The 72089-nt window shown below is 38.2% G+C and overlaps 2 protein-coding genes and 1 pseudogene across 3 annotated transcripts in view; all 3 read left to right on the forward strand.

Moving 5' to 3' along the window:
• Positions 1-8863: 8863 nt before the first annotated feature.
• LOC140511905 (DNA mismatch repair protein Mlh1 pseudogene) lies at positions 8864-17502 on the forward strand (annotated as a pseudogene).
• A 9158-nt stretch (positions 17503-26660) lies between these two features.
• MMAA (metabolism of cobalamin associated A) lies at positions 26661-44391 on the forward strand. The gene is made up of 6 exons (XM_072621175.1): positions 26661-27105; positions 30013-30135; positions 37027-37197; positions 39229-39314; positions 43198-43347; positions 44048-44391. The coding sequence occupies exons 1-6, from the start codon at positions 26661-26663 to the stop codon at positions 44327-44329; spliced, it is 1257 nt and encodes a 418-aa protein (XP_072477276.1). The 3' UTR covers positions 44330-44391.
• A 24871-nt stretch (positions 44392-69262) lies between these two features.
• C6H4orf51 (chromosome 6 C4orf51 homolog) overlaps positions 69263-72089 on the forward strand; it is a 66692-nt gene continuing 63865 nt past the window's right edge. The window contains exon 1 of one of the 2 annotated variants that reach the window (XM_072621177.1): positions 69263-69364. In XM_072621177.1, the coding sequence (XP_072477278.1) occupies positions 69288-69364 (77 nt within the window). In that variant the 5' untranslated portion in view covers positions 69263-69287. Of the gene's footprint in view, positions 69365-69611; positions 70318-72089 lie in introns of those variants that run through there. The other variant, XM_072621176.1, reaches the window with a different exon arrangement.

A 72089-nucleotide genomic window follows, 5' to 3' on the forward strand; every position in this document is an offset into this window, starting at 1 on the left:
AACTCTTCTATGTTTTTGTTCTATCTTTGGCGAGAATCAAGGCCAAGTATTCAGGAGAGGACTGCACTCTCTACACAACTAGGTGAATCTTGCAAATATGGTCCCAGAGGGATGTGTCTTCTTGCTCTCAAATGGTAATTGGACTAGACTTGTTGAAAAGGGAGATGGCTGCCCATTTCCATTTGTTCCTTAATGCTAACTATCTTCAGGGCCCTGGTCTTTATTCATACATTGTAGCATTTAATCCATTTAGGGAATTAGGCTTTTCTCTAAATATTCTGGAGTGGTAAACCCCACAGGTTGATTAAATATTGTATAAACCAATACTCTTTTAATTACCTTTCTGTATTTCTTCAGTAATTGCAGCAATTTGGGGTGAGGGGACTCCCCAGTTTAGTCCTTTGTCTAGCTAATATTTTATCCCTCCAACAGTCCAAATTTTAGGAACAAGTCCAGAACACCTAGAACCATAAAAACAACTCAGAGGGAGACCTTGCTTCACCCTTCCTTGTACAGTCTACTGGCATTACCACTTTTTAATTTGATCATCCAAGTTTTAGGCATAAGTCCTACATCCTTTAAGCCACTATTATAAAAAAATAGAAATCATAGATCTCACAACATCCTTCCTACCTACACCTGTTATCTAATGGCATGACCATTACCACTTAATTTAATTGTCCAAATTTTAGGCATGACCATTACCACTTCATTTAATTGTCCAAATTTTAGGAATAAATCCTGGATTTCTTGAGTGAATTAAAAAAAAAACTGGAGGGAGGTCTTATTTATCCCTTTTATTATAACCCACTAATGTGACTCTCAATAGAATTTTAAAAATCTAAAACATATTGAAGCTAAACTACGGAGAATGATTTATAATTTGGTTGTTCAATCACTTTAGGTTGTATCTAACTCTTTGTGACCCTATCTGGGCTCTTCTTTGCAAAAATGCTGGAGAGGTTTGAGATTTCCTTCTCCAGTTCATTTTACAGGGGAAGAAACTGAGGCAAATAGGCTTAAGTGACTTGTCCCGGGTCACAGCTACTAAGTGTCTGAGCCCACATTTGAACTCAGGTCTTCCTGACTCCAGGCTCTTCAAGCTATCCATTGTACCACCTAACTATCCATGACTTATAATAGGTCACAATATTTAATTTATTTTATCCTATGTACTTCTCCGATGCTGGGCACATGTTATTTGCCTAATATATGCTTGCTTGCTTGACGCTACTTTGTATATATTGTATATTTAATTTTCTTTCTTTTTTCAGCTTGTACATGTACAGTCATGTTAAACGTATTTCCATATTAGTCATGTTGTGAAAGAAAAATCAGAACAAAAGGGAAAAACCACAAGAAAGAAAAAGCAAACACCAAAAAAAAGTGAGAGTAGTATGCTTTGATCTGCATCCAGATTCCACAGTCTGGATGTGTATAGCATTTTCCATGCTGAGTCTTTTGGAATTGTTTTGGATCATTGTATTGCTGTGAAGAGCTAAGTTTATCATAGTTAATCATTGCACAGTATTGCCGTTACTGTGTACAGTGTTTTCCTGGTTCTGCTCATTTCACTTTGCATCAGTTCATGTAAGTCTTCTCAGGTTTTTCTGAAGTCTGCTTGCTCCTCATTTCCTATATCACAATAGTATTCCATCAAATCATATACCAAAACTTGTTCAGACATTCCCCAATTGAAGGGTATCCCTTCAATTTCCAATTTTTTGCTACCACAAAAGCTGTTATAATCATTTTTGTGCATGTGGGTCCTTTTCCCTTTTTTATGCTCTCCTTGAGATACAGACCTCATAATGGTATTGCTGGATTAAAGGCTATGCACAGTTTTATAGCCCCTTGGGCATAGTTCCAAATTGCTCTCCAGAATGGTTGGATTAGTTCACAACTCTACCAACAATGCATCAGTTTTCTAATTTTCCCACATCTTCTCCAAACACTTACCATTTTTCTTTCATATTAGCCAATCTGATAGGTATGAGTTGTTTTAATTTGAATTTGCATTTCTCTTATCAATAGGGATTTAGAGCATTTTTTTATATAACTATTAATTTCTTCATCTGAAAATTGCCTATTCATATCCTTTGAGCATTTATCAATTAGGGAATGATTTATAGTCTTATAAATTTGACTCAGTTTTCTATATATTTGAGAAATGAAGACTTTATCAGAAATACTGACTATAAGAATTGTTTTCCACCTTTCTGCTTTCCTTTTAATGTTGGTTGCGTTGGTTTTGTTTGTGCAAAACTTTTAAATTTAGTGTAATCAAAATTATCCATTGTGCATTTCATAGCATTCTATCTCTTGTTTGGTCATAACCAAACATTCCTTTCTCCATAGTTTTGATAGGTAAACTATTCCTTACTCTCCTAATTTGCTTATGGTATCACTCTTTATGTCTAAATCAGATACCAATTTTGAGCTTATTTTGGTATATGATGTGAGATGTTGGTCTATGTCTAGTTTCTGCCATATGATTTTCTAGTTTCTCAGTAATTTTTGTCTAATGAGATCTTACCCTAGAAGCTGGAGTCTTTGGGTTTATCATACAGTAGATCACTATAGTAATTTGCTACTATGTCTTGTATAGCTAACCTACTCCACTGATAGACCGTCCTATTTGGCCAATGCCAAAAAGTTTTGATGATTACTATTTTATAATATAGTTTGAGATTGGGCATGGCTAGGCTACCTTCCTTTGCATTTCTTTTTATTAATTCCCTTGATATTCTTGAACTTTTATTCTTTCAGATGAATTGTTATTATTTTTTCTAGCTCTATAAAATATTTTTTGGTAGTTAACTTAGGTAGAACTGTCATTTTTATTATATTAGCTTGATCTGTCTATGAGCAATTGATATTTTTCTAATTGTTTAGATCTGATTTTATTTGTGTGAAAAATGTTTTGCAATTGAGTTCATATAGTTCCTGGATTTGTCTTGGTTGGTAGACTCCCAGATATTTTATATTGTCTACAGTTATTTTAAGTGTAATTTCTCTATCTATTCCTGCTGGACTTTGTTGTAATACATAGAAATACTAATGATTTATGTGGGTTTATTTTATACCCTGCTACTTCGATAAAGTTTTTAATTATTTCAAGTAGATTTTTAGTTTATTACCATCATATTATCTGTACAGAGTGATAGTTTTGTCTCCTCATTGCCTATTTTAATTCCTTCAATTTATTTTTCTTCTCTTATTCTTAAAGCTAACAGTCCTAGCACAGTATTGAACAATAGTAGTGATAACATGCATCCTTGTTTCACCCCGGATCTTATTGGGAAAGCTTCTAACTTATCCCCATTATGGATAATGCTTACTGATGGTTTCAGATAGATACTACTTATCATCTTAAGGGAAATTCCATTTTTTTCCTATGTCCTCTAGTGTTTTTAATAGGAATGATTGTAGTATTTTGTCAAATGCTTTTTTTGCATCTGTTGAGATAATTATATGATTTATGTTAGTTCTGTTATTGATATGGTCAGTTATGCTGATATCTTTCCTAATACTGAAATAGTCCTAAACCCCACCTGATCATAGTGTGTTATCCTTGAGATAAATTGCTGTAATCTCTTTGCTCATATTTTCTTTAAAATTTTGGCATCAATATTCATTAGGGAAATTGGTCTATAATTTTCTTTCTCTGTTTTGACTCTTCCTGGTTTAGGTATCAGCACCATATTTGTGTCATAAAAAGAATTTGGTAGGATTTTTCCCACGCTTATTTTCCCAAATAGCTTATATAGCATTAGAATTAATTGTTCTTCAAATTTTTGGTAGAATTCACTTGTACATCCCTCCATCCTTGGAAATTTTTTTCTTCAGGAGTTCATTGATGGCTTGTTAAATTTCTTTTTCTAAAATGGGTTAATATTTTATTTCACTTTCTGTTAATCTGGGCAATTTATATTTTTGTAAATCTTCATCCATTTCATTTAGATTATCAGATTTAGCATGGAGTTGGGTAAATGGTCCTTCATTTCCTCCTCTTTGATGATGAATCAATCCTTTTAATTTCTGATACTGGAAATTTGGTTTCTTTGTTCTTTTTTTAAAAAATCAAATTAGCCAAAGGTTTATTTATTTTATTGGTTTTTTTAAAAAAATAAAACCAGCTCTTAGTTTCATTCATTAGTTCAATAGTTTTCTTAATTTCAGTTTGATTAATCTCTCCTTTGATTTTCAGAATTTCTAATTTGGTATTTAACTGGGGATTTTTAATTTGCTCTTTTTCTAGCTTTTTAAGTTGCATATCCAATTCATTGATCTCTTCTTTTTTTAGTTTATTCATGTAAGCATTTAGAGATATAAAATTGCCACTAAGAATTGCTTTTGCTGCATCCCATTAATTGTGGCATGTTGTCTCATTATTGTTGTTTTCTTTAATCAAATTATTGTTTCCATGATTTGTTGTTTGACCCACTCATTCTTTAGAATTAAATTATTTAGTTTCCAATTAATTTTTCATATATCTTTCATAGCCCTTCATTACACATAATTTTTATTGCATCATGATCTAAAAAGGATGCATTTAATATTTCTGCCTTTCTGCATTGGATTGTGAGATTTCTATGCCCTAATGCATGGTCAGTTTTTGTGTAGGTGCCATGTAACACTGAGAAAAAGATATATTCATTTCTATCCCCATTCAGTTTTCTCCAAAGGTGTATCATTTCTAAGTTTTCTAAAATTCAGTTCACCTCCTTAGGTTCTTCCTTGCTTATTTGGTGGTTGGATTATTCTGAGGGGGAGAGGTTGAGGTCCCCCACCAGTATATTTTTGCTGTCTCTTTCTTCCTATAACTCAGGAAGAGTCTGGATGCTGCACCATGTGCTGCATATGTGTAGTACTGATATTTTTTCATAGTCTATGGTAACTTTTAACCAGATGCAGCTTCCTTCCTTATTTAGTTTAATTAGATCTATTTTTGCTTTTGTTTTGTCTGAGGTCAGGATTGCTACCCCTGCTTTTTTTACTTCAGTTGAAGCATAATATATTCTGCTCCAGCCTTTTACCTTTACTCTATATCTCTCTGCTTCAAAATGTGTTTTTGGCAAACAATGTATTATAGAATTCTGTTTTTTTAATCCACTCTGCTATTTGCTTCCATTTTATGGGAGAGTTCATCCCATTCACATTCATAGTTATGATTACTAACTGTGTATTTCCCTCCATCCTATCTCCCCCCTCCCTGGTTTATGCTTTTCTCTCTCCTTTCACTCTGTCCCTCTTCACCAGTGTTTTGCTTCTGACCACTGTCTCTCTCAATCTGCCCTCACTTGTATCAGTTCCTCCCTCTCCTTTTACATTCTTCTTTCTCCTCCTACTTCCTTATAGGGTAAGATAAATTTCTATACCCAACTGAGTGCATATGTTATTCCCTCTTTGAGCCAAATCTGATCAGTGTAAGGTTCAAACAATGCTCACCCCTTTTCTTCTTTCCCTTTACTGTAATAGGTATGAGCAGCTAGGTGATGCAGTGGATACAGCAGGAGTCAGGAGGACCTTGGTTCAAATCTCACCTCAGACACTTGACACACACTAGTTGTGTGACCTTGGGCAAGTCACTTTACCCCAATTGCCTCATCCTAGGTTATCTCCAGTCATCCTGACGAATATCAGGTCACTGGATTCAAATGGCTCTGGAGGAGAAGTGAGGCTTGGGACCTGCACAGCCCTCCCTCACTCAAAACAAAGTCAAATGCAAGTCATGTCACCATTTCTCTGATGGCATGGTCTTCTTCAGCAACAAAGGACAAACACAGTGTAATAGGTCTTTTGTGCCTCTTCATGTGATGCAATTTACTTTATTTGTCCTCTTCTCCCAGTACAATCCTTTTTTTACCTCTTAATTTTGTTTATATCATCATATCAAAGTGAATTTATACACACACCCTCTATGTATACTCCTTCTATATAGTCTCCTTCTAACTAATAGATACAGTTCTCAAGAGTTACCAGTATCATTTTCCTGTGTAGGGATGTAAACAGCTAACCTTATTGAATAACATGTATTTTTTTTCTTTCCTCTTTATCTTTATATGATTCTCTTGAGTTTTGTATTTGAAGACTGAATGTTCTGTTCAGCTCTGGTCTTTTCATCCAGAAAGTTTGAAAGTCCCCTATTTCATTGAATGTCCATCTTTCTCCTGAAAGACTATGCTCATTTTGCTGGTTGTAATCTAAGTTCCTTTGCCTTCTGGAATATCATATTCCAAGTCCTCCATTCCTTTAATGTAGAAGCTGCTAAGTCCTGTGCAATCCTGACTGAGACTCCTTGATATTCGAATTGTTTCATTCTGGCTGATTGCAACATCTTCTCCATGACCTGATAATTCTGGAATTTGGCTACAATATTCCCTGGCATTTTCCTTTTGGGATCTCTTTCAGGAGGTGATTGGTGAATTCTCTCAATGACTATTTTATCCTTGGGTCTAGGATATCAGGGCACCTTTCCTTGATTATTTTTTGAAAGATCCTATCCAGGCTCTTGTTTTTTTTTATCATGGCTTTCAGGTAGTCCAATAACTCTTAAATTATCTCTCCTGGATCTATTTTCTTGGTCAATTATTGTTCCAATGAGATATTTTACACATTCTATTTCTTTTTATTCTTTTGATTTTGTTTGACTGATTCTTGATGTCTTATAGAGTCATTAGCTTCCATTTGTCCAGTTCTAATTATTATTTTCTTCAGTTCACTTTTGTATCTCCTTTTCCACTTAGCGTATTCTACTTTTTAAGGAATTGTTTTCTCCACTGGAGGTTTTTTCCCTATTTGGCCAATGGTATTTTTTAAGGAATTGTTTTATTCAGTCAATTTTTGTCCTTCCTTTTCCAAGCTGGTGACTGTCTTGCATAACTCTCATTTCTTTTCCCAGTTTTTCTTTCTCTCTTATTTGATTTTAAAAATCCTTCTTGAACTCTTCCAGCAGGCTTTTTGGGCTTGAAAACAATTCATAGTCTCCCTTGAAACTTCCCATGTAGGCATTTTGACATTGTTTTCTTCTTTTGAGTTTGTATCTTGATCTTCCGTGTCACAATAGTAGCTATCTATGTTCAGGACCCTTTTCTGTGTTTTATTTTTTTGTTCATTTTTAGTCTATTTCATGACTTTTAAAGTTGAACTCTGCTCCTGGGGCACAGTGGCCATCACCCCAAGCTTCCTGTGGGTTGGGCCAGGGTCCTGGTCACTGGCTTTATGCACTGGGGCCTCAGGTGCTGGCAGCTTGCCCATTGCACTGGGGTGGCTCAGACTAATTGGGCCTGTTATGCCAGGATTCCAGGGCTGGAAGTTTGCCTTCTGTGCTGGGGCTGAAAGTCTCACCTGCTATGCCACTAGCTTGTTGAACCAGGACTGCAGGGCCTTGGTTACTGATCTGCGCTGTGGTTAAGTCTCCTGCTGGCTTTCACTGACATTGTCTGTGCTGGGCTGAGCTTCTCCATTTTTACCCAAGTGAGACAGACCTTTTCTGAAGTCCTTCTAAGTTATTTTAAACTGGAAAATTATTTCACTCTGTCCTTTTGTAGCTTCTGTTGCTCCAGCATCCATTCAGAGGCTTGATTGATTCCGGTTTCTGAGGGAAACTGTGGAGAGCTCAAGCAATTTCTCGCTTTTTTCTGCCATCTTGGCACTGCCTCCATGTGTTTAATTTTCTAAGTACACTTGGTTTCCTCCTGACAGAATTCAGATATCCAATACCTGGAACAGTGGCTGCCACACAGGAGGAGCTTAACAGAGGTTTCTTAAATTGAAGAGGGGGACAGAAGGTAGAACACTGTGGAATTCTTTGGGCCTTCCGCCCTTCTCAGGAGATGACCTGCCTGTCCTGACTTCTGCACGTAATCATTCCTGGCAGGAGCAGCCAAGTGGTATAGTGGACCACGTACTCAGGAAGATGTTCAAATCCAAGCTCCGCCACCTGCTAGCTGTGCCACCCTGGACAAGCCACCTCACCTTTGGCCTGTTTCAGGGCTCCTAGGGTACCTTTCTGGGCACTGTTTGGCGATATCTCAGGCTGGAAAGGGCACAACCTTGGGGAGGAAGTCACGTCACCTCTTTAGGAGACAGGGATGACAGGCTGGCAGAACCCACTTGGCAGGCTTTACAGAGCCAAGGAGCTGGCACAAAGCTCTCATTCATGTCTGGGAGCACTCCTAATCTAGGGTGATACGTACACATCACACACGTACATGTATGTGCACATACATGTACACACAAATATAATACATGTATAGGCATGCGTGTATACATATATAGAGATCCACACAGACACACAGAACACTATAACCCATATCACTCCCACACGTGAACGAGCGCTATGCCAACTCATCGATCTGCCAGGTGGGCACACCAATGCCCCCGCTGCCGCCTCGCCGGGGGAGGGGCACCGACCAGCGAGGTCCCGTGAGGCCTTGCGGCTGGTCACTCGCAGATGAACTCAGGCCCCAGGATCTGATTGGACTCTTAAGCGGTTAGCAGCGAGAGGCAAGGATAAAGTACCCCACTGATTTCCCGCAGTCTCCCAGGCCCGCCCCCGCACAGCCTTCCTTCCCCTCTTTCTCGCCCACTAAGGAACGGACTCCCTCAAACTATTTGTCTCGCCCAGGTCCCCGCCCCCAACCCTCTAAAGTGTCAGAGGCGCGAGCTGCTTTCTGCGCATGCGCACGTCTCGGTTTCCCACAAGCCACGTCCGCAGGGACCGAGGCCACGCCTCTTTCGCCTCGCCCTCCGGCCTTTCGCGCCGTTCAGTGGCCGTCCGCGGGCTGGTTTCCCTGTCCCGCCCCCTCACCCCCATGCGGAAAGGAACTTCTAGGTGGAGGGGGCGACTGCGCCTGCGCCGGAGCCTGCACCTGAGCGGAGGGGCGGGGCGGAAGAGGCGTGGCTTCGGCGTCTGTGACAGCCGTCCCGTGTGAGTAAGGGGGGCCGGCGGTGCGAGGGCTCTTCTGGCCTCAGGGGCCGCCCTTGCCCCGTCGGAGGTGGCGGTGCGGCTCTCTGCGGCTCTGGCCTGCGGATGGGCTCGGGCCGGGGAGGGAGAGGGCCTCTGGGCCGCGCCCTCCTGGAGACCCGGACGGGGTGGGGGGGGAGGAAGGGGTGCGCGTGCGCGTTCCCAGAGGCTGGGGAGAGGGAAGGAGGGGGATGGGGGAGAGGGGGAAAGGGAAGAGGAAGTCGGGCCAAGGTGAGGTCAGGCCTGTACGTGCGGAGGGGACGCTTAACCGGCTAAACTCCCTTGGACAGACTCGGAGCTTCCTCCCGGGAGCCTTGGGCCCCGTGGGCCGGCCCTGCGGCCTCCGGATTCGGTGCCCTTGGCCTTGGCCTTAGCCCTGGGCCGGGGATGGGGGCGGGGGCCGGGCCGAGGGGGTGGCGTGGAAGAGCTCAGGGAACGCGACCGGGAGCCGGGGACGGGGACAGGGACCTGGCCCAGGCACACGGCCGTGTGTGTGTGTGTGTGTGTGTGTGTGTGTGTGTGTGTGTGTGTGTGTGTGTGTGTGTGTGTGTGTGTGTGGCAGGCCTGGAACCCAAGGCCGCGTCCCCGTTTGTGTATGTAGTTGTCTACACTTCTGGCGCTTTACCGCCCTCAGCGCGCTTTGTTCAGTATTTCACATACACCTTAACCCTTTTATTACATCATGTTCTATTACATTATTACATTATATTATGTATTACCATCCTTGTTTTACATCCGAGCAGTCAGTGGTCGTCCTCCGCATTATTCCTGCTTTACCGGTGAGGAAGCAGGCTTGCAGGGAGTCAGGGCTCCGATTGAGACCCTGTCCATCTGTCCGTCGGTGTCCGCTTGTCGCCCCAGTCCTGGGCGTTAAAGACAAGCAGCACCGTCCGGGCCTTCGCCGGAGCTTACCTTTTACCGGAGGGAGCCGCACGTACTGCTACCTGTGGGTACAAAGTACGCGTGCGGAGTAAATCCGCGGAGCCCGTGCGTGGGCCCTGCAGCCGGGCGGTCCGGGAAGGCTTCCTGCAGGAGGGACCGCGTGGCTGCGCCCAGAAAGAACCTGGGGGTTCCGAGAGGCTGGAGGCAGGAAGCTGCGCTGGGATTGTAAAAGGAGTGGTGGTTGTTACGGTGCCTCGGCCGGGGCTGCCCCTGGTGACCCCCGCTGGGGTCTTCTTGGCAAGGGTCTCCTTGAACTCCAGCTCATTTGACAGATGAGGAAACTGAGGCAAGCTGGACTGTATGCCCAGGTCATACAGCTAGTAAGTTGTTGAGGAAATCTGACAGCTGTTGGGAAATGTCAGATTCTCTAGTGTGGTGTGAAAAAAGGAGATGTTAAAGTGGTTAGCATTGGAGGGAAAGCCTCATGACTCCTAGCCCTGCCAGGCAAAGACAGAAATAAAATTGCATATTCCCAAGGAGCCCACACTGTTGAGGGAGACATGTACATATGTAAATAAATATATTAATTTATAGAAAAAATACAAGGCATTTCTTTTTTGTTGGAGGAAGGCATCAGCTGCTGGAAGGATCAGGAAATGTTTCATGTAGAACTGAGATTCTTAATTTTATGTCATAGACCTTTTGGGCAATAATGATGAAACTTCCAAACCCCTTCTCGGAAAACTGCTTTATGTTCATAAAATAAAATACATAAGATTACAAAGACAACCTTTGTAAAAAGCAGATGTAAAATGTAAAAAGACTCTGAGTTAAGAACTCCGGATGTGGATTGCACAAGCTGAGTTTTGGAGACAGGCATCTGGAGAGGTAGAAGTGAGGAGGGGCTGCCTTCCAGGCTTGGGAGACAATCAGTGCAAAACCACAGATGGAAGATGGAGTACACTGTGCAAAGGACAGCCAGAAAGCTAGTTTGACTGGATCATAGAGTGGCATAAGAGGAGTAATGTTTAACAGGGTTGGATAGGTAGATACGAAGAGCTTTGAAAGGCAGAGCATTGTTTAGTAGCAATAAAAAGCCATTGGAGATTATCGAGGAAGAGAATGACATGATCAGACCAATGCTTTAGGAATACATATGTACTTACAGATGTGTGTACTTAATACATGTATGTAAAACCAATATAGTTTCTATTATTACTGTTGTATATTGTGACATGGTTAAAATATAGCCAACTTATATTGGCTTTTTAAAAAAGTCACATTTTTATTCAAAACTTCAGGAGATTATTAAGAGTAAAGTACATTAAATGTAGAAAGATTATTCTATAAAGTGGAAAAAAAATATGGTAAATAGTAGTTTTGTTGTATCAGGCAGTTTATCTTTAAATCACAGGTGGATTAGCATTCAGAAATGATAACACATGGTGTAAAATCATATTACCTTTGTGGATACTGCAGTTCTGTAATCATTGACCTCATGTATTGATTTTGGAAATTCCATACACATTTTCATGCTTGAGTAGTTATTGAAATTGAGAAGATTCAGTGGATCAGTTTTAGTTATATATTACAGAAAGGCCCTAGCTGTTGACAAGCAAGTTTTTAAGAGAGAAATACAAATCCGTACATTGGCATGGAATTAACAAGTTTAAAAATATGCCTTTACTAGAAAAGCTAGAAAAATGTAAGCTTTAAAAACATCAGTTCTGTGCTTACTCTGTATGATGAAGGCATCAGCCCTTGTAAAACTGTGGAGGATGTGAATCTTTAAAAACAGACTCCCTCTCCCAACCAATAGAGTACTGTTGTTTAAGAGTGCTATTTACTAGATGAAACAAACGAAGGGGAATTTCTATCTTGACTTATACTTGATTTCACTTAAATTTAAGGGAGCTTTTGTCTACCACTTGTAAAATGATCCCAGTTTCTTTAGTGAATGTGAAAACAAGTTGAAATGTTTTGATTTTATAACTGGTAGAGTTTTTCTGACTTTAAGTAAAAAGACAAGATGCTAATTTGTATAACAGTTGTGAAATCTTCTGCAATTCTGATGATCCCACCAGTAATGCCCTACCTGTAACCTATACGTTAAGATCTAAAATTTGGAAAGGTAATACTGAAGTATCTTCTTTCTTTTATGGACTTCTTTTAAGCTGATTTTGACTATGTTAAGAATTCTTGGATATTTGTGCATAAACTATTATTTATGAATTATGTAATAAAATGTTAATATCAAAAGGTCATGCAACCTTTTTTTTTTAAAATGCCAGCTGCCAACATGTGATGAGAGGATGTAAATTAATTCTTATATAGTTTATTATATTACAGTTAAGAAAGTAGTTTTTTTCCTCCTCCAATTTATATACTATATTTCAAATCTAAACTGTGGAAAGGGTTTTGAACTTGGAATCCTATCTTTTGAGTTCACATCTCAGTTTTACTACTTACTACTTCTGGACCTTGGATGAGTCATTGAACTCTTTTTGAGCCTCAGTTTCTTTATTTGTAAAATTGAAGGAGATAGAGACGAGATTAGAGAGATACTAAATTGAGACTAGATGATAGTTAAGGTACCTCCCAGCTCTAAGTCATTGATCCTAGGATTCCTTTTAGTGTTTTGTAACTCTTAAAACTACATATAAGTGAATAACCATTTATGAATATGAAATGATGTTTGGAAGGGGGGTGGGCTAGTTATGTGGCAAGAGCAAGGGATAATGAAAGAAAAGCACATATATTCCATTGGTATCCATATAATTCCAAGAGATCTAGAAGAAAGCCTCTTTTTGGAGTGTATGCAGGAGAACATGAATAGGAGTCATATGGATGGGTTGTAATCTTAATTATTGAAGGAAATATGCAAATTGATGAACTCACAGATTCCCCCTCACCTCTCCACCTACATGAAGCAATTCCTCATCTCCATTCTACAAATCTGTTCATCCAACTATGAATGTTTCTGTCACTAAAAACCTAGTATGTGTTACATTTACTTTCTTTATATTTTTAAATATACTTACACATATACTTCTTATCTTCTCTATTAGAATGTAAAATCCTTGAGAATAGGTAGTGGTTCATTCTTTGTGTAGCTCATAGTAGATTTTTTACTAAATGCTTATTGGTTGATTAATTAATTCATTGAAGTGTCAAAGTTTCAATATCGTATGCCATACTCAGTCACACAGTGTCTGAAAAGCATAGAGAATACAAGCTCCTAGTGTGTTTATTGTTTATTGATTATAACAAAATATTTGGTTTAGTAGGGCAAAATGCTGTTTTAAAGACTTTTTCTACAAGATGTGTGCCATATACCTATTAAAATTCTACAACATTCCTTGAAAGATGCAACAACAGAACTTTGTTTAGTAACTCTTTGATTATTAATATGAAATGAGGTATAAAACAGGGAGACATGACTGACTAGAAATTTTTGCTACTGTCAAGGAAAATGTTCAGTGAAGAGCCCAAATAGAAGAAGGATTCTCAGTGGATTGTGAAAGCCTTCATATTCTCCTGTTTATGGATGACATTGTATGGCATCAAACCCTAGAATACTGCAGAGCTTTCTAGATGAGATCCGTAGTCACTCAAGGAAGTTTGGCCTTACTCTCCACAGAGGAAAAAAAGGAAATAAGCCTGTTGTTCAGAACATGAAAGGAAGTTAGATGAATGATCCTTCGAGCTGGTCCATCATAGCTGTAGATTCTGAAGGGGCCTTAGAGGCCATCTAATCCAGACACCCTCATTTTATACAAAGAGGAAACCAGCGACTAATATTGAGTGATTTACCCAAGGCCATAGAATAACATAGCTAGGATTTGAACTCAAGTCTTCTGACTCAACATTTGGCATTATTTCCACTGTAGCACTTATATCTCAGTATAGGTGGATGCTCAGTGGGCTCCAAAGTTAAATAAGACCAGAATATGTTGGGCAGTGCTTTTAATCATCTAAAGATTCTGAAACAAAGCCCCATGTTTTAAAAACCAGTACTCCTCTAGTGATGTTATATGGCTATAAGTCAGAATACCACAGTTTGTAAAAGATTAATGTTCTGGGTCTCTACCCAAAGGCCACTGGAGAGAGATGCATGGTGGATGCGACTAGACTGCAACATATTAGCAATAATAAGTTGTGCATCAAAAGCAATATAAAAGATATAAAAGACATTAATGACCAGAAGAAGAGGTGAGCTGCTCAAAATAGTGAGAGCAAGGGATAACAAATGACCAGACTGTGTGCTTCATTGGTACCAGCATCATGTCAAGAAATCTAGAAGAACGTTCTTAGCTTGATACAGATACTAGGTTCATAAGATAAAAAGACATAGGTGGTTGTGATCTGTACCATTTGAGGGAGAACCCTTCCATCATTGAACTCACAGATTCATAAAAGTATTGTAGTTTCCATCCTGGCATTGTATATATCACTCATGAATAGAGAAACTACAACCAGGGAAGTGTAGGAAGTTCTGGAGGGTAGAAATGGAGTGCAATGAGATATGTAGAACTCATTTCTACTCTTGTGCTTTTTATTCTGTTTTCTGATATAATTAAAATTCTTTGGTGGCAGCTAGGTGCTACAATGGATGGTGTGCCAGGCCTCGAGCCACAAAGACATCTCTTCCCAATTTCAGATCTGTTTTGCTTCAGTTCCTCATCTGTAAAATGAGCTGGAGAAGAAGATGGCAAACCATTCCGTTGTTTCTGCCAAGAAAACGCCAAATGAGGTCAGGAAGAGTCAGACATGACTGAAATGACTGAATAATTCCCAGAAGGAACAGAGAGCCCCAGTGAGATGAAATAAAGTTTGTAGCTTCTTATTGACTAAATGGACATTATGTTGTATCTGGTATCTTTGTAGTTTTGTCTGACTACTAAATAAATTTAAGCGTTGTCTCAAATGGGGCCAGAATGCTTGGTGTCCAGGAAGTAGAAGGAAGAACCTGGAGTTAAGTCAAAAAATAAAATAAGGAATTTTTTTGTATTCTCATTCCTCACATATATGCAGTTTGTCATTGTATTTAATCATAGGGGATTAGCTATGGGATCAAACTGAATTTTCTTCAAGTAAGTATGGAAAGCAAAGAGAATTTTTCTGTGATATGTGATATGCTTATGTTTTTGCTGTGTAATACCTATGTGTGTCTAAAATTCTATTGTAGGGTGCCAGGCAAGTTTTGGCCGCTGCCGTCATGTCCCTGGTGGCAGGGGTGATTAGGCGTCTGGATGAAAAGGTCGTGAACCGCATCGCCGCCGGGGAGGTCATCCAGCGTCCTGCCAACGCCATCAAGGAAATGATAGAGAACTGTTTGGATGCCAAAGCCACAAGTATTCAGGTGACTGTTAAAGAGGGAGGCCTCAAACTGATTCAGATTCAAGACAATGGTACTGGAATTCGGAAAGAAGACCTGGATATTGTGTGTGAGCGGTTCACTACAAGTAAGCTGCAGTCATTTGAAGATCTAGCTTGCATTTCTACCTATGGTTTTCGGGGGGAGGCCTTGGCTAGCATAAGCCACGTGGCTCATGTGACTGTGACTACAAAGACAGCGGACACCAAGTGTGCATACAGAGCAAGCTACTCAGATGGAAAACTCAAAGCACCTCCTAAGCCATGTGCAGGAAACCAGGGGACACAGATCACAGTTGAAGATCTTTTTTACAACATAGCCACAAGGAGAAAAGCTTTAAAAAATCCCAGTGAAGAGTACGGGAAAATCTTAGAAGTTGTTGGCAGGTATTCCATACACAATTCTGGCATCAGCTTCTCAGTTAAAAAACAAGGTGAGACAGCGCCTGACATTCGGACACTGCCTAATGCCACCGTGGTGGACAATATTCGATCCATCTTTGGAAATGCCGTTAGCAGAGAACTGATCGAGGTGGGCTGTGATGACCCTGTGCTTGCCTTCAAAATGAAGGGCTACATCTCCAATGCCAACTACTCTGTGAAGAAATGTGTCTTACTACTCTTCATCAACCACCGATTAGTGGAATCCACCGCGTTGAAGAAGGCCGTGGAGAGTGTGTATGCAGCCTACCTGCCCAAGAACACACACCCATTTCTTTACCTGAGCCTGGAAATCGCCCCCCAGAATGTGGATGTCAACGTGCACCCCACCAAGCACGAGGTGCACTTCCTGCATGAGGACAGCATCCTGGAGCGTGTGCAGCAGCACATCGAAGGCCAACTCCTGGGCGCCAACTCCTCGCGTACCTACTTCACACAGACTCTGCTGCCAGGCGTTGCTGGCTTGGTGACTGAGGGGCTGAAATCCACTGCTGGGGCCTCAGCCTTGACCCAGGGAACGAGCGACAAGGTCTGCGCCCATCAGATGGTCCGCACAGATTCCCGTGAGCAGAAGCTTGATTCTTTTCTGCAGCCCGTGAGCAGATCCTCAGCTGGGCACCCCTCAGCCCCAAGCCCTGAACGCCAGCTAGCGGCCGTGGCCAACTGGCCCGATGAGATGGAGGAGCTGCCAGATATTCCTGAGCCATCCACAGAAGTGATGGGGCCACCAGACAATCCAAAGCAAGGGGATGGGCAACCCCACAAAACAGATGGCCACAGGAAGAGGCCAAGGGAAGACTCAGATGTCGAAATGTCGCAGGAGGACATGACAGCAGCCTGCTGCCCAAGGAGGTGGGTGGTCAAGCTCACCAGCGTGTTGACTCTGCAAGAAGAGATTAGCAAGAGAGGCCATGAAGCTCTGCAGGAGATGCTACGCAACCATTCCTTTGTGGGCTGCGTGAGCCCACAGTGGGCCTTGGTCCAGTACCAGACCAAGCTATATCTTGTGAACACCACCAAACTCAGTGAAGAACTCTTCTACCAGATACTCATCTATGACTTTGCCAATTTTGGGGTGTTAAGATTATCGGAGCCAGCACCCCTGTACGACCTGGCCATGCTTGCTTTGGACCATCCAGAGAGTGGCTGGACAGAGGAAGATGGCCCAAAGGAGGGGCTTGCGGAGTACATTGTTGAATTTCTGAAGAAGAAGGCCGAAATGCTTGCAGACTACTTCTCCCTGGAAATAGATGAGGAAGGAAACCTGATTGGATTGCCTCTTCTGATTGACAATTATGTCCCCCCATTAGAGGGGCTTCCCATGTTCGTCCTTCGGTTGGCCACTGAGGTAAACTGGGATGAAGAAAAGGAATGTTTTCAAAGCCTCAGTAAAGAGTGTGCGATGTTTTACTCCATCAGGAAGCAGTATGTAGTGGAGGAGTCCACTCTCTCTGGCCAAGACAGCGAAGAATGTGAATCCCCTTCGGTCTCCTGGAAGTGGACGGTGGAGCACATACTCTACAAAGCCTTCCGGTCACACCTCTTACCTCCTCAATGTTTCTCTGAGGATGGTAGCATCCTGCAACTTGCCAATCTGCCAGATCTCTATAAAGTGTTTGAGAGGTGCTGAAGTTTCACTTGGAATAGGTTGGGGATCGTCTGTCCAGCCCTTGCAGTGAGTGGCTAGCAACTTCAGAATCAGGGTGGGGTTGAGTGCTGGTTACCTCAACATGATAACCTTTCCAGTCCCCATGACAGCAGCCCCCCCCCCCCCATTAAAATAGTTGTCCTCAAAAAATAAATAAATAAATAAATTCTTTTGTAGTGAGAAAGTGAAAGGGTTGGAGGAGGAGCCCATTTCTATTCTTTAGGCTATCAGTGGAAATTAAAGTGATCCTTGAAAGAGAGGAAGATATGCTTCAAGGCAGAAACAACAACAAGGATATACAGAGAAAGGAAGGAATTCTCATCAGTATTTGGGGATTGGAAGTTGGCAGAGAAGGAAGGGAAGGTCCATTGGACATAGAATAGGTATAAAATATAGATAGTATTTGCAGAAGGGGGAACTAGACTATCCTTGGAGGAAGCAGCTTTGTTGGGCTGTAGGCAATGTTGATGACCGTCAGGTAAGAGGTCATTCAGTAATAGAGGAAAAGCTGAGTATTGGTGGGTGGGTGGCTCCTTGTGAAGAGTGCCAAGGCAGCTGTTTGTAGACCAGATAGAAACAGCAGAGATCTTCTGTTGAACCAGGATGTGCATCTGGACTGTAACGGAGAGCATTCTGAGAATTGTCAAACCTGGTGACCATTACCTACTTCTTAGGATTCATGTGGGAACAAATGGAACCTAAAACATATGGCTTAGCATTGTAAAGAACTGGGCAAAAACTAAGGCCCTTGGAACACAGATGATGTTTTTATCAATTCTACTGGTTGATGGTAGAGGATTCAGAAAAGAGGCAGATTTGGGAAATGAACAACTGGCTAAGAAGAGGGTGTGTGGGAACTAGATTTGGATTTTTGAGCCATAGCTTAAACTGTTGGAAAGGTTAGGGAGGGTGTATACCTAACCAAAGTCAGTAAAATGTATTTATCTGAAGTCTTGAAAACCTAATTAAGAGGTCTTTCAAATGAAAATGAAGGAGGAAGGAGAAAACTACTCACAAAGATCTGATAAGCTTAGTACCAAGGAACAACAGGTCCAGTGTTATTAGGAAGAAGAAAGGTACGGGAGCTAATAGATAGTATCTAAGAAGAGAGCTTGGCATATCTTTATACAAGTGCACACAAAGTATTGGAAATAAGTAGGGAGAATTAGAGATTAATACAAGGAGGCAAATTTGATGTCAAGAAAATTTAGTGGATTTAAATTTGAGACTGGCATTTTACTCTGGAAGGGTATAACTTATTCGGAAGGAACAGAATATGTAAAAAATGTCAGTGGCATCATATGTTAATAGCTAAAATTTATATAATTCTTTGAGGTTTGCAAAATAATTTACATACATTATTACATACGTTATTTGATTTACTACTTCCTACTTTATAAGGAAATCTAGGATCCTGAGTGGTAGGGGGGGTGGGTGGGAGGACAGAGAGCATTTGGGTGAAGAATAGTAAATTAGAAAAATATTGTAGGTATATGCTACAGACGACTTGTACATAAGAAGAAAATATTTGAGGAGACTGGAAAGCATCACATACCTGGCATGGAAGTGCACAATATTGTAATAATGGGAAACTTTACCTATCTTGACATCTTCTGGCACTCTCCCTCTATCAAAAGCAGAGCACCTGGTAAATATGTTTTTAGGTAAACTTGCCTTAAAAGATAATTTCATCCTTTTCTATTCATGTGGGCTGTTACTGTGCCATAAGAAATTAAGAAAAAAGAGAGTTTAGAACTGAGGAAACATCACTTTCAATGACTAACAAATGAAAATAACACTAACTGTGAAACTTGCATTAATTGCATTGACCACTTTTAGTCCCAGGAAATTGAGGAAGAAAAATACACTTGTCTTCATGAGGGGAGACTCAATATAAAAGTCTGCATATATTTTTAGATGTTCTTGCTTTAGTTGAGTTTTGTTTATGTTTTTTGTTGTTACAAGGTAGATTTCATTGTGGAAACTATTGGGAAATGCTTCTGACATTTAGTGAAAGAGGGAAGTAAAAGAAGCAACTCATGGAACTTCTATTCTGGACTTAATTCTAAATAATAAGGAAAAACTGGTTGCTGAAATAGAAATGACAGGAATTTGGAAAACAAGTGACTACTCTATAATAGAGTTTATGATTGAGTAAGAGTGAAAACCTGGACATAGTCTCATGTGAGATTCTGAGAAAGCAAATTTCAAAGTGTTGGGAGAAAGGATAGGTAAGATCCAATAGCCCAATAGTTTGTTTGGGCTGTTGGATATAATGTTGGGTTTGTAACAAAGAAATTTGATATAGAAAATCCTGGAAAGCTCTTAATTAAATTTTGATGATAACTCACTCCAATGAGGAAGGAAAAGGGGAAAACTTTAAAGTGTGTATGAATAGGTAATTCAGCAAAAACTCAGGTAAAGAATATTTATAGATGCATTTTTGTTTTATATCACTTTCATTTCCAAATGTATCGCTCACTATGTTTTTAACCAGGGAGCAACAAAGAATAAAAAAGGAAGAGAGAAATGTGGTTTAGCAAAATTTGTCAACATGTCAGGTACCATACTTGTAGTCAGGGCAAGAGAAGAGGAACTGAGGAAGCTGGCACAAGCGCTCCAGAAGGAGGCCCAGGACTTGACTATATTGCATATGTCTTTTTATGTTGTAAATTGTATTTACCATCCACTGTAAAATCAGTGAACTTCAAAGAAAATAATAATATTCTATCAGTTATTGGCCAGTATAGACTCTAATTAACCAAAAAACTAAGTACATATTAAGAACAAAATATAATTGTATTAATGGAATAATTAACTATTTCTGTTTATAACTCCACATCCATCCATCCATCTATACATATCTTACATTTAGTGCGTGCACATTTCTGACCAATGACTTGTGAACTTGTGCCATGAACTGATCATCTTCAGGTATTTCTGACTGTATTAGAACATTTGCTTCTGGGCTTTGACAGTATGACACAGCAATCTCATGCATGCTGACAGCTTTCCTGAATCATTTGTTTTTAATGTACAGCTTTTTATGAACAAAGTTGCAATTTGGGAACTTGGGATACAATTTTATTTTGTTTTGATAAAATAAAATGTCAGTATCTAAAATAATATGAGAGGATAGTATTTTACATTAATAAAACATCTTTGATAAAAATTTTTTCTTAATTAAAAGATTATATCTCCATTGTATGTACAGCATATGCAGTTTCTTTTGAAAATATTTCTGATTGTATTTTCTCTTCATTTTCAAATAAGATTATGTCAAAATTGTAAAAATTACTTATTTAAAATTCTAGTGAAACACAAAAGGAAGTGGCATTTTTGAGTAGTCTTAAATATACAAGTATTTAATAAAAATTGTGTTGTACAAATTTAATTGCATTTAATATGTACAAATATGCATCATATTTAATTATACAGTGGTTGCAATTTGAGAGGATACATTTCCTTTTCCATTTAATAGCTCTATCATTTTGGGCAAGTCACTTAATCTCTCAGGGCCTCAGTTTCTCCATTTTAGAAATGAGAATGTTGGTCTAGAGCCGACCTGCAGTAAGTAGGGGCCAAAATTAAAACAGGCTAAACTTCTTCAGACTGCAGGTAGGTTTTTAGTGGCTCACTTTCCAAGTAAGATATAATTAATGATTAAACTATTTCTCAAAAACACTTTTTTATTGAGACATAATCCAGAAACTACAATCAGCAAACTCTTCTTTATGAAGTCACCTTCAGTAGAAGACTTCCCAGCAGCAGAAATTTCTTTAGAAATCTGAAAACTAACCTTAGTAGCTGCCTCATTTTTCTGAGTTTACTTTCTTAAAAAACTGTTGTTCTATACTGAAATTTTTCAATAATTTGAGTACTTTAGTTTGTTTTTTCACTGGTGTTCAATTTGCTCAAGTCAGGATGTTTTGATTTGAAATGATGATGAAGATTGCATTCCTTTGAATGGCTATTCTTGGCAAACAAGGCACAATATTTTGTCTCTTGTCTAAGTAAACAAGTATCTATTTGTCTGCTTTGGATGAAACACTCTACGTTCTGATTCGATCTTCCATTTCTTTTTATCACCCGCTTTACAAAGTCACCCCAGAACCTTTAATGTTAGAACCAAAAAATCTCCCCAGCAACTGGTCACATACAAAGAAATACTGAACTGACTGTCTGACCTTGGAGAAAGTGCCAGACACTCAGTGAGGGTGGGGAAGAAGCCCTTGAGTTGTTGCATATCACATAGCAGGTGTAAGCTGCATTGGCATGTGGCTGCATTCACTTTTTACTTGTTCAGGGCCGGTAATGACTGAAAACACAACGAAAAGATATGACTCTTGCTCCTCTCAGACTAGAAACAGACTGATGGTGGTTAGTTGCTGCACGTCACACGACAAACAGGAGAGAGTGTGCAGTGGCAACCCACCCTCCAAGTTACGTGATGGGCACCATAGTGACCAGTGGAAAGCAGGTTAAGTGGGGCATGGACAAAGCACTGATTACATCTTTACTTTCTTTTGTATCCTTTACATTTTTCATGAAATCCTTTGGCAGGCTGCAAGTAGCCCGTGAGCCGTATGTTGTGTAGGCCTGGCCTAGATGGTTTTAAAAAGTTCCTTGAACTTGTAAATCTTTTATCTAGTTTTCTTCTGAACTAATCAGCAATCATTCATTAAGTGCCTTCTATGTGCCTCCAACTATTGTACTAGGTACGATACAGATACAAAACCAAAACTCCATTTACTGCAATGTGAGTTATAATGATGAAATATATTGTGATTTTTATTTTAAGTTTTTCTTTTGTTTAAAATTTTTTTATGTCTATATGTGCTTTAAGAATAGATGTTTTATTATCCTGTTTCATTTGTATACTAGGAAGGTAATTTTTTTCTTTATTTGGTTCATAAATGCAAATCCTATGTAAAGATTTTTAACTTGTCTGCAGCACCCCCTCCTCTCTCTTTACTTCTCTCCATCACCTGTCACCTCTTTTTCACCTTGATGGTGGCTTTGAAAGTTTCTTTCTCTAGAGCCAAACCTGCACTGTGCATTTCTTTTCATGTTTTCCTCTACCTGTGCAAAGAAGGGAAAGAGGTGCATTGTCTCCATTTTCCTTTGATGCCTAGCTTGGATATTATGGTTAAAGACATTTATGGAATATAGAAGAAAGGCTAAATAACTGAGGAATACAAAGGGATAACATGATCCAATAAAAACAGCAAAAGATCAATGAAAACTCAGAATAAGCAGAAGCTGATAATAAATGTTAAAGGATATGAAAATGGAATTTTTAAATAAATATATTTCTTTTTAGTCGTAACATTCACTTCCATAAGTTTTGAGTTTTCTCAATCCCCCTCCCTTTCCCCCTGCCCCCTCCGCAAGATGACCTGTGGTCCGATATAGGCTTTGCATATGCTTTCTTGTTAAACATATTTTCACACTAGTCATGTTGTATAGAAGATTCAGAATGAATCCAAGAAACCATGAGAAAGAAAAAACTAAACCAAAAAAGGGCAAATAGTATGCTTCGATCTACATTCACACTCCATATTTTTTTCTTTGGATGTGGATGGCATTTTCCATCATGAGTTTTTTGGAGTTTCTTTAGGTCTTTGCACTGCTGAGAAGAGCCAAGTCGATTAAAGTCAGTCATCACACAATGTGGCAGTTACTATGTACGTTGTTCTTCCGGTCCTGCTCACTTCACTCAGCATCAGTTCATATAAGTCTTTCCAGGTTTTTCTGAAGTTTGACTGCTCGTCATTTCTTTTAACATAATAGTATTCCATTACATTCATGTACCACAACCTGTTTAGCCATTCCCCAATTGATGGGCATCCCTTCAATTCTTGGTCACCACAAAAGAAAAAAAACTTCTTTAAATATTTTTGTACATGTGGTCCCTTTCCCATTTTTATGATCTCTTTGGGAGGTAGACACCGAAGTGGTATGACTGGGTCAAAGTGCACAGTTTCATAGCCCTTTGGGCATAGTTCCAAATTGCCCTCCAGAATGGTTGGATCAGTTCACAGTTCCACCAATAATGCATTAGTGTTTCAACTCTCCTACATCTTCTCCAGCATTTATAATTTTCTTCTTTTGTCATGTTAGCCAATCTGATAGGTGTGATGTGGTACCTCAGAGTTGTTTTGATTTACATTTGTCTAATCAATAGTGATTTAGAACAGAAAACAGAATTTTTAAAGGCTATTTTGGGGATTTGAGAAGGATCAGAGAAGAGATAAGACTGCAGCTTGGTGGCAGATAGACTAGTAATGATGGTAAAGCTGAGCTACTTAATCTTATTTTGTGCCTTTTTTCTTTTCTAAGTGAAAATTGTTGGGTTGAGAATAGACCAAAAATAGTAGGGAGTAGAAACCCAAGATATTGGGTGAGATGGTCAGTAACATCCAAGTGTCTTAAAATAACCAAAATAGTACAATGGAAAAAACGCTGGATTTTGAGTCAAAGAATCAGGGTTCAGATCCTAGCAATTCTACTCACTAGCTTTGTGCCTTTGTGTAAGTCACTTAACCTCCTTGGGCCTAAAGAGGAGAAGGGGTTCAACCTGATAGCCTTTAAAGAATCTTCTCTTTCAAAGTCTCCACTCCCAGCATTCTGTCAACAAATTAAGTATTCCTAAATTCTTACTATGCACCTAGGCACTGTGCTATGAGCTAGAAACATAAAGACAAGAATGGAATAGCCCCTCCTTTCTAAGTGCATATAGTCTATTGGGGAGACTGTGTGGGTGTGTATATGTATACATGAATTCTCAAGTTATGTGATTAAGATAGTTTCCATCATACAGTAATGAATGAAAGGATGTGTGTTGAGTCATTTTTAGTGATTTTTAAAAAAGCAAATGGAAGAGATGCTATACAGGATTGGTGAAGATCAGTTATCAGTACTGTTTTGAAAAAGGGAAGAAGGTGACAATCTTTAAATTATAGTTCAGTATGTTTGACTAACAAAAATCTTGATAAATTATTTTATAAATTAATTTTTTTCCTTGAATGAAAATTTACCTCCTCCATATATATGTGTACACATACATATATATTTTCATACACATACATACACATATATATATACACACATATATGTAAAAAAAAAGTCTCAATCTTCATTGAGATATTTCCATGCTATTATATTTAGATTTCATCAGTAGTTGACAAAACTTCTCATGCTATGCTTTTTGGGTATGATGAAGACATATGTTAGACAATTGACAGTTGGATACGTTTAGAACTGGTTGAATGCCAGGACCTATATGGTAGTTAGCACTGGGATAACATCAACTTGAAGGGAGAGAATACCCTAGAGATCTACTTTTGGCTCCATCATGTTTAACATTTTAATGATGTGAATGAGGTCTTAGGAGGCATGCTGATCAAATTTTCAAATGACATGAGGTCATAGAGGAATAGGTATATTGGATGACAATCTGTAGCCAAACAGGGCTTGGCAAACTAGAATATGGGATCAATTGAATAGCCTGAAATTTTACAAGGATTGATGTAAAATTCCACATTGGAATTCAAAAAATTAACTTCATAAATACAGGAAGGAGGAGGTGTGGCTAAGCTATGGATGCTTGGAGATTTTTATTAGAGATTATCTACAGCAAATAGTGACATAGAAGTTTGTTCTAATTGGCTCTATTTAAGAGGAGAAGAGTGTTGTAAGGAAGAAAACAGCTTCATGTTTTGCTCTAGTCAGATCATAAATCACATATGGAATATTATTTTCAGTTCTGGGTCCTCCATTTTAGGAAAGGCTGAGGAAGATTAGAGTTGATAAACCAGGATAGTGAGGTTTGGAGACCATGTCTCATGGGACTGGTTGAAGGGATTGTAGATGTTGAATGGAGAAGAGAAAACTTAGAAGGGATTCAAAAGGATTTTCGTGTACAAAACGGGAAGATGATAAATATTGGAGAATATGTGGGAGAGTTGGAACACTAATTCATTGTTGGTGGAGCTGTGAGCTGATCCAACCATTCTGGAGATCAATGCTCAAAGGGCTATAAAAATGTGCATACCCTTTGACCCAGCTATATTGCTTCTGGGACTCTATCCCAAAGAGATGATAAAAGGGAAAGGGTCCCTTATGTACAGAAACATTTATAGCAGCACTCTTTGTGGTGGCCAAAAACTGGAAATCAAGGAGATGCCCATCAGTTGGGGAATGGCTGAACAAGTTGTGGTATATGAATGTAATGGAATACCATTATGCTATAAAAAATGATGAACAGGAAGACTTCAGAAAGACTTGGAAAGACTTATATGAACTGAGGCTGAGTGAAAGGAGCAGAGCCAGGGGAACTTTATACACAGTAACAGCCGCGAGGTGCAAGGACTGTTTCTGATAGACTTAGCCCTTCACGGGAATGCAAAGATCTAAAATATCCCCAAACAACTCTTGAGGCAAAATGCTTCCACATCCAGAGAAAGAACTATGGAATTGGAATGCAGTATGAAGCAGACAATTTTCTTTTGTGTTAGGTTTTGTTTTGTTTTGGTTTTTCTCATGGTTTCTCCCATTCGTTTTAATTCTTCTGTGCAACATGACTAATGTGAAAATGTGTTTAATAAGAATGTATGTGTAGAGCCCATGTAAGACTGCTTGCCATCTCGGGGAGGGAGGGGGAGAAAATTTAAGACTTATGAAAGTGATTGTTAAAAACTGAAAACAGTTAAATTTTTTTTTTTTAAAAGGACTGTCATATAGAAAGAGAAATTAGAATTGTTTGGTCTTAGAGGACAGAACTAGGAACAATAGATGGAAATTACAAAGAAAAAAATCCACCTTGGTATAAGGAAAAACTTCATAACAATTAGGGACATCCAAAACTGAGTTGGCCTCATTGGGGTTTCCTCCTCCCCGAATGTGTACAAGCAAAGGTAGGGCAATTGTTTATTGGTAATATTGTTGAGAGGGTGATTTTACGTAGGAGTCAGACTAAATATTTTCAGAATTTCTTTCTAGCTTTTAGATTCTGTGATCCTACCCATATCTAACATGTAGATTGATCTGTTAGTTCCATGTTTTAACCATGTTAGTTTAATAAAATCAAATATAACTTTTATATAAGAATACTTTAATCCAATTTGCTTTCAAAAAACCTGTTTAACATTGCTTCTTAAGCCCAGAAGTCTAGACTTAAGTGGGTGATCTATTTGAAATGACTGCACGTTCGCTTTTTTCTTGTCATGATTTACTGTGATGAATAAAGTAAAAAATTTCACCTCATTTTCTCTCTCTTCCCTAGGAAGGTCACAAACAAGTTGAACCAAAACTTCGGTATATTCTTCAATTCAAAACAAAATGAAAATATCCATGTTGCTACTATTTCCTCACCATAATTTTCTTAGGAGCCTTTCAAAAACATCTTTCCAAAACTACCAATTCATTTTTCACTCAGGCACTCATTTTGGGTCTCGATTCCCATGTATTCGACAACTTAATTATGTTGGATTGTTTCGTGCAAAGTGGCTGCTATCATCATGTGGTTTCAAGAGAAAACAAGACATACAGACAACCGTAAAGCAGTACACAGAGGAACTTTCCGACAAAGAACGAAGATTTGTGAATAAACTTTACACCGGTTTAATCCAAGGGCAAAGGGCCTGCCTAGCAGAGTCTATTACTCTTATAGAATCAACTCATAGCAGGAAAAGAGAGTTAGCCCAGATACTTCTTCAGATGGTGTTAAACTACCACAAAGAACAGGAGCAATTAAATAAAGGAAAGCCACTGGCATTTAGAGTGGGTCAGTCATTTTTGTTCAGTAATTAATTCTGCATTATTTTTGCTATTAAAATGATCCCTAGACATTTAATTTTAATATTATAAAAAAATCTTTCATCTCAGAAGTTTTTACATGAATTTTACATGCCTTTTCTTTGACAATCAGCTTTAGGTCATCAGATCATAGGTATTATTAAATTGAAAGATTTTTCCCTGGTCATACGAGTCAGGGCTTTGTTAAGAGAATAATAAAAAATTCTTCCTTGTTCAAAGAGAGACTTAGCATGTAGACTATTACTGTTTTTGAGAATAGGAATCCACACTGGAAGTAATATTGATTAACATTATTTTCTCTTGATGAAAAGCCATGAGTGAATTGTCCAGTTTTTGTGTTTGTCTTAGGTAATTACTTTTAAAAATGATATTTTCAGAGTTTCCTTTTTCTTCAGCAGGCAAAATGTATTCTTTTTAGACCCCTTCTATTACATGTAAGGATGTCTGGGAGTAGCTTTAAACCTAGTCATCTTGACATTAAATCTGTTTTAAAGGGTGTCCTACCTTTTTTGTTACCAGCCTATAAGACCTGAAAAGCCTGTTTGATTTCTGGAAACAATGATTTAATTCTGGAACTGCCAAATCAGTGCATAAGTAGATGTATCTGACCACGTAAAGGGAATTGAGCAAGTCAGATTTGTGACCGTGCGGAGTGATCGAATGATTAAAATGGTGATCCTGCCCTAAGTGACCTGAAGTTACTTTGGATTCGTATCACTTCATTACATTGCATTGAGGACTTCATTTAATATACAATCTTTAGTTTTTAGTTTGGGAATCATTGTTGTAGCGTTTTAGAAATGATTTCTAAAAGGTAACTCATCTCTCAGTTTTTGAAATAGCCCAGATTTTTCACTTATTTGCATCCCCATGCCCAAACTGGCATGTTATGCGCTTTGTGTGTACTTACTTTGAGAGAGCACAGTGATCTATGATAACTTTTATATAATTAGCCACAAGCATGGCAGAACAAACTGCTTATTTACAAAAAACAAATTCTAGATGGATAAAAGACTAGTTGTTAGACTGAATGGATTTCTCTAAAAAAAAATTCTAGAAATATCTGGAAGCAGAGTCAGAACTGGTTGGCAGCTTAGTCCAAATTTACAATTCTTCTGATAACCTCCACTTATTTTGGTCACATTAAACCTGGTAGAACAGTGTCTCTCTTGTAGATACCATAGATTATCATCCTCTTTGTCATCCATGTACATTGAACCAGTCACCGTACAATGTGCCAGGGATAACGCAAGGCACGGAGAAGATTGTAAAGTGACAGCCTTTGGCTTTAAGGAGCAGTGATGACAGAACCACACTGCTTACTTAGGACCTTTCCCAAATCATTTAACCTTTCTTGGCCTCTGTTTCTTCATCTGTTAAAAAAGGTCCATTCCAGCTATAAAGGAATGGTCATATGTATTCTTAAGGTAAAGAAGTATTTACTTTCTGTTGTATCCCAGCGCCTCGCACAGCACATTCTGCACGGTAATCACTTTAAATGCTTTTTTGATCATAAGAAAGGTTAGCAATTAAAATGACTGCCGTGGACATTTTGTTCAGGATAATTTTCTGGCCTTAATGGAAAAGGTTATATTAAAGTTTAGTTTAGGTGATACGCTTAGAGTGACTTTTGTTCTTTTAACTGTATTTGAGTGTACTTTAACTCCTAGATATTCTATGTAGTTTGTAGTTATTTTGAATTAGGCTTGCCTTTCTGGTATTTTCTTCTGGATTTGGCTATGATTATATGGAAACACTAGTAAATTTTTCTTGGAGGGGGAGCTGTTATTTTGTATTCTGCTACTTATAAATTTATTAATTGTCTCATTTAGTTTCTTTGCTGACTGTAGGATTTTCTAAGAGAATCATCTTGTCATCAGCAAATAGGGATAGTTCTTTGTTGCCTGTCCTTAATGTATTTAATTTCTTTTTTATTGCTATCTCTAACATTTCTGGAACTATATCAGATAACCCTGGGGAAAGGAATCATCCTTGCTTTATTGCCTGTATTTACTGGGAAAACTTCTATTATTTTCCCATTGCAAATAATGCTTACTTTTTAGTTTCGATATGTACTTTTTGTCACATTAAAATGGCTTTGATAGACTTTGTAGTGTTTACAGGATAAATTAATGTACATTTTCAAAGGCTTTTTCTGTGCTTATTCTAATCATGTAATTTGGGGCATTTTGTTTTTAATGTTAATTATCTTAACTGTTTTCCTGATATTAAACCTCGTTTGTACTTCTGGAATAAATTAAGTTTGATCATAGTGAATAATTTTTGGATACATTACTGCATCGTTTTTGCTAGGATTTTATTTAAAATTTTGAATTGAGCCTCATGCATTTTGAATAAAAGAAGAAAAAGGGGTTATTTTCATATATAAATACACATATCACTTCTTTTCAAGTGAGTATATACATCCTTAATTATCTGGAATGTGTAAGACTTAAGGCAAGCTTAGGATGATTGTGTACCATGCTTCACAGGAAATGATAGTGATGTTAATTTATTTATTTGGAGGGAGGAATGGGTATGAATTTTGAGAACTCACCATTAACCACTTAGAAATTAAGTGGGATTGAGAGAAAGCAATCTAAATTGTAAAAATATTTACATGTATTTTATCATATAGCATTAGATTATTATTTTTAATCATTGAATTTTATTTGAAGATACATAAAAAAGGATTCTACTGTAACTTGTCATACAGGGATTAACCAAAGAAATATTTTCTTCTAATGAAGTTTAGAAGTGATAAAATAGACAAACCGGTCCTAATAAATCATGAAGAACAGGGGCACATTAATGTTGGACTTAGTAGATAGCTGTGATTCATTGCACTGAATTAGAGGATTTCTTTGTACCCTAGGACTGTCTGGTCCCCCAGGTGCTGGGAAATCAACATTTATAGAATGTTTTGGGAAGATGCTTACAGAGAATGGACACAAAGTGTCTGTGTTGGCCGTTGACCCTTCCTCCTCTACAAGTGGTGGTAAGTATCTTATTAACCTTTAAATTTTAGCAAGGTTGTGATCAAATCAAAAATGGAAAAAAAAAAAAAACCTGTCAAAAATGAATGTGTGGTTCTCAGTTTTTTACCCAAAGTTTGGTCATCTTTAATGGTACTTTCTGAGTTTCTTTTGAAAGTTAGATTTTATCCCATTAATGACGAGAAGTGGGTAGGATCCCTTTGCTTTTATAAGTCTTGAAAAGTTCTCTGTGAGGGCTACAAATAGGTAGCTCCCTCAGTACCTCCACTAGCTTCAGGCCTTCCGGAAGAATTGGTGCCATGATAGCATTTTGGTTCCATAAAATCTGCTTCAGAGAAGCATCTGCTTCTTTCCTCTGTGAAGAGTTTTATGTCTTAGCTCCAGCTGCTTAGGGTTAGTACTTAGTTCTGAGTTCTTCTGTGTTTCCTGTGTGGGGGGCATTCTTCTACTGTTTAAACTCCTGCTTCACAGGTCAGGGTTTCCCCTTCCTCTGTAGATCTTTTTTCTTTTTTTATATTTAAATGCTTTTTTTGTTTTACTTTTTAAATAAATTTTATTGGTGGTTTTTGTTTTATATCACAATAATTTCTGGATACATCCTCCCATTATTTTGTCTCTCATTCCAACCCTGGGAATTGAATCTTCTCTTGTAACAAAGAAGAATGATTTAACAAAAACATCCTAAGCGGTGGTCATATCTGACAGTATATACAACATTTTACTCAAGTTGCTGGGGGGAGGAGGTTTACTTCATCATTTTTCTTCTCTGGCATCATTATTGACTCTTTAGTTACTCAGAGCTCAACTTCCTTTTAGTGATATTTTCATTTACATTGTTATGGTTACTCTGCATATTTTTCTGGTTTTGCTTATTTCTCTTTCCATCAATTTATATAAATCTCACATTTCTCTAAATTCCTTATTTGTCATTTCTTTTACTGTACAACAATAATCCATTATATTCATACACCACAGTTTATTCAGCCATTTCCCCATGGATGGGCACCCTCTTTGTTTCTAGTTCTTTTCTACCACAAAAGAGGGCTGATTTAAGCGTTTTGGTGTATGTTGTATAAACCTTTGTTTCTGTCTTTGAGCTCCTTTAGATATGTATTCATACCATTGTGGTATGGGGATGATTGTTTGGTCAAAGGGCATGAAGAGTTCAGTCGCTTTTCTTGTGCAATTCCAAATCGTTTTCCAGAATGGTTGTACTCATTCAGAGCTGGGCCTGTGTCACCATCGTCCATTTAACTTTCACCATTCTCATTTCTGTCCTCTTGCTAGTTTGCAAGGTGTGGTGAGGTGAAACCTCAGAGCTGTTTGTTTGCATTTCTATTATTATTTATTACTTAGAACATTTTTATATAGTTGTGTATAGTTTGCATTTAGGGCAGTTAGGTGGTAACAGTGGATAGAGCACTGGGCCTGGAGTCAGGAAGATACTGGTTCAAACACTTACTAGCTGTGTGACCCTGGACAAGTCACTTAACCCTGTTCACCTCAGTTTTTCCATCTGTAAAATGAGCTGGAGTAGGAAATGGCAAATCCCTCTAGTATCTTTGCCAAGAAACTACAAAAAGAAGTCATGAAAAGTCAGATATGACTGAAAATGAACAAGAAGTTTACATTTACTCTTTTGAAAACTTTTCATATCTTTTGACTTCTGTTTTTATAAAAAAAATTCATTTTCCCTGATAACTTATAAGTGGAGAAGTTATTCCTCAAGTTAACCCTCTGTTCTAGCCTGCGCTTTGAGCATAGATAGCTATGATTTGATTGTAATGGAAATATAAACATCACGTCCTCAATATAGATCCCTGCAAAATTCTCCATTTTCCTTACTTCATGGAAGTGAGACCCTCTATCCTTGCCTTTCTTACTAGTAGCTCCTACTGATATCTTTGCCAATTGAGTGAATGTAAGGTTATCATTTAAGATTTTCTTGATTTATATTTTTTCTGATTATTGGACAATTTTAGCATCGTTGTATATGGCTGTTGTCTTTTTAACTTAAACATTTCCTGCTCTTGTATTGCTCTCATAGGTATGTATCAGTTCCTTTTGATATTTGGCCCTCTTACTTTTATTTGATTGTTTTAATGAAAATTATCTATATCTGTTTTTGTCATGTAGAATCCTTTTATCTTTATATGATCAAATCCATCATTTTTGCCATCATTTATATAACCTGTCTTCCTTTTCATAAGTGAGACAACTATATTATCCTTTTTATCCTAATTTTTTCTAACTAAAAAAATTTAGTTCATTGATCCAATTAGAACTTACTTGGAGTTGGATATGGATCTCAGTCTATTTCCTAATAGTTTTTTATTGAATTTCTTTTCCCAGTTGTTTTTACTAATGGATTTTTCAAGTACCAATCTCTTTAGGTTCCCTTTTAGGGTTCTCCATTCTCTTTCACAATGATCTGATTCTCGCTACTCTTTTTCAGTACTGGACAATTTTTATAATTATTGCTTTATAAAACATTTTGAAATCTGATAGAATGAGTTCTACTTTAGCTGGTTGTTTTTTTTCCGTAGCTCTTTACAGTCTTGCTTGTCTCGTAATGCTTTTTTAAATGCAATTAACACTTCCCAATGATGTCCCTCTCTAGAATTTTCTCTTGTAGCAAAGAAGCAAAGCCAAGCAAAAAAAGCCAAAGTAGAATTGTTTTTTTAACAATATATACCTCATTACAACATATCCCTGTAGCCTGCATCTCTCTTGAGAGGATGAAAGTGTGTTTGACCGCTGGTCCTCAGCACTTAAGATCGGTAACCACAGTAAGCAGAGCTTTACTTTATGCTCTTGTCATTATTCCCTTGGTGCTGCTTACTTTGCTCATTTCTTCCAAAGTTTCACCAAATTCATGTTTATATTATACAGTGTATATACCAGAGTTCATTTATATATTCTTCTGTCAATGAGCATTTGTTTTTCTTCTAAGTTTTTTGCTATCATAAAGTATGCTTCTTTGAATTTTTTTCAAGTATATACCTTTACCCCTCTATTTTTGATTTTCTTAAGTTATGTGCCCAGTGGTGTATCACTGAGTCAAAGGGCATTTGTACAGCTTAATGATTTTAAGGATAGCTTCAGCTTTTTAAAAAAAAATTTTGATTATGTATTTTTATATATTTATATAAACATATATTTATAATATTATTATATATATCATTTTGGTATAAATTTTTAATTAGATTTTTAAATTTTCTTTTGGATTATGAACTTAACAAACATGAACACTTCAGAATACAAAAAAGAACAAAAAAGAGGATTATATGAAACCATGATTTTCTTCAGTGAGCTTTTGAGCCTCCTTTTTCCATTTGACTCACTGTGCTTTTTAAAGCATTCTTCTCCTCATTGACTTTTTTAAATTTATATTTCTTGCATCCCTCTCATTTCTCTTCCCAATTTCTCCTCCACCTCTCTTACTTGATTTTCAAAATCCGTTTTGAGCTCTTCCATGGCCTGAGACCACTGGATATTGTTTTTGGAGGTTTTGGATGCGGAAGCCTTGACTTTGATGTCTTCCTCTGATGGTATGCTTTGTTCTTCCTCATCCCAAAGGAGGAAGAAAATACCTGTTCACCAAGAAAGTAACCTTCTATAGTCTTATTTTTTTGGGCATTTTCCCAGTCAGTTACTTGACTTTTGAGTCCTTTGTCAAGCGGGGGGTATACTCTAGGGACCTGTAAGTCTTAGTTCCTCCAAGGTGGCGCAATCAAGGGAGAGTTTACTCCTCTCCTGGCCTGTGCTCTGGTCTGAGAGCAACCACAAGCACTCTTTTCTGCCCAGGATCTGCAAGTAGGATTCCCTCTCCATAGCTACCACCAGCTCTACCACATCAGCGCTGCTCCTCACCCCAGGACTGCCACTCAGAACTGAGACCCAGATCAGCTGCTTGATTCCTCCAGGGTCTTTAGACTCAGAGCTCCAAAAGTGGATGCTGCTACAGCCCTGGGGCTAGACCGCACTCCCCTCTCACCCAGGTGAAAGAGCTTTATTACTGACCTTTGAAGCTGTCTTTGGCATTTTGTGGTTTGAGAAATCTGGAAACTGCAGCTTCTACCTGGGATTCACTGCCCTGAAGCCTGCTGCAGTCCTGTCCATGCCATGCCACGGGGCCAAGGCTAGGCTGCGCTTCACTCCTAGCCCTGTGCAATAGATCTTTCCCGTCAACCTTCCAGGCAGTCTTGGGCTGGAAATCTCTTTCACTCTGTAGTTTTGTGGCTTCTGCTGCTCTAGAATTTGTTTTGAGTCATTTACAGGTCTTTTATGGGCTATGGAGGGAGAACGAGAGCAGGTCCATCCTTCCACTCTGCCATCTTGGCCTTATGTAGTTATTTTAACTAGTTATGTTAAATAATCCTTGATAGTTTGGTATAGTATATCACTAAAACAATTAATTTAGGTAGTAGCATTTTTACCTTATTAGCCTAGCTCAATCATAAACTATAAAATAGCTCTACAATTATTTACTCTTTATCTGAATGAATTTAATTCTATATAATATTTCTAGTTCAGGTGTCAGACACTCACCTTTCTAACAGACTAGATTCAGTCTTTTGGATTGGAAGCTTTTCTCTAATAAAAACTTCTGTGGCTTGTTTTGCTCCTACCTAATATTTCCTTTGGAACACTAACACTTGGCTCATGTCCATCCATGGGTCCCGGATCCCCTGTTGATTGAGATTAACAAAAACAATTGTACATATGTAAAAAAGTTTCTAAAAGGCAATATGGAACTATGTATGAAATGGCTCCAACATTGCAATGACAAGCAGTCTGATCAGTTGAGTGACCGGCTCCAGAGAATCAAAGAAGTAGAGGTTCAGAATAAAACCTAATTGTGCTTATTGCTTTGCTTCTCTTATATTCTTTTTTGGGGAGCGGTGGGGAATTAAGGAAAGGGAATAGTTAGTGATAGTATTACAAAAAGAAAATAGAAGAATGATAAGAGCTTCATGAAGCATTTAGGAATGTATAGAGAAAACAGAAGGTACTTCAGAGGGAAACAGATGATTAGATAAATTTTTGCAACTAACTGAATTGATCATGTACTTAATAACAAGCCATGTGCAATGCAGATTTGTGGTTACACTGAAAATCTTGACCTCCAAACAGTATATTCTTCCCATTACTGTTGCCAGTTAACGTCTCTCTAATATTGTGACCAACTGACCACTTGATTTTTCCATGATATCAATGAGCTTTTACGAAGGGATATTTATTGAGAAAATAGTTAGCAAGGACAGAAGTATAAAACATTCCCAAACTGGAACTCTCTCTCTTTTACATGTCCACTTGGTGCATGGAGAAAGTGGGCTCCAACTTAAAGTAAGCTGGTACAGGGCATTCCCTCTGCCAAGTTTACTTATGGTTCTAGCATAGCTAATAGAAGAGTTGTTTCCTTGCTTGCAGGCACAGTGTCTCAATAGCTGGGGTCAATTTACTGCTAGGTTAGGTCAAGCAGGTAGCTCATCAGGGCTGTTCTTGGCTACCAAGGATCATTAAAGAATACGTACTATAGGGACAACACAAATATGGGCACCATGTGTTTGTGGCTGTGTAGTGACTAGGGGTGAGGGTTCTTTCTTGACAGGCCTACTAGCATTTCTTCAGCATCAAAAACCACTAGGAAAAAAAGAGATTTTTGTCTGTTTATCCTTTTTGTATGAACACTGAATTTAGCTGCCAATTAAAGGGCTTTTCATCATCACACAGTGCCCTTACAGGAAACAGAGAAGAGCTGTGCATATACCACAGCTGAGAGGTAAGGAGCTGTATTCACACACTTTAGAAGCAGGCTTACCAGTCCTTCACATGGATACCAGGAGGAGCACGTTTGCATGTTCTCAGGACTTCATTGTTCAGTGTCCCTGGTACATGTAACAGAATTCTCTTTGGCTAAATAAAAGATCCCCGTAGAGTCCTAAAATAACTATTCTAAAACTAAGTGGCTGAGAGTACTCATCAGCATTTCAAGTCTTTCCTTCCTCTCAAGTTAGCAAGTGTCAGTGTTTCACAGAGAATTCCCAAACTGAATTCAATTCAGCAGGCAGTTGAATGCTCTAGCTAGTATGCTAGACAATATAACACTGTCCTTATCCTCAAGCAGTCTAGAATTTAAGGGAAATAAGACATAAATCAGAGAACAATACTAGATAACATATGATTACTTTTCAAACCTTGAAGTGCAGCAGTAAGTTGTGGGGCCAAGGCTTTATGGAATAGGTTGGGCTTCTTCTCATCCTTGAAAGATTCCTTGGATTTGGTTTGGATAATTGGAGGGAGACAAGCATTTCAGGTTTGAAGAGAGAGGGGGAAATGAGCATGTGGTATGTTGAAAGTCTACTAAGAAGACCAGCCTGATGGTTTGTGTTGAGGGAATGGGGTAGATATGATTGAAGTGTAGGGCTAAATTATGGAGGGTTTTGAATGCTAAGAATTTAGCTAATCCCATAGTCAGGAGAGAACTGTTTTCACTAGATCTGTGATTTCATTAGTTTAGAGAATTACTGATGAGGAAAGTTTGTCCTAAGAATCAGCTTTTTGTTTGTAATGTGTATTCTTAGTTGCCTCACTTAACTGAGAGATTACATGATTTATCTGGAGTCATTCCAGCCAGAATGTGTCAGATCCAGACTTGTCCAACTCTAAGACTAGCTCTCTGTCTGCTGTGACGTGCTGCATCTTAAGGAGAGAGAACTATTACTGTGTGTGTTTCCAAAGGGAAGTGTCATGTTCAGAATATCATGTTCAGGATAATGAAGGAGACTTGTGATTTTGAACAAAATGTCATAAGTTAATACGTTTGGGAGCTGACTACTTATTATTTGGTCTTTATAATTTCTGTACAGATTTTTAAACGTGTATTTTAGGTTCGCTTTTGGGTGATAAAACTCGGATGACTGAGTTGTCAAAAGACATGAACGCGTACATCAGGCCATCTCCTACTCGAGGAACGTTAGGGGGCGTGACGCGGACTACGAATGAAGTTATTCTTCTCTGCGAAGGAGGAGGATATGACATCATTCTTATCGAAACTGTGGGTGAGGACATTCTTCTGTTTTATAAAAGTAAAAGACAGGTTCTAGATAATAATGTTATTTACATGTAATTCATTCAATGCATTTTTCTTAAAAGTATGAGACAGTTGAGCTTAGCACTGGGGAATATCCAAAAATCTATCAGACACTGTTCCTGCTTTCAAGGAGCTTGAACTCTAACAGTGGCAGCTAGGTGGAGCAGTGGGGAATGTGCCAGGCTGGAAGTCAGGAAGACACATTTCCCTGAATTCAAATCTACCCTCAGATACTTACTAGCTGTGTGACCCTGGCAAGTCACTTCACCCTGTTTGCCTTAATTTCCTCATCTGTAAAATGGGCTGGAGAAGGAAATGGCAAACCACTCCAGTATCTCTGCCAAGAAAGCCCCAAACGGGGTCAGCGAGAGTCAGACACAGCTGAAACAACTAAGCAGCTACACATTCTAGTAGGCAAGACATGACATATTCAATTGTAGCTAATATAAAATAATATTATAAACATCATAAGTGGTTCAAACAAAAAGGGCCATTGAAATAGTGCTTTGAAATAGTAGTCATCTTGAAAAGTCCTTTCATTGCCTCTTGTGACTTGATAGATTGTATTTATTTACGTTGTAGGTGATGAGAACTACGTAGAACTTGAGGGGAGTAGCACATAATAGAAAGAGCGATCGTCTAGAGTCAGAGGTCCTGGCTTCTAGTGCGCACTCCTTAACTGTACAATAAGAGGCTTGGATTAAAATCATTTCTGAGGTTCTTTTCAGCTCCCAAATTCCCTGATTTTTTTTTTTTGTCCTTTGGTCAAAAAGCAATTTTTCTTTGCTACTTCTTCCCATATCCTAATTGAGACTTAGTAAGACACACCAAAAAATACAGAAGGAAAAAGAGTGAAGACAGCGTATTCATGATTGTTTTCCCCTGTTGTGTTCAAGTCAGTTCTTTTAGCTTGGCTCAGCCTTGGTTATTCCCTTTGTCTCACCCCACCTACAGTCTGTTGCCAAACCTTGTGGATTCTACCTGCACAGCACGTCTTTCTTTCCACTTACACAGCTGCTAGCCATTTGAGTTCAAGTCCTTATCATCTTTTACCTGGACTGCGATAATAGACTTCTAATAGGTCTTTGCTTTTTCAGGCTCTCCCTTCTGTATTGCCTCCATATAGCTATCTATGTAATACTCCTAAGACACAGGTGTGACTGTCACACCATATTACTGTCCTTCATGAATCCAGTCAAAATGGTCTAGTGACCATTCCCTGAGCTCAGTACTCCATCATCCGAGGACGCCATGAATTTGAAGGAGCTGTTCTACCCACCTCAAATGTGCTGTTTTCATCTTCATTTCTCAAAGTTCAATTGAGAAAGGACATGAAGCCTTTCATTCTCTTTCCATTTCCAATTGTTAGTGTTCTTTTTCCTCCATTTTGTTTGTGTAATACTTATTCCTGTACCTATAGGTTCCACCTCAATCCCTAAGAGAATACAAACTTCCCTAAAGGTAGGGACTGTTTGCTAATACGTAAGCACATGGATTTAAAATTAGCATAGTGGATTTTTAGGTCTGCTTTGTTTCATCTTCTAATCATGCATACTGGAAATATAATGTATGCGTATGTATATATATGTTTTTCAATGAACAAGCATTTATTTTCTCTCCCTAGGTTCTCACTCTCAACGCCACTGAAAATAACAGAAAAACAAGTCACAGAAATACAAATGACCACATTGTCCATGTCCTAAAATCTGTCTCAGTCTGCGTCTTGAGTCCCATTAGCCTTTCTATCAGGAGAGACGTGTTAATGTTACCAAATTTCTCTGAAACAAAATAATTACAATTAAGTGTTATGGAATTTTACCCTTCTGGAGTTCAGTAATGTATTTGGTTTCCCCAAACTTGATTTTCTTTATTTCATCATAGAGACTGTATCCGCACACGCACACGCACACGCACACGCACATGCGCGTTTTCCTTTTGCCTTTCAAATAGGCTTTGAGGAATACATTTTGAATATATGCTTATGGTTACTGTTTCTCAGGTGTGGGGCAGTCAGAATTTGCTGTTGCAGACATGGTTGATATGTTTGTTTTATTACTACCACCAGCAGGAGGAGATGAATTGCAGGTAATTATTTTCTCTTTCTTAATTGGAAATATGTGGGAAAAATCCCTGAAATTCCAAATTTTCATTATTGCCTGTGTAGGTGCATCCCTACATAACGTTATAAATTGGTTCTGTAAAAGGTTATGAGCAAGTTAGTTCCATAGTTTTTGTCTTAGGCAGTTTTTTTTTTAATTTTGTGGGGGGTTTATTTGTAATTTATTCATAAAACATTATTGAAGAAAGACTTTTGTAAGTTAAAGTTATAAAAATGAGTGGGCAGAGAAGCACAATTCTTTAGTGGACAAAAACTTGACTAAATGGCGGGTTGTTTACTTTTTGTTCCTGACTTCCATAGTTTTACTCTATGGCTTTAAAATAAGACAAAACCCATTTTCTCCATCAGTAAGGTGGGAAAGCTTCAGATGGGATGGCTCTAACCTACAGGAATAGGTGCAGTCTTGTTACTTACACTTAGCTTCAAACTTTTATTTATTAGATATATGGGCCTTTACATTAATTGATTCTGTATTATTCTGGGAAGCTAGGGTTCTAGTTTATAAAATAGAGTTTTATTCTTACTTCAGGAACCATCTGAATAGTTTAAATTTTGTTTTGGTGCTGGTAACTTCGTATTGCTAAGGTGAGTCTAAAATCATGAGCCATTAAATTTACTAATGAAAGCTGTTTGCAAAATTGCCACTTTTTAATGGTTATTTTAGAAATAGCCCTTCCCCACTGTTTCCCACAGTTATGACTCAGTCCCCACTGAATTCATCTTTGCCATTGACATTTAGTCCTCTCCCATAATCTGGATCAAAAGACTTGGGGAATGTTTTTACAGCTTTCAGACCTCAGTTTACTTTTACATTGCAAGGTATTTTTTTCCACACACACATCTATACATATATACACACAACATATATACATGCATGTATGTATATGTGTACATACATGTAATGGTTATATATACGCATGCATGCATACATACGCACATTCAGAGAGCAAAGATTTCTTCTCCAGAAATGTACTATTTCAGCTTTCCCAATGATTTTAAGTGTTAGAAATGCATGAAATAGCTACATGTGTGGTAGTGGTGTATGTTGTCTTTCTGAGTAATATAATGATGAATAATTGCAAATCCAAGATAGATAAAACATTTAGTAAGCACTTATTATGTGCCAGGCACTGTGATAAATACTGGAGATACAGATACAAATAAGACATTCTCCTCTCAAAGAGCTGAAGAGAAGGCAGAAAATTGATTTTCTTGTTAGGGAAGCCCATGCAGAAGAGGGAGCACTTGGGCTGAACCTTAAAGAGAAGGATCCTGAAAATTTAGAAAAGGAGAGAATGTGTTTCAGGTATCAGGGATGACTTTTGTCAGTTAGTAGTATGTTGAGTTTGGAGAAAAAACTAGTTTGATTGGACTGTAGAAAGCAGGAAGAGAAAGGGCTAGTTTGGAACTAGATTATGGAGATCTTTTAACAGGTACTTTGTATTTCATCCTGTCAGTAGCACAGAGTCACTGAAAGTTTTTGAATGGGGGTGTGACATTATCAGAACTTTGCCTTAAGATGCTTGTTTTGGAAGGTATATATGGATAAGAGAATGGGGAGACTCTGGGCAGGGAGATGAATTATCAGCCTTGTCTACTTATTGATAGTACAAGTGTAAAATGTGATGAGAGGCTGAGGCTATGTGGTATTGGCCCTGTGGAAGTGTAATTGGTAAGTCTTGGCAACTGTCTATATTTTAGGGGTGAAAGGAAATTAGAGAAGAGGAAACAGTCAAGTCAAATTCTAAGGTGTCTTAACATATTTACTGGACATATGTGACTAGGAGTATGGAGATCTCATTGATTACACCTTCACACATCATCTCTCCCTCTGTCTCCACTTTATTTGTACAGCTCCCACCTGAATTCTGGCATTCATCACTTTTCACCTAGACTGTTACACCTAGACTAGTTTGTCTGCTTTGAGTCTTTCCCTCTCCAATCCATCTTCTACATTTAAATTGTTAATCCCAAAGCACAGCTCTGACTACATCAGTTCTTTGTGTAAAATGGTTAAAATTCAGAACTTAACAAACACAAAAGAGCATTTCTTTATATAAAGGTGAATACCAAAGGAGGGTTTTAATATAAAATCATGAATTATTATTCCATATTGCTTGTTTTTTTTTAAATGAGAACTTTTACATGTGACTTTCAAAACCCTCCTACTTACCTGTGCTTAGTTCCGAACGTCCTTCTGTTCTTCCCCAGAAGACTTTTTTAAAGTGTCCCAGTGGGTTTGTTTTCTTCTTTTGGCATCGCTGCCTTTTTCCTCTTTTCCCTTCATTCCCACCATAGAAAACAGAAAAAAAAATCCTTTATAACAAATAAGCATAGTCAAACAAATCCACACAGTGACTATGTCCAAAAATATATACCATCCTCCACACCTTGAGTCCATCACCTCTCTATCAAGAAGAGGTGGTAACATTTTTATCATAGGTCCTCCTGTTCATTGCTTTGATCAGAATTTTAAAGTCTTTTAAACTTTTAGTAAAAATTAAAAGGGAAATTGGTAACTGGGAGAAAATCTTTGCAGCAATTTTCTCAGATAAAGGTCTCATTTTCAAGATATTTAAGGAACTGATTCATATTTGTAAGATTAAGAGCCATTCCCCCAATTAATGGTCAAATGGAAAGGCAATTTTCAAAGGAAGAAATCTCAGCTATTTATAGTCATGTGAAAAAATACTCTAAATTACAAATAATTGGGGAAATTCACATTAAAGCAACCTTGAGATTTATACCTCATACCACTCCAGCTGGCAGAGATAACAAAAGAGGACAATGACAACTATGGAGGAGATATGAGAAAATGAATACACTACCACACTGTTGATGCAGCTGTGAGTGGTTCAGCCCTTCTGGAAAGCAATTTGGGACTATTCCAATAAAGTTACCAAACTGTGCATACTCTCCGACCCACCTACTACTTCTAGACCTGTACCCACAAGAAATCAAAGGCAGAGGAAATACGTAGGAAAGTTATAACAGTTTTTTGTGATAGTCCCAAACTAGAAACTAAGAGATCTCCTCCTATTGGAGAATGGTTGAACAAAATGTAGTATATATGCATAATGTCATGTTATTTCATCATAGATAAATGATGAAATGGACAAATTCAGAAGAAATTGGGAATAGCTTTGTGGAGTGAGCAGAACCACGATGGGCGTCCTCAGGCTGCTTGGGAAGACAGATTGTTCTATTTTTTAATCCTTTGCACCTTGTGCAATGTCTGACAGTGGTAGGCACTTCATAAGTGTCTGTCGAGTGATTGATCTCCTTGTGTGTTGCTTACCTCCGATAGAACTGTAAGCTCCTTGAGGACAGAGGCTGCTCCACTTGTACCTTTGCATCGTGTCTTAAGCGTGCCTCCAAACCCAAAAATGATTATGTGTGGTGTAGACTAGCATTAGGGATAGTAGTCACTTGATAAATAATTTTCGAATAAGTGGTGTTATTCACCATTTACAGGGAATCTTAAAGGGGATGTGAGTTTGGGAAAAGGTGGTAAGTTTAGTTTTGGACATGTTTGTTTGTCCTGCCAGTGAACCATCTAGATGAAAGTATTCAGTCAGTAGATGACAGGACTGGAGTTCTACTGGAGTCTCCCTAGAAGAGACATCAGCTCAGTGTGTAGATTTCAGAGTCATCGTCATAGAATTGATAATTGAACATATGTGAGCAGATAAGGGAGAGAGTATATAGAGAGAAGAGAAAGGGGTGTAGGATAGAGCCTTGGGGCATTTTCACACTTAAGCTGAAAGAAAAAGTTAATGAAACTCTCTTGCCAGATGACTCGTTGACCAGGGTTATGCTTATTCCTACTTCCTTCTTTTTTTCCTTCAGGGCATCAAACGGGGTATAATTGAAATGGCTGATCTGGTAGCTATAGCTAAAGCGGATGGGGACTTGGTTGTGCCAGCTCGAAGGATACAAGCAGAGTATACGAGCGCATTAAAATTACTCCGTAAGCGCTCAAAAGTCTGGAGACCAAAGGTGAGTATCCATTCCATTTATAAGCTTTTCCTCCTAAATGGACTGTGCACGTTTTATAAAAGGATGTAAATCCTAAGCAGGGCGTATAGTCAATCTTAGCTTTTACGTGAAGATTACAGTCTTGAAAATTATGATGGAGGTAGAGTCTTATGGCAGGGATATTAAAATTATCACCAGTCTACTACATGTCAAAAAGTAGGGTTCTAGATATGAAATATAGATTAAGTTACTTAATGCTTGATTTTGAACAGGTTGAAATGGTAGCAGATCCATTCTCCATAATGTGAAGGAGTAAAGGCTTTTGTAATATGGTGCTTTCCTTCCTTGCCAGCATGTTGTGAAGTTGGGGACAAGGGCAGGTGGTAGTAAAAAAGATGTAATCCTGTGTCTATTGATATCGTATTTGTGATTTCTCCAGTTTTGCCTGGAGAAGTTCTAAGATAGAAACTACAAACATGGCAGCCATAGGAAAATGAAATTATGTTTCTTAGACTTGGCTTCTAGTCTCACTGTTCACCTACTGTGCCGACCTGTTCCCCCAGTTAGGATTATTTGCACCTATTAATTTTAAAAATGCAGCTTGAATTTGTTGTTTACCTGTAAAATGAGATAATAAGAATGAGCCACTGAAGAAGAATGCTTACCATTCCTTTGATATGAAACGAGTCAGATCATTCTTCATTTTTTTTTTTTTTTGTAGGTAGTACGCATTTCTGCAAAAACTGGAGAAGGCATCACTGAGATGTGGGACAGAATGAAAGAATTCCAGGACCTCATGCTTGCCAGTCACGAGCTCATTGCTAGGAGACGGAAGCAGCAGAAAGTCTGGATGTGGAACCTGATCCAGGAAAATGTGTTAGAACGTTTCCGAAATTGTTCAGAGGTGAAGGACCAAATTCCTCTTTTGGAAGAAAAGGTTGCCAGTGGGGATCTTTCTCCAGGACTAGCAGCAGATATATTGTTGAGAGCTTTTAAAATCTGAAACTAAGTTATGTGGTCCTTCGATATGTTGCAATATTTTAATATTAAAGTTCTCTCACGATATCTATAATTTGTCATGTATTTTTATGGCCAGATTTGATTCCTATATTTGAGACTCACAACTTAAGTAGGGTATCAGTGGTAAAGATGAGGCAATTTCATAGTACTTAGGAAGTTCCTACCATACGTTACTAACTATATTCTTTTTCTGTTCCTCCTGGTACGTGGGAATGGGACTCATTGAGCTCTTGCCCATGACTGCAGAGGTGATGCAAGATTGGCTTCCTTAGTCAGGAACAAAGGAGCCTGAAGGAGGCAGAAAGGAGGCCACTTCCTAGAAAACTTTCTTTTCCAAGCAAAAAAAATCAGTAGTGACCACATTTTAAAAGTTCTGTTTGGTGCTAAAGTAGCAGAATCATTTCTGAAAACCTTAAATATATGATTGACATCTAGTGAGCATCACATTCATTGAGGAATTTTTGAAACGCATATATATGGTATAAAGAAATAAAAGAGTTGGGGAAAATATGTGATGGCTAAATTATTAGGGTATCTACTCACATTTGAATACCAATCTCAAAAGAGTGATGGAACCACATCAAAGACAGGGAAATCCATTGTTACCTATATGGACCAGGTAATCTACCGGTTCCAATTAATCCCCCAAAGGAGAGCATGGGCACTCCCCCAAATTCTAGCTAATCCTTAATTACTTAAGGATTAATTATCCAGTTGGTGGCAGTTTAAGTTTTTTTCCTTCTTTCTCCCACTTGACTTTTAGCACTTTGTTACTTTTGTTAGAAGCTTAAGAAATTATTTTATGATATAAAGACTATTGGCAGAAAAAATTAAAATTTCATTTTTTTTTTGCATTAAAGATAACAGCATTTGAAGGTTAATTTTAAGATTTTAAACTTCTAAGTTTTTAAACTTAAATGGCCGCATTCTCCTGTGTGTTTCCATTTCTTTCCCACTGTTCTATTAACTGCTGTAATGCTCTCACTTCTTGTAATTGAAAAGCATTTGATTGTGGTTTTCAAGTCCTTTCCATAGTTAATTCTTTGAATACATTTTGTACTTTGCCGTGATATGGGTGCAGTGAGAGTTTGTCCGCTGAGGTCCAGCTTAGTTAAGTCTGTGGAAGCTCATCACCAGAGGTGCACCACCAGGTGATGAACTGCTTTGGGCCGCAGCATGCGGGGATACGTTAGCAGAGGGAATGCTCATACAGAGGAAACAGGAGTCCTGCAAGTAGTGAAGTCAGTGTATTTCCGTAAGCCAATTTCTGGGATCCTTAAGATATCTTCATACAAATTATTTTCCCAGGATCTTCAAGTCTGTTAGAATATTTAAAGCAGAATCCTACTTCCTAAGTTGCTGAATTTAATTTTGTCAATTTTTATTTTAACTGACATTCCTTTCAAGTTTTCACAATACTAATGGTATTAGGATATCTATTTCATAGAGTCATAAAATTAGAAAGCACTTTGAAAGGCTTATTTTGCTTATCATATTTTCAGAAAGGATCAAGCTTAAACAATCCCAGCCACATGCAATTATTATTTTTTTCAAAGACTCATAGCTTTCTTCAGTGAGAGGCAGTATAATCTATTTAAGAGGGGACCGGTCCTGGGGTCATGAAGACCTGGATTCAAGTCCTGTCTCTGACACATATGTGACAGTGGACAAGTTAACCTCTCTGTGACCCAGACAACTCCAAGACAGTTTTGAATTAGTCATTGCTCTTCACTGGTAGAGGAATTTTCCACACCAGCAGTTCCTTATATTGGTGAAATCAGATTCAGACAAAAAAAACTTACTTCAGAAACCCATTTCAATTTGTAAAAATATTATTATTATATGTCATTATGTGAAAATAACTATTTAAAAATTTAAATTATGAAAAAGAATTTTAACCTTAAGCCATAGAGGTAGGGTTAATTTTTTGTTCTCCCCAGATTTAGTTATGTATTCATTCTCATTTTGAAACTAATTTTTAACATTGTAAATATGATTCTAAAGTGTCTTTATACTCTCCGTAATTCCATATACCATTATTGTGCTACTGGTCGTATAATGGAATACTGTCTAAAAGATCCTTTACCTTTAATGCATTTACTAACCTTACACAATGAACCCTTATCTTTGTTATTTGAACTTGCCAGTCTAATGACATTTTTTTTGGCTTGTGGCACAATCTACCGTGATTTAATTTCAGAGAAGACCGAGGAAATGATAGGTGGTCTGGGAACAATCCGAAGCAGCATTTAGCCTAATTTTCCCCCCTTTCCACCAAGGAATTCTGGTTAGTTAATTATTATCATTCACGGACAGCTCATTTTTTTCCACTTGAAACATATACTTATAGTAGATGATAGTGAGGCACCCTCCTTTCCAAAGTATTTGTAATTACTGTCCTAGCTACAAGTGTACCTTTAGAAAATAGTCCATTTTTGCCATTAGTGTTTCAAGTTTGATAGCAAACTTGTTTGTTTGATATGTTTGGTAAAATACTATAGTGGCAAATAAATGACTTATGAAAAGGTTTCTTTAGAGAAGAAAGCAGTTTAACTTTGAGCTACTTTAATTCATGAAAATTTAGGCACTATGAATTTTCTAAGTGAGCCATAGGACGCTGAAAGTTTCTTGTGAGAGCATATGATTACTTAGCTGTGCATTTGGTATATGTGAGGTCAAGGGACATTTTAAAAGATGCTTATGTTCGAATTGGTGGTGATTTTTAAAGGTAGTGGAAGTTGGGTGATCACATAATTCTAAAGGGCACCTGATCTCAAGTTTAGAATGATAATGAGGAGAGACTCCTAGGAGACAAATACTCTGTGTTGTATACATGACTTTAATACCTTGAAGTTGAAAGTATTTTACAAACCTTATTTCATTCATTCCAAAAGATGGTTTGATAGAGAATGTTATCCTTAATTTAAAGGTGGAGAATCTAGGTACGGAGAGAATAAATAAGTTATATAGAGATTATTAGTAGAGCAACTATTCAGTTGAGACACCCATGTCAATCTTTTAACTCTTAAGAATCCATGCTTTTTCTCTCTTTTTCAACTAGATTACACTTTACTCTTTGGAAAGATTTTCCCTTTGTTTTTTAATTTTCTAGTAAGTTTTGAGTATTATCCATTTAGAAATGTCTCAGTATATTAACTGCAGAAATATATAACATAATTATGAAATGTAAAATTGTAATGTATAATTATTAAATATAGCATAATATTACAGTAAAGCTATATTATTACATGTGGGCAGCTAAGTAGCACAGTGGATAGAGTGCTGAGCCTGGAGTCACAAAGACTCATCTTCCTGAGTTTAAATCAGACCTCAGATACTGTCTCTGTGACCCTGCGTAAGTCACTTGACCCTGTTAGTAAATGATCCACCAAAATTCCAAAAAACTCATGAAATCTGCAAAATGAGCTGGAGAAAGAAATGGCATATCACCCCAGCGTCTTTGCTAAGAAAACCTCAAATGGGGTCATGAAGAGTCAGAAATGACTGATACAACTGAACAACAATATTACATGTAGATATGTAATATATATGTACATATGCATATGTATGCTTTTAAAATCCTTGGCTTTATAAGAAAGTATACTGCTTAGCATTTCATTACTTGGTGATAGTATGATAATGCCAGTCAAAACAAAAAGAGGATAACTTAAATTATTCAAGACTGGTGAAGGGGTAATTCTCATTATTACCTGTCACTTAGTTTCCTATTTTTATGTAAGAAGTCTACTCTTGGTCATAGAATTATATTTCCTTTATCCAACTTTGTAGCTAGAGAAATTCAGATAATCCCCCTACCAAGTTTTCAGATATCTTTCCTATACTTGTTGGCAGAGAGGATGTATTGTGTAGGATGGAAATGTGCAATATAAAGCTTTGAGTCATGATGAAAATAAAATTAAACTAAACTGATTATATAAAGGAGGGAGGCATGTTCTCTTCTCTACTTTTTGGGGCCAAGCTTGTCCATTATAATCACACAGCATTCTGTTTGATTTTGTTGTTAATTGTACTTCCCATTTATATATCAGTTTATATTTTTGTCTGATTCTGTTCACTTTGTGTCAGTTCATAAAAGTCTTCTCATACATCTCAAGTCTTCATATTTATAATCTATAGTAGTTGTGTTACTATTTCATTGCCTTTATGTATCACAATTTGTTTAGCCTATCCCAAGTTGGTGGGCAGCTCCATTGCTTGTAGTACTGCTTTTATTTTCATCCAAAAAAAATTTCTTAAGTAGACCACATCTTCCATACATACTGCTGAGTGAGAGATTCTTCTGTGTTTATTGCTGAATTTTAAAAATTAATTTGATTTAGTGGGACAAAAAAAAAAAACAACCTTAAAGGCTATCGTCAAATGAGGTATTTTGAAATATATTTGTTAAAATCATATAAAATTCTGTGACAGATGTGATCATGGATACAGCTGTGTTTTAGGAGCTGCTAAGAATCAACACATGAAGCTAGGCTCACATAAAAGAAATGTGCTTCCTTGAAATGTTTAGTAGTGTTATGGGAGAGAACTTCTGTACAGTCCAAATAAATGGATTTTCTACTGATTGCAAGGATCTTCAAGTGCACACAGAAGTTTAATGACTTGCCCATTTTTTCACAGGTAGTAAACTTTAGGAGTGGGATTTGAAGTTAAGACTTTCTGACTACAAGTTTGGTACTTTGTCCACTACACTACACTATTTCTCTCTATGTATATGTCCATGGATATATAGATATTTGTAGCTCACATTACTGTGGTTGGAAAATGACTTGGGCCCAAAATTAAATAGGAAGAGATCAGCTAGGGTTGCATTTGGAAAACGGGCATTTTCTGTGATCATAAACTACTCACCGCTGTGATTCACCATGGTCAAAATTTTAAATTCAATTTTATTTTCAGTTCCAAATTTCCTTTCCCCCATTCACTGAGAAGCCAAGAAATACAAAATCCATTAGAAATATGAAATTATGCAGAACGCATTTTCACATTAACCATATTTTTTAAAAAGGCAAGAAGAAACTATTCTTCATCAGTTCTCTGGAAGTAGTTAATATTATTCATCAGGCGTTCTTTGGAATTTTGGTGGGTCATTGTGTTGAATAGGGTTGCTAAGTCTTTCACAGTTGATTATCTTTACAATCTTACTATTCAGCCTGTCTTTTAAAGCCATATTCTTCCAACAGTACTTTGTGACTGTAAACCATGGAACCCCAATATTCCTGAAAGATCACAATTTTAGACAGTTGCAACCCTGGTGGAAAGATGCAGGTCCTTGTTGGTAATATGCTACAAACCTAATTAGACTCATCATCCATCTAATTAATGGCATGAAAGACAACATCATGAATCAAACAGGACCAGAAAGAGGCGGGATGGATAGCTCAGTGTATCGCTAGCATCTATAAAATATCTAAGGGATCGAAAGAAGGCCTATAACATATTCAATAAAAAAAACTTGAAGCATGATTTATGGTGGGAATCACAGATACTTCTCCTGGGTAGGATGAAAAGGCACAGAGGACTTAGTTGCAGCCTGCGGTTGTGGAGGGAATGCACTGATGACATCAAGATCTCTCAAAATAGTTGAAACATAAATCTCTCTTAAAAAAACCCAAACACCCTACGTTGACGTAGTTGTTTTCTCTACTAATAGTGAGAAAGCAAAAAAAGTATTTGTATTTTTAAATGATTATGTAAGATACTCTGTCATTTTATTTTTCTGCCTTAGCAGCTGCTCTATTGTGAACTAATCTCAGAGAGTCAAAGAAATGTCACAGCTTTATAGACAAGCTCACAAAACATTGAAGAGCATTTTTGTTGGTGCCTTTTGTTTTTACATCAGTAATTTTTGGAAATACTCAGTCTCACATCCTTCCCCTTAGAAATGGAAGCTTCCCTTGTGGGAAGGAAAACGTTTAAACAAAAACTATTCTTTGTAGTGACCCTGTTGGACAGTGTATATAACATTTTCCCCCAAGTAGTCCCCCACCTGTCTGCCTTCTCTGGTTAGAAGAAGGTAGGTATGTTTTATTTTCTGTTCTTCAGGACTGTTATTAGATTTTCAATAACTTAGACTTTGAATTCCTTTGGTGATTTTCCCATGACATTAATTCACACAAAGCACAATAGCAGAGGAATACATTTATAAGAAATAGATCCATAGGTCGTTGTTCGTCCTTTGTTTTTGACGAGGACCAATAATGCCTTGACTTCCAGGTGAACTGGATGTAAGTGAGGCAGAGCTGCACAAAGTCGTCAGCCTCGCTGTTCCTGAGTTATCAGAGTCTAGTGGCAAGACAAAAGTAAAATAGACCTGTGGTTCATTTTGAGCAAATTTGTAAATTTCCTGAAATAGGAACAGCCACAAACAGCAACTAGTCTCCGTAAAGAAATGGCAGTCCAAAGGACAGACTACATATAATTTTTCTGACCAAGTGTTACTGTGTGAATGACAACTCTGTAAGTCAGGTTTCTCAGCTTTGTGAGATGAAGTGATAAATGGGTAAATATGAGACAGTAAATATATTTGTGTCTCAGCTTTTTACATTTCTCAAAATACCATGGAAAATACCAGAAAACTTGCATAAATGACAAAATTAGAAATCTCTACTTACACAACATGCCAAAGGGAGTCAGGGTTAGAACTTGGAGTGGTGACCTGGATAATTGGTGATTTTTCTTTCTGAAAATATTTTATGCCCCAAATCTGTACGTATGGAATTTTTTACCACTTATAAATTCCCCGTGGTTATTGCGGGTTGGATGACACATCCAACCAAACCAACCTCATTGGTTTCCAATTGTTGGGGAAATGATTGAAAAAAAATGATAACTTTATAAGTCATATAATGGAATATTAGAACACTTTAAGAATTACAAATAAGATTAGTACTGGGCATGTACCGTCAAGAAATTCAAAGACTGGGGAAAAGGTCCCACATGTTCAAAAATATAGCTGGACTTTTTGTGGCAGTAAAGTATTGTAATCAAAGTGGTTGCCAATAGATTAGGGAATGATAAAAAATTGTGGTATATAAATGTAGCCAAACTGAGCCATGGGCAATGACAAATATGAACTATTGGGAAAACTTGGTGTCAGAGACAAAGCTCTCCTACCAGCATCCTCTTCATTCAAGTTTGATGCTGAGACAAAATGAGGCACTTGAAAATAATTGAGCATTTAACACAAGGGGCTTTACTTGGTACTAACTCAGCGAGGTAGCTAGGTGAAGCAATGGATAGAGTTCTAGGCCTGGAATCAGAAAGTCTCATCTTTCTGAGTTCAAAACCAGCTTCAAACACTGTGTGGCCCTGGGCAAGTCACTTAACCCTGTTTGCCTCAGTTTCCTCATCTGTAAAATTAGATGGAAAAGGAAATGGTAAATCACTCCATAATCTTTGCCAAGAAAACCCCAAATGGGGTTAAGAAGAGTTGGACATGAGTGAAGCAAGTGAACAACAACAGACAAAGAGTTGCAGCAAGGATGTAGTGGCACTTGGGTGCAGCCTGCTTGGCCTGCAGGTTTAAGTGACTTGCTTAGAGTCACATAGCTACTAAGCCTGAGGCCATATTTGAACTCAAGTCTTCAAGTCCTCCTGACTCCAGGGCCAGTGCTCTTCCCACTGTGCCACCTAGCTGCCCTGATTAGGACTTTTTATGCATGACCAGAAAGCCATGCCATGAAAGTTGGGGCCAATAAAGTCCTAGGAGCAGTTTTATCCTAGACCTAGCCCAGGTTAACCAGGGAAAACAGGGAGAGGGGGTCAGGTTAAAGAAGGAAGAGGCTTCGTGAGGAAAACTGAGACCAATCACGTAGTCCAATCAGACCCCAAGACAGCTTTGTCTTCTTTTAGTTAAAGTCCCAACATTGTGGGTGAGAGGAAAGGGAAATTCTGATCCTGTCGTACATGGGATGATAAGTGAGTCAAGCAGAGCAAAGACATCAGACCTGGGAAAACAATATACATGATGATCACAATAACATAGAGGAAAATACATGGAAAGATATCGGAACTTGGATGGATACGATGACCACTGCGGCTGTCAGAGGCCTGCCTCCCTTCTCTCACAGGGGTAGCAGGCTACAGATGGAGTGGAATTGGTGTTGTCAGACAATACCAAAGTATTAGTACATACAATTATTTGTTATTTGGCTTAGCTAGATTTCCTTGTTACAAGGGAGGGCTCCGTTGGTGGGTGGGCAATTGCAAGGAAGTAACAGCTTTGTAAAAAAAAAAGTGTAAGCTCATAAATAAAACATTTAATTTAAAAAATGAATGGCAAGTACAAAGAAAACAAAGAAATATGGGAAAACATTCAAAGTGGTATAAATTGAAGACAAAACCAAAAGCACAATCTGTATATTGAGTTAAACTGTGAATAGTAAAAATAACAACAAAACCCACATATCAATATGCACAAAAGTTTAAAAGAAGACGTGGAAATAGCAATGAACTTGAAGCCAGAAGACCTTGGATTGAAGCTCCATCTCTACTACTTGTTGACTGTGTGACCTTTGGTAAGTCACATCAGCCCTTTGGTCCTTGGCTTTCTCATCCATAGAATGAGGAGAGTTGGACAAGATGCCATTTCAAAGTCTCTTCCAGCTCTAACTCCTGTTTTGTTGTTCTCTTGTTAAAGTCAATACACACTTAAAAAAATAAACAACCCTGCAAATAATGAAAATTTATGGGTTTGTGTATAATTTTTTATTTTTATTTATGATTTTGTGTTTGTTGGCCATTGTTTGTGTTTAGACGTTGTATACCTGTTCACAAGTCCTTACAGCACATTTCTAAAACTGACCTGTCAACCAAGAGAAATTCAGAAATTCCTTGGAAATGTTGCATCAGGAATCATGTGCTGGTGAGAACCGATGGAGAACCTCCTAGAGCAGCTCCCCTTGAGCTATTTCTGTAGCTAATCTGTGCTAATTTAAAATACTGTCTTTTAATTGACATTTGACCGATCAGATAGTCAGTAATGTGGTCTCTGCACAAAGGGAGAAATAAGCTTATTGACTTTCAGAAGGCAATAACAAATTGTTAATTGTTCTATGCTTAAGGGTAGAACCAAGGGGCACAGAGTGGTGATTTAGAAGACCAAGGGGGTGTGCTCTATACACTTTTCCCTTTAATAATTCAGTGACTATTTATTAAGGGTCTTCTACATGCAGAGCACTGTATACTAGATATGATGCGGGGCCCTGTTTGAACTTTTGCTTTCAGATTGAATTTGAAATGAATTGGTTGCTATGTGTGAGTCTTTTCTTAGACATACTAATGTAAAAAACACACATAGCTTTTTTAATGTGGATTTTTACTATTTTTTTGTTTCTACATCACCTGCATTTCCTTATGTTTATCTCCCTTCTCCTCATCCTCTTTTCAGAGAAAAGTACTTTAACAAAGAACCACAAAAAAGAAAGAAAAAACCAATTTAATAAAACTAATATATTGAAAAAAATTGAACGTTTTATGCATTGTTTTACATCTGTACTACCACCTCTCTCTGCAAAGAAGTAAGGAAGGTGCTTTCTCATGCTTTTTCTTTGGGGCCACTTTTGGACATCATAACATAAACAGCATTTTTGTTTTCTCTTTGTTTGCATTGTTATAATCATTGTGTATTTTACTCTGGCTTTGCTTACTTCACTTTGTATCAAATTGTAGAAATCTTCCCATGCTTCTCTGTATTCATCATTTCTTTTTATACAAAAAATTTTTAGGCATCTCGTATTTTTACATCATCTACATTTCCCTGTGTACCTTTCCCCTTATTCCCCTTTAAGAGACATCTTTTAAAGAATTTGAAAGAGGAAAAAAAATTCAGCAAAACTAATCAATATATCAAAAAGGTCTGCTGTTCTATGGCTTATTCTACACTCATGTTTCTCTATCTTCGCAAAGATTCAGAAAAAGGTAACTTCTAACATTCCTTTGTGGCCAAGTTTGGTTGTTATAATTTCACAGTATTTAGCTTCTATTGACCTTTCCTTTTATATCGTTGCAGAACTCCTTGAGAACAGGAACTGGTTTTTGTTTTTGTTTTTGTCTCTTTCTTGTACCCCCAGAACTTAGCACAAAGCCTAGCACCTAAGTGGTACTTGATTATTGATTGACTTTACTTGAACCACAAATAATGAAACTCAATAAACCAGTTTCAGATAAACACAAAAAAACCATAAATTACCTTGGAAAGAATTCCTTATTTGAAAAGCTAGAAAGCAGTCGAGCAAGAGTTAGGCTTAAATAAACATATTACACTATATAACAGAATAAACTCAAAATAGATATATGACCTGAACAGTAAAGATCATAACATAAAACAATTAGAAGAGAATCGTTATCAAGTGCTTTTCACAGCTATGGTTAGGGAGTGATTTCTTAATTAACCAAGGGATAGATTTAATTATAGGAGATAAATTATTTCAATTGTATGAAACTGAACAACTTTTGCATTAACAAAATTAATGCAACTAGGATAATAAGGGAACTGAAGAAAAAAACATTAATATCAAGTATTTCTAATAAGAATCTACCTGAGACATAGAGGCAACTAATAGAAATGTAAAGGATTGAGCCAATACACCGAATATACAAGTGGTCCAAAGATATGAGCAAGCAGTTCTCAAAAGAATTGCAACCTGACAAAAAAGAAAACAACTGGAAGGTCTGTGGGAAAATAGGTGCTTTAATGGATTGTTGGTGGAGCTGTGAAAGAGTCCCATCCTTCTGGAAAGCAATTTGGAACTGTGGCCCCAAAACTATTAAAGTGTTCATACTCTTTGATCCAGGACAGTTAGGTGGTGCAGTATATAAAGGGCCAGGCCTGAAGGCAAGATTCATCTTCCTGAGTTCAAATCTGGTCTCAGAGACTTACTAACTGTGTGACCCTGGGCAAGTCACTTAGTCCTGTTTGCCTCAGTTTCCTCATCTGTAAAATGAGTTGGAGAAGGAAACAGCAAACCACTCTAGTATCCTTGTCAAGAAAACCCCAACTGGGGTCATGAAGAGTCGAACATGACTGAGAAACAATAACAACAACTCTTTGACCCAAGTGATACGTCTACTAGACCTATACCCTCAAACAGATCAAAGAAAGAGGAAAAGAACCTATATGTACAAAAGTTGTAGAAGCTCTTTTTTTGTGGTGGAAAAGATTGGAAACTAAGGGAATATCCAAACAACTGAGGAAAGGCTGACAAACTGTGGTATAAGAAGATGATAGAATGCTAGTGTTCTATAAGGAATGATGAAAGGAATGGGAAGGGAGTGTATGAATGGAAGCAAAGTGAAATGAGCAGAGCCACAGGAACCATTTATACAATAATAATGATATTGATAATCATTGATAATAATAATGACAATCAGCTTTGAAAGACTTAGCAACTCTGATCAATACTATGACCAACAATATTCCCAAAGACTTCTGGTGAAACATATCCATCTCCAAAGAGTGAGCCAATGGACTCAGAAAGCAAACTGTTTTTCTTTTTAATTTTTTTCTAACAAGGCTAATGTGAGAATTTGTTTTGCGTGACTATTGATATTTGTAATGGAGATTTGTTTTTCTTGCCTTCTCAATAAGCGGGGGATATGAGGGAAAACATTTAGAAATAAAGATTAAATAAAACTTACGTTTTAGAAAAAGAAAGAAAAGAATTGCAAACTAGTACCAACAACATGAAAGAATGCTCCAAATCACTAATAATAAGAGAGATGCAAATCAAAACTATTCTTAGGGACTCCCTCACACCCAGAACATTGGCAAAGATGACAAAATAGTTCATTTTAGAGGAGTTATGGAACTATAAGCACACTAATGCATTGTTAATAGAGCTAGAAAAAATAGAATTATACTTTAAAAAAGGTAATTAAAGTGTTCATTATCTTTGAACCAGAGATTCTGCCATTTGGCACATACCCTATGGATGTCAATGACCAAAGAGAGGCTAGTATTCACTAAAATATTTATAATAGCATTCTTATAGTAACAAAGACCTGGAAATAAAGCAGATGTCCATTGACTTCTGTTGTTGTGCAGTTGTATCCATGATGTCCAACCTTTCATGACCCCATTTGGGGTTTTCTTGACAAAGATACTGGAGCGGTTTGCCATTGCCTTCTCCAATCCATTGACTGGAGAGCATCTAAACAAACTGGGGTAAGTGAATGTAACAAAATTGTGTGTGTGTTTGTGGGTGTGGGTGTGGGTGTGTGTATCCATCCTTCGTTGCTGAAGAAGACTATGCCATCAGAGACATGATGACATAACTTGCACTTGACTTTGTTTTGAGTAAGGGAGGGCTGTGTAGGTCACCAGCCTCATTTCTCCTCCAGAGCCATCTGCATCCAGTGACCAGATATTCATCAGGATGACTAGAGATGACCCAGAATTGGGCAACTGGGATTAAGTGACTTGCCCAAGGTCACACAGCTAGTGAGTGTCAAGTGTCTGAGGTGAGATTTGAACTCGGGTCCTCCTGCCTCCTACACTGGTGTTCTATCCACTGCACCACCAGCTGTCCAAATATATATAATGAAATATCATGGTGCTGTAAGAAATTAAGCATTTGGGTGCAGTGCACAATAGGAATAAATATGAACTGTTGCAAAGTGAAGTAAGCAGAGTTAGGAAAACAATATAAATTGGAGGCAATAGTTACAGAAGTTTGTTGTCTGAGGGAAGTGATATGGCCAGACCTCCACTTTAGGAAGATCAGTTTGATAGATTTAGTGATAGATGGACTGGAGTGTGGGAGACACTTGAGACAGTGAATGAAAACCTGCCATCAGGTTATTGCTGTAGAGCAAATATCTGGTTATGAAAGCCTGCACCAAGGTGGTGGTAGTAGTAGAACAGAGAAAGAGTCATATACAAAAGATGTTTTGTAGGTGCAACAAGACAGAAGTTGACAGCTGATTAAATATGGGTGGGGGGTGAGGTAGAGTGAAGGACTGTGGATGACACTAAGATTGTGAATCTGGGTGCTGGGAAGAATGTCCATGCTAGTAAAAGGAAAGTTAAGAAGGCTTGGGAGGAAAGATACTGAGTTCAGGAAGCCTATAGGACATCCAGTTAATATGTTCATTTGATATTTGGAAATGAGACTGATAAGGGCTGAATAAGGAGATTTGAGAATGTTAGGGCTGAATAGATTTGAAAATCATATGCAGAGAGATAATAATTGAATCCATGAGAGCTAATTAGCAAAGCAAAATATTTAGAGAGAGAAGAAAAGAGGTCTCAGGACAGAGTCTTGGAGAAACCCTTAATTAGTAAGACATGAACTGGATGAAGATTCAGTGAAGGAGATTAATCTCTGTTTAGTACATCCTCTTTTATAATTTTTTGACCAGCATAAAATTTTTTTTGATGATTACTGCTTTAAAAACATGAGTCCTGGAAGTGTTTGTTCCCCTTCATTTCTGTTTTTTCATTGTTTCCATTAATATTCTAGATTATTTTTCCAAGCACCTTTGTAATTATTTTGTTGAACTCTGGGAAGTACGCCCTCAGTGGTTTGATTACCACAGCATTTACTTTCAGTTGTATTTTTTTTTAATATGAGGGAATCTTATTGAATGAAATTTTATGGTATTATCCTTGATTTTTCTTAAATTTCCTGAGAGAAAAGGGAAAAAAAAACTAGACAGAAAACAAATTCCCTGCAAGATTTTAGAGCATTGTTGGAAGCTGACATAAGAAGTGTTCCAAAATCTTAGTGCAATATAGCTTATAACTTTACCGAGGTTTTTTATTTATATATGTATGTATATTTATTTAATTTTTATTTTTACTGAGACTTTTGGTATACCCAGTGTTAGATAACTTTTAGTTTTCTGTTGGTAAAAACTAAAAATAAATCAGAGAAAAGTAGACTGAACCAAAAAAAAGCTACAGAACAAATCTTTCTTTTGGACATTCCTTACCAGCTTCCTTAATTCCATTTCCCCTGTTTCCCTGTTCCTCAACCCTTCATTCTATATAGACCCCTTTACTACAAAGATTGGATCTTAATTAGCTGCATCCTTCAGCTACGTTGTAATATGGTTTCTGACTAGTAAATCATCCATCCTTTCTATATTTTACAATTTGAATCAATAATGTGCAGCATGACTCTAGAACCCCTTTACTATCCTGGGTTCCACGTGGGGTGTTTGAGTAATTGTAATTAGGCAGTTATGGTGTCAGGGCCCCATGTAGTGTGCTCTCTACCCAACAGACTAAGCAGGAATCATAAACCAAATCACAAGCATTTAAATATTACACAACAACAAAGGTACCAAGAGGAACTCAAGAAATAGCAGTTATTCACAGCTTTCTTCACCTTCCACCTGCCTACCCCTCCCTCCACCTCTGACACACAGGAAGCAGGATAGTCTCCCAAAACCCTCTATGCTGATGGGGAACATGGTCCACTCCTGGACTACTCCAAGGTGAAGAGGAGCTATGAGTAGAAGGGGAGGGTGCAGGGGCGGAGGGGAGGCACATTCTGGAAAGATCTGTCTCCTGGCAAACCTGCTATGCTTTTCTGCTTCTTAGATTCTCCACTTATAACTGTCTTGGAATAATCCTGGATCTCCCCTTACTACTACTTTTCCACTCTGCTTGTGAAGGTGTCACTTGCTGCTTTTTCTATAAAATTGCCTACTGAAACCTACTGAAAGTGTCATTTTTTTTTCCTTTCTGGGTGTGTGAAGTAGAGCATAATCTCTCTTTTGTAAGACTGCTGGGCCACTCAACACATAGTTACCTTTTGTGTATGTGAAAGTCCTTATCATTGATGAAAAGATTCTCTGAAGTAGCTGTCAAGAATTTTTCCCCTTGACTCACCTACCCTGCTCCCAACCCTTGTTCCTAGCTGGGGGAGGGTAAGTGAATTCCTTTTCCTCTGGCAGTTTAATGTCTACTCTAGACCATGTTAATGAACTTGAAGGTTTAAAAAGTGTTTTAAAAATTGATATCTTTACAACCCACAGATCGGCTACAGGGGAGCAACTCACTGTGAATTCTGCACCCAGAGGCCACGGAATATTGGAGCGAAGGAGATTTCTGTTCCGGAGAGACCTGTAAACCTCTCGTGGGGGGTCCTTCGCGCTGTGGACTGGGCGCCGGGACTGGGAGCAGAGGGCAGCCCTGCAGCGGCCGCAACACCGTGAGGAAAAGATCCGAGCGGGCTACGGGGACGGGATCTCCAGCAGCCACGCGGGTCCCTCCACCCACAGAGGGACCTGCAAACCTCTCGCAAAAGGTCCGTCGCACTGCAGACGCGGAGCCCAGCCCAGACCTGCTGCAGCCACGGCTCCGAGAGGTACAGATCTGAGCAGGCTTCAGGGACGGGATCTCCAGCGGCCGCACAAGTCCCTCCGCCCACAGGTGACGGGGGTCAGTGAGAGAGTCTCTTTGGCGGGTCGAGAGGGGAGTGGGGTGCCCCCATGATTCGGGCCTCCCCCCCGGGAGGTAGAAGCTGAGAGGCGGCTGCAGACAGGGGCTCCCCAAGCGGGCGGGAGCCTGGATCCATTGTGGAAGGTCTGTGCATAAACCCCCTGAGGGAACTGAGCCTGAGAGGCGGCCCTGCCCCGACCTGACCACCTGAACTTAATTCTCACACTGAATAGCAGCCCTGCCCCTGCCAAAAGCCCTAAGGCGGGAAGCAGCATTTGAATCTCAGTCCCCAAATGCTGGCTGGGAGGACCAGGAGGCGAGGTGGGTGTGAGGAGAATATTCAGAGGTCAAGTCACTGGCTGAGGAAAATGCCCAGAGAAGGGAAAAGAAATAAGACTATTGAAGGCTACTTTCTTAGAGAACAGACATTTCCTCCCTTCCTTTCTGATGAGGAAGAACAATGCTTACCATCAGGCAAAGACACAGAAATCAAGGCTTCTGTGTCCCAGCCCACCCAATGGGCTCAGGCCATGGAAGAGCTCAAAAAGAATTTTGAAAATCAAGTTAGAGAGGTGGAGGAAAAACTGGGAAGAGAAATGAGAGATATGAAAGAAAAGCATGAAAAGCAGATCAGCTCCCTGCTAAAGGAGAACCAAAAAAATGTTGAAGAAATTGGCACCTTGAAAACTAGCCTAACTCAATTGGCAAAAGAGGTTCAAAAAGCCAATGAGGAGAAGAATGCTTTCAAAAGCAGAATTAGCCAAATGGAAAAGGAGATTCAAAAGCTCACTGAAGAAAATAGTTCTTTCAAAACTAGAATGGCACAGATGGACGCTAAGGACTTTGTGACAAAGCAAGATATCACAGAACATAGCGAGAAGATTGGAAAAATGGAAGACAATGTGAAATATCTCATTGGAAAAACAACTGACCTGGAAAATAGATTCAGGAGAGACAATGTAAAAATTTTGGGACTGCCTGAAAACCATGATCAAAAGAAGAGCCTAGACATCATCTTCCATGAAATTATCAAGGAAAACTGCCCTGAGATTCTAGAACCAGAGGGCAAAATAAATATTCAAGGAATCTGCAGAACACCTCATGAAAGAGATCCAAAAAGAGAAACTCCTAGGAACATTGTGGCCAAATTCCAGAATTCCCAGGTGAAGGAGAAAATATTGCAAGCAGCTAGAAAGAAACAATTCAAGTATTGTGGAAATACAATCAGGATAACACAAGATCTAGCAGCCTCTACATTAAGGGATCGAAGGGCATGGAATAGGATATTCCAGAAGTCAAAGGAACTAGGACTAAAACCAAGAATCACCTACCCAGCAAAACTGAGTATAATACTTCAGGAGAAAAAATGGTCTTTCAATGAAATAGAGGATTTTCAAATTTTCTTGATGAAAAGACCAGAGCTGAAAAGAAAATTTGACTTTCAAACACAAGAATGAAGAGAACCATGAAAAGGTGAACAGCAAAGAGAAGTCATAAGGGACTTACTAAAGTTGAACTGTTTACATTCCTACATGGAAAGACAATATTTGTAACTCTTGAAACATTTCAGTATCTGGGTACTGGGTGGGAGTACACACACACACATGCACACACGCACACATACATAGAGACAGAGTGCACAGAGTGAATTGAAGAGGATGGGATCATATCTTAAAAAAAAAATGAAATCAAGCAGTGAGAGAGAAATATTGGGAGGAGAAAGGGAGAAATTGAATGGGGCAAATTATCTCTCATAAAAGAGGCAAGCAAAAGACTCATTAGTGGAGGGATAAAGAGGGGAGGCAAAAGAAAAACATGAGGTCTACTCTCATCACATTCCACTAAAGGAAAGAATAAAATGCACACTCATTTTGATAGGAAAACCTATCTCACAATACAGGAGAGTGGGGGACAAGGGCACAAGCAGGGTGGGGGGGAGGATAGAGGGGAGGGCATGGGGAGGAGAATGCAATCCGAGGTCGACACTCATGGGGAGGGAAAGGATCATAAGAGAATAGAAGTAATGGGGGACAGGATAGGATGGAGGGAAATATCATTAGTCCTTTACAACACAACTATTATGGAAATCATTTGCAAAACTACACAGATTTGGCCTATATTGAATTGCTTGCTTTCCAAAGGGAAGGGGTGGAGAGGGAGGGAGCTAAAGAAGTTGGAACTCAAAGTGTTAGGATCAACTGTAATGTTCTTACCACTCGGAAATAAGAAATACAGGTTAAGGGGTAAAGAAAGCTATCTGGCTCTACAGGACAAAAGAGAAGACGGAGACAAGGGCAGAGAGGGATGATAGAAGAGAGAGCAGATTGATCACAGGGGCAATTAGAATGCTTGGGTCTGGGGGGGGGAGGGAATAAAGGGGAGAAAATTTGTAACCCAAAATGTTGTGAAAATAAATGTTAAAAGTTAAATAAAAAAAAATTGATATCTTTTGTTATGTCACCTAAATTTCCTGCTATGTCCTTTCCTCTTCACCCTTCCCCAAAAGCTATCCCATATAATAAAGAATATTTTTTTCTTTTAAATAGTATTTTTTCCAATTACATGTAAAGATAGTTTTTAAGATTCATTTTTAATACATAATTTTGAGTTCCAGATTTTCTCCCTCCCCTCTCCCCTTTCTAAGACTGTAAAAAGTATAATGTAGGTTATATGCGTATAATCATGTAAGACATATTTCCATTTTAGTCATGCTGTGAAAGAAGAAACAGAGAAGAGGGGGAAAAAGCACGAAAAAAGCTTTTAAAAGTATATTCCAAGCTGTGTTCAGACTCCATCAGTTCTTTCTCTGGATGTGGACGCTATTTTCCATCATGAACCAAATAATATTTTTTAAAAGAAAAGGAAGGATAGAGAAAAACAATCTGTAAAACAAGAATACATTAAAAAGATCCTGAAAATGTATTCCATGTTTTATACTTTTGGACCTCCCCGGAGGGGAGGTGCTTTCTCATATTTCTTCTCTGGGGCACGCTTGTTCTTTGTCATTTTGCAACATTCATTTCTGATTGTTTTATGGTTACCCTGAAGACTTAATAACTCCAGGAGACACCTTGACGATGGGATGTGCTGCTGATCCTTGTCTAGCATTCCAACCCACCACAGAGTTCCCTGTGCCTCTCATGTACTTTTCAGTTACTCAACAAACATTAATTAAGCACGAATTAAGTGCCTGACTAAAAAATTGGGGGTACAAAGAAATTCAACCTGCCCACAAGGAACAGATGTTCCAATAAGAGAGCCAAGGTACAAGTAACTTAGAACATAAAAGATACCTATAGTGTAGATAGAACGTAATCGTAGAAGAAAAGTCTCTAACAGGTTTGGTGGGGTTAGGATTTGGAGTAGACTGGGAAAAACCTCTTACAGAAAGTTGGATTTGAACTGATTTGGGAAGAGGCAGGGAAACCAAGAGACAGAGTTGAGGAGAGAGAGCATTCTAGGCACAGAATATTATAAAGCAAAGTTTTCAAGTCTGCATAATCCCAAAGCCCAAATATTGGCGGGATTTGTCTTACAATGCACAATTTGGATCTGTACTTAATTAAATGCTAAGATAAAGACCAAGTGTTGAATCATTTGGAACTTTAGGTTCTGTCAGATCAAGAGATTTTTAAAAAAATAAACAACTAATTATTTAATTTTTTTTTTCTCATTTCAACTTGGTTTTAACAAGTATCATCAAGAGTAAGGGCCCAAAGTTTACCATCTGAATGTTTCCACATTTATGTTTCAAACAACCTCTAGTTCTTTGCATTTATGAAATAATATTGATAAAAATCACAATGTAGTTAAATCTGAGGGAAGATATATGAACATTATAGTGATCAGGAAGCCTTGCTTTTAAAGTAAATTCTTTTATATGAGTTCTACAGCTGGCAGAAGAATTTGAGAAGTATTAGAACAGCTTCCGGTTGGTGGCTCCCTTAGGAGCACCTTTTGAGGAGACAAGATGTAATTCCATGGTGAAGATGTGGTGAAAGGAGGGTCCATCTTTACTCTTGCATAATGATGGGAATGTGATTCTCAGGGTGGAGCATGGATTAAATTTTGTTATTTGTCAGTCATGTCTGACTCTTTGTGACCCCACTTGGTGTTTTCTTGGCAAAGATACTGGAGTGGTTTGCCATGCTTCATTCTCAGCTTATTTCAGAGATGAGGAACTGAGACCCACAGGGTTAAGTGATTTTCCCAGGGTCACACAAGTGGTACTAGCGTTTGAGGCCACATTGGAACTCAGGTCCTCCTGACTCCAGGACTGTCACTCTATACACTGTGGCACCTAGCTACCCCTGTATTAAACTAGCTGCACTGGACCATCCCCAACCCTTCACTCCCATACCTTGCCTCACCTTTTGTGTTTCCTCCAGTGACTAGGGTAGCAGCTATCAGTGACAGTTGCAGTAGCAATAGCAGAAATTAAGTTTGTGACAAAGCCTCCTTCTCACTTGGTATTTAATTGGATTTTGATCAGTGGAGGACAACCATGAAGCAGCTAATTAGCAGCCCGTTAAGAAAAAACTGAATCCCAGTGAGTCTTCCCAATTGATTGCATTCACAGCGATCAATTACTGAATTCCATTCTAATCATTTTGTGAATCTTTGTTACTTAACATTTCCTATTTCCTTGAGGGCATGAAGTACTTATTCCATACTTGATTCATGTTTGTATCCTGACTGAGTATCTTTTTCCTTCTCCCGTTCTCCCTTTGTTAGGAAGATCTCTTAGACTTTGAGCCCCTAATCATTTCTACAATTAGGAACTTTATAAGTAGCAACTTTCCCCAGGGATCTAAGATGGGGGTCAAGAGACAGTGAAAGTGAGAGTTGGGAACCTTATTTCTTCCAGGGAAGGGGTGAGGCAACTCCAGAGCAACTCCAGAGGGAAAATCTCAATGGCTGGTCAAGGACAGAGATTATCACAGGTCAGCACCCTTTGTGGTCTCAGTTAAGCATGGTCCAGCTAACCACTATACTTCAGGTTAAAATCCACTTCCCTTATTTTTATTACCATATTGACTTTTCTATTTCCTTTTATACATGCTTTTTATCCTCATACATGTTTTGAGAATTATGTAAGTTTTGAATCACCAAGGACAACAGTTTTTAAAATGAGTTTATTTTTTTCTCCCATTATCACTCATTATGTTTTGTTTCTTTAAAACAACTACCTTGGGACACATGGCCTTCTTAAAATAGAGAACGCTTTGTCCTTACCTGGATGTTTGTTGTCGTTTGGTCATGTCCAACTCTTTGTGACCAAGTGGACCATACTGTCCCTGGGGTTTTCTTGGCAAAGATCCTGGCATGGTTTGCCATTTCCTTCTACAGCGGCTAGACAATGCTTAAATTAAAGAAGCAGCCAGCAGCTGACCAGAGAGAGAAGAACTTCCTGGTTTGTTGGGTACCGGAGTGATCCAGCTTCCATATTATCCTCACTCATCAACTGAATTGATGTAGTTGATCTGGATCAGGGGACTCAGTGGTCCCCTCTCAACACTTACAATCCACATTAGTCTCTTTCAAAGCTGCCTATTAGGTCAAAACAGGACCTTTCCCCACAGTGAATGCTATCCTTTGGTTGAGGTTTATGAGTAGTTGTGGTTTCTTGCTGGAGTCTTCCTATAAGTTGATCTAAACTGTTTCTTTCTCCTTGTCTCAGGTTCCTCTTATTTCAGCTGGGCTAGAGAAAGCAAGGATAGTATTATCTCCTAGAGCAACCCCAACATTGAGGATATGTCAACAACTGGGGTTGCCACAGTGGCCAATTGTTCTTAAACCTTACAGATAAGTCCCAACAGGAAGAAAAATCCAAACTGTAAACACTGACTATCTGCAAATCATCTACCTTTCCACAGCCCTAAAAAATATAAGGACAACCTAGGTTTAAAAAAAATCTTTTGTCCTCAGTAGCTAGGAATTGGTGAAGTGGGGAGGAGATGTGAGGAGTGCACACACACAGACCATGATCAAAGTTCAAAATCCTGGGATTTTTTTTCCCTGTGGTATATAGGATAGAAAAAATTGAATTATCATTTTTGAGTCAACTAAATAGAAATTGCTTTGGAGGAAAAGGCATCTTCCTCATAGAAACTGAGAGGAAAATGTTTGTCTTTCTTTTTGTGTTTCCTCTATGACAAGGGCAACAGACATAGCAGAATTAGTCTTATGACAAGGCTTGCTTCAGTCCTGGAGAGGGAAGCCTCCTTATTGCTTGGTATTTGATTGGGAGAAGAGGTGGTAAAAATGTACGGGCAATAAGTGTGGAGGACCTTTCTCTGAAGTGAAGTAAGTAAGAGTCTTTACCCTCAAGGAGCTCATAGTCCAGTAAAAAACTAAAACAAACTCTATACACAGAGGTAGACAAGAGCTTGGGTACCCAGAAGAATGTACATTGTAAATTCAAGTCGATATTTCTGTTTCATTTCAATGTCCAGATTTAAAGAACTTTTTTGGTAGGACAAAGGATGAAACTTGCTCTGCTTAGCCCTGGGGCTCAGGATGGGGGTGAGACAGAACAAAGGGTACATGTAGCAAAGAGGAAGATTCCAGCTGTCTTTAAGGGAAATCTCTTTAACTTAGATCAGACCTGCACAACTTGGCAGTAGGTGGAGGCCAAAATGAAAACAGGCTAAATTTTGGACTGCAGATAGGTGTTTAATGGCTCATTCTCCAAGCAAAGGTATAGCTAACGATTAAATCATTTTGCAAATAAACCATATTTTTTTAAAAAGGGAAATTTCAATTAATATCAATTAATTACACTTATTACTTAAAATTTTATTTTTCATGAAGTCATATTAATGTTAAAAAAACTACCTTGCCTAACTGGCACAAGTTTTCAGGTTTTCTAACTGTTTACATGTAGTTAATGGGATATATTACACTTCTTGTCAGCAATCAGTTTATCATACTCCAGAATCATGTTTGAAAGAGATTTCTTTAGAATTCTATTCTAAAGATTCTATTTCTAGAAATCTGAAAACTAATCATAGTAGTTGCCTCATTTTCTGAATTTACTTTCTCAAAAAAACATTGTTCCCCACTGAGATTTTTCCACAATTTGGATACTTCGATTTGTTTTCCATTGGTGTCCAATTTGCTTAAGTCAGGATGGCGACGAAGATTATATTCCTTCTGAACGGCTATTACTTCTCGGCAAACAAGACACAATATTTTGTCTCTTGTGTAAGTAGACAAGTATTTATTTGTCCACTCTGGATGAAACACTCTATGTTCTGATTCGATCTTCCATTTCTTTTCATCATCCATTTTACAAAGTTACCCCCAAAACTAATGTTAAAACCCCCAAAATCTCCACAACTACTCGTATACAAAGAAATACTGAACTGAGTATCTGACCTTGGAGAAAGCGTCAGACACTCATGTAAATTGGAGGGCTGCTGAGTAGTGAGGGAGGGGAAGAAGGCCTCATGCTGTTGCCACTCATTGTAGAGCAGGCGTCAGCTGCGTTGGCATGAGGCTGTACTCACTTTATCCCTGTTCAATCCTAGTAACTAAAGCCTGAAAACACAGTGAAAAGCTACGACTTTCACTCCTCTCAGGTTACAGACAGACTGACGGTGGTTGGTTGCCGCAGGTCACATGAGAATGTGCCGTGGCAACCCACCCTCCAAGTTACATGGCGGCACAATAGTGACTAATGCAAGGTGGGTCAAGTGGGGCATGGACAAAGCACTGGTTATGTCTTTTCTTTCCTTTACATCCTCTACATTTTTCACAACTGCCTGAAATCCTTTGGCAGGCCACAAGTAGCCCAAGGGCTGTATGTTGCACAGGCCTGCTTTTGGTTCATCTCGAAGAAGAATGAACTGGTTTTGGACATAATAGATTCCTCCTCACTCAAAGTTTCTTGGCAGAGGCTCCAGTGACCACTTTTAGAGGATTTTGTCTCTAAAAGTAAAGGAAAATACTGATCAAGTCTGGGTAGGACTAGATAGACTCCAATATCTTTTCCACCTCTGAGACCCTCTGAAACAAGAGGAAATCTGGATTTCAATTAAGTTTTTTTTGTTGTATTGATTTTTTTTGCTTTTAAGTCACATTTATTTTTGATTATGCCCCTCTTCCTTCCCCAGTCATTTGTCTCTTTTAACAAAGATTTTTTTAAAAGTGAGACAAAACCAGTAAAGACATTGATAATATCAGATGATATAGGCTATCTTTTCCCTCCCCATTCTACCTTGTATTTCTTTATTTTGTGTGTGTGTGTGTGTGTGTGTGTGTGTGTATGTACAACATTCCCAACAACCTTGATTTGTAGGGTCTGTTTTATTTTTATTATTTATTGTATTCTTAACACCTAGTCAAGTGTCTAGTACATAGTAGACACTTAATGTTCGCTGACTGATGACACATCCAAAGTTACCCACCTCTTCACTGAAAGGAGGGACAATTTTTCATTTTTCTCCCAGTGCCAAACCTGGTCTTTAAAATTACATAATATTCAGTTTTATTTTATTGTCCTTTATTGTAGTAACTGTTTACTTTGTGTTGCTTACTGCACTGGGCATCAAATCACAGGAGTCTTTCCATGGTTCTCTGAATTCCTCATATGTTTTGTATCTTACCATGTAATCATGTGGCATGGCATTCACATATCTCCATTTGTTTAGCAGTTCCCTAATCAATGGCCATCCTCTTTGTTTCCAATTTTCTGCCACCACAGAAAGTGCTGAAGATGAATATTTGGATACATGTAGGACTGTTCTTTCTATAACTGACCTTTTCACCTTGTAGTGCCATCTCTGGAACAAATTCCCATCTGTTTTGCCAATGATCACAGCCTAACATTGGATAAAGTTATGGTGTATTAGTAAGGGATGGGCAGCTAGGTGGCAGAGTGGATGTAGTTCTGGGGCCAGAGTCAGGAAGACTCATCTTTCCTGAGTTCAAATCTATAGTAACTTAGATCTTAGTAACTATGTGATCCTGGGCAAGTCGCTTAATCCCATTTGCCTCAGTTTCCTCATCTGTAAAATGAACTGGAGAAGAAAATGGCAAACCAGTGTGGAATCTTTGCTAAGAAAACCCCAAATGGTGTCATAAGAGTTCGACACCATTGAGCACAACAGTTACTAAGACACCTGAGAATTTTAAGAATCAGTGAAGACTGTTGAAGGTAGTGGGGAGCAGAAAAGACAGATCAGGTGCCAGGAGTTAACGAATACCCTTGTTTATCTGTAAATTTAGAGATGATACTGGGATAAAAGGATGTCATCAAAGAAATACATAAGCAAAAAAAGATGAACTAGTCACATGGTCAGAGCAAGGAACAATCCATGAGAAGCCCCTGTCCTCCATTTGGCATCCTCACATGGTCAAGAGAAAATGAGGAAGGTTCCAGTAGACCCTCCGTGAGTGATATGGACAAGCCTGACAAATGTCACACAGGATGGGCAGACTCCAGTGAATTGTGACCCATGTCATTGGAGAACATCTGCATTGATGAGATCATAGAACCCATGGAAGTATTAGAATATCAAGGTGAAAGATGAAGAAGTTGTCTGGGAAGATAACAGCACTGAATACTAATCGGTGGAGAATCTTTGGGGGAAAAAACTATGATATGTATGTTTTTGTTTCATTATTTTGCTTTTCTTTTTTTACAAGGGAGGATTTCAGCTGGAGAGCAGAGGTCTAGAAATGACTATGACGGAAAAACAAAAGTTGCTAATTGGCAACACATTTTAAAAAATATGAATTAGGAAATTTCTCTGTATCCACTATGGTCAAGCAGTCTTGCTTCAATTATATATATTTTTTCTCTGCCTGTGACATAGGAGAAGTTATCTGAGTCATTTATAATTGTTGACATCACAACAGTTTCTGTTTTCATATTTGGGACAAATAAAGGCACTAGAAAGTCTGGTGAAGTCAATATTCAGCTCTCTCTCTTTCCACCCAGTCCTCTAAGCCTTTCGCTGCCAACTTTTGGAGTCACTATAGAATTGACTATTTGCATTACTATAAAAGTCATTTGACTAAATACTACCTTACCAAGATTATATAACAAAATTCTACATAATAAGAGAGACTTATGAGGTTATAGAACTCATAAACTTCTTTCTAGTTAGTGTTTCTTTTTTTTCTTTTATGGGTGTATTACTAGCAAACTTTTTTTGTGACCTGTTGCTTAGCAACTGATATCAATGAGAAGTATTTGCACTCTAGTAAGACATTCGAGTTAAGGATCTCAGTGGTCATATTCCCTTTGACACAGAAGGAAATTAATTTTTAATCATGCAAAGAACTTGAAAAGCTGCCACTGAGAAGAGGCCATCTGTGATTATGGCAGACTTTTTTTTCTTGGCTCCAGAAATAGTATTGCCCTTTAGCCCACTGTCTTCTGAACAGTTCGACAAGATTCGAAATGATGCTGAAAAATCCTGGAAGAATGAAACTCAGTGGTCGGATAAATTTCCAACAACATATGGGGCCCATTATCGGAGGAAAAAACTGGATGAACCCCCCCGTATCCAACCGTTCAATGAAACGAGACTAAACAACCCTCATCCACACGAGTAAGATTTCTTTGTCATAGCAGCTGAATGTGTCAGATTGATTACTTTGGAATTCTAAGAATGCACAGAGTGATAAGACTTGGGAGTGACCCAGATTTTAATGTAGCTTACCAGTCCAGGGTCCTGCAGATGAATGGTCTCAGAGTAGACATTATTAAGTTCCATGGTCCATAAACATCCTTTTGGGTTGTGGTCATTGGCATAAGCTGTGGATAATGTTGGAGTTCTCTTTAATTAGGTGCTGGAGAATTTCACTTTGCATTCTTACCTTGTTTTCTTTGCCATAAAGGGTTTGAATGAGTGGCACAGGTAATAGTTGGGATGAACAAGACTTTGGTCAAGAGGACAGACTTTAGATGGCAAATTGGAGGGCACTGAGTTTAGTGAGCTCTAGTGGGGAAGGGAAGGGAGCACACCTTTATTAAGTGCCTATTATATACCTTTCACTGGGTAAAAGCTAAATGCTTTATAAATATTACCTCATTTGATTCTTAGGAAAACTCTGTGAGGTAAGTGCTAATATTATTCCCATTTTACAGCTGTGGAAACTGAGACAGGCAGAGGTTAAGTGATTTTTGCTCAGTGGGTTTGAGATTAGATTTGAACTCAAGGGTTCCTGACTCCAGGTCTATCACCCCAGGTCCTTCTCTACCAAACTGCCTGATTGCGCTTATAATCTTTCAGGATAATTGGTTAAGACAGGAGGTTAACATCCTGGGATGTCCTGGGTGCACAGTTTCTCTTCCTCACTTTAGGTGCAGAAATTCTTAGTTATGCCTCTGGTATAACTCTGGTTCCTCCTTTTCCCCATTTAATAATGTCTACATGTTTTAAGGTTTTTGTAAATATGGTTAGTAGCATGTCTTCTGTGAGAATGGCTTGATCAGGCCTGGTTGAATTTGGGAAAATCATTTTGGGTCACTTAACATCACTGGCCTATCAGGAATATTGGTTCTAACTTAAGATATGAAGAGCAAGCAGATCCCTATCCAAACAGAAACTGGTTTTGTGGTCTCCCTTCCCAAATTCACCAGAACAAAATTTTTAGCCCTCAAAAGGTTCTTACAAATCATACTGTCTGTTTATTCTCCTTATCCCAATGGCTAAGAACTTGATATTTGCATCACTAAGAGTCATTTTTTTGAAGTGTTAATGCTTGAATTGAGTTAGTTTTGAATGATCCTTACTATGCTCTGTAAATTGGGGTTAGACTCTTTGCTATGATTTAGGTGACTCTAATTATCTATTTGCTAATTACACATGTTCCCCCTTATGGATCATAATACACACATTCATCAGCATGGACAATGAAGGGAGTTTTTTTGTTTTCCTCCCTATTGGGGCAGAAGTAGGTATATAGTAGTTGCAAGTATTGTACCAAATATTCTTATGACATCATAAACCAGAAGAAAACAAAACCACTAAAGTTTATCTGTTTCAAGGTCCCTGGGGAAGTTAACATGTTTTCCCTATATACTTGGTCTTAAAGTGCTACCAAGTTTGAAGAAGCAAGCAAGTGATATATGTCTTGACTTTATAGCCTCCTAGGCCTGAAATGAACTTACACTCATTCCCCCTGCCACCATCTTTGTCTATAAAACCTGCACTCTTCAAACATTGAGGCACAGTGGAAGGAGGTCTAGATTTTGCCATGAGAGAATTAGGTTCAAAGCCCATCTCTTCTACCATTTATGAACTTTCTCATCCCTAAAATGAAGAGGTTGGATTCAATGAGTACTAAGATCCATTCCAATCCTAAACCTATGTGATCC

Source organism: Notamacropus eugenii, chromosome 6 (genome assembly GCF_028372415.1).
Source record: "Notamacropus eugenii isolate mMacEug1 chromosome 6, mMacEug1.pri_v2, whole genome shotgun sequence".
NCBI lineage: Eukaryota > Metazoa > Chordata > Mammalia > Diprotodontia > Macropodidae > Notamacropus > Notamacropus eugenii.

Excerpts from the sequence above, each read along its gene's own strand:
- MMAA (XM_072621175.1), top strand. The coding sequence starts at position 26,661 with ATGAAAATATCCATGTTGCTACTATTTCCTCACCATAATTTTCTTAGG. Across the intron at positions 30,136-37,026 it reads TTCCTCCTCTACAAGTGGTG|GTTCGCTTTTGGGTGATAAA; the intron begins GTAAGTATCTTA and ends CGTGTATTTTAG. Across the intron at positions 39,315-43,197 it reads CAGGAGGAGATGAATTGCAG|GGCATCAAACGGGGTATAAT; the intron begins GTAATTATTTTC and ends TTTTTCCTTCAG.